Raw genomic sequence first — 72,089 nt, forward strand, 5'->3', positions numbered from 1 at the left:
ATCGAAAACATGATTGATTATATGCTAATATCGAAGCGCTGGAAGTCTTCTGTACTAAACACAGTAGTATTACCTGAAGAAGGCTTCGACTCTGACCACACTCTCCTCATGTCAGGGTTCAAGCCAAGAATGAAAAAATTGCAAAAAGCAACAACCATCCAAAGGTTCAGGGTTGATCTGCTGCAGGATCCCGAAAAAAGGCAGACCTACTCTTCCAATCTACCTGAAAAATTTCGAGAGATCCTGGCAAATAATTCTCCCTTGACCACCTCTAATGAGATAGATTCCCTGACCGAGCAGGCCACATCATCAATCATCGAGACAGTGAACGACGTCCTCGGACGAAAAACTCCCAATGAAAAACCATGGATCACAGATGAGATCACCATAGGCAGGAGACATGTTGAAACAGTTGACCACTTCCTGTACCTTGGTAGCCTACTCTCCTCAGATAATTGCCATAGCTCTGACGTGAAACGTCGACTTGCACTTGCTAGCTCTAGCTTCCGAAGACTAGCCAACCTCTGAAAAAGCAACCACCTAGCCAACAAACTCAAAATGCGCCTATTCAACAGTTTTGTAATCCCCATAGTTATCTATGGATGCGAAACATGGACTCTGAAAACCAAAGACGAAAGAAAACTTCTAGCTTTTGACATGAGATGCTTCCATCACATTGCTAGAATCAAATACACTGACCGAATCACAAATGTGGAAGTACGCCAAAGGCTCCAGTCCACAGAAACCATTCTAAGTAAAATCAAGGAGCAACAACTGAGATGGTTCGGCCACGTCGAGCGAATGGAGCCAAGCCACCTCCCGAAAATGGCCCTTAAAGAATCTCTCCATGGCCTTCGTCCACGAGGCAGACCAAAAAAACGATGGATGGAGAACTTCCACTTTGACAATGTCAAGATAGCCCAGATGTCACGAATCGCACCAGATAGAGCAACGTACCAAGCTCTTACGCATGAGCTAGCAAGAGAAGTGGCCCCAAAACGTCCCATGAGGATGGCCGGAACCAAAGTAAGTAAGTATACAGAAGTATTTGAGATATTGAGTGATCTGGCACTGAGAGGTCCCAGTTCACCTCCCCGGTGAGGATAACACAATGAGATGATTAAGTAGACTGCTGCAAATATTTAGCAAGCTTTATTGTTGCACAGGAGAACTTTTCTTCGGAAGCCAAGTTCTTGTAATCAGTTGGTAAGTACCAGCAATATACTATCAGATTTGCAATTTTTTATTCCAAGAAAACACTCGGTCTCGACAAATACTGATACCGAAAGGTTAGAACTGATTAGCATCGCCAGTCCGCCGGAAAGTCTTCCTCTGCACGAATTCTTAGCTGGCACCCCGTAAAGCCGAGTTTTGTCTTTCACTTTTAACAGGGAAAGCGAATCGGCTGCAAAGAAAATTTCTTTTAGACACAAAACGTCGTTGCAAGACATCAAGCTTTTAATCAGTGGGAGTTTCTTGACTACACAGCCATTCAGACTCCACGAGGACACTTTTAGTTTAGAGTTAATCCTGGCTTCATCATGATCTTTCTGGCTACGGGGCACTTAACACTGAAGCACGGATGGTCTGTCTGCTTACAGATAGCACACTTCAGCGCAGCATTGCAGGGTTTATTTTTATTGTTAGCATGATTGCCACTGCAACGAGAACAGCGAGTAGCGTTTTTACAGTCCTTAGCAGCGTGACCGTACTCTTGGCACTGAAAACACCTCTATGGCAAATGCCAATACGCGCCTATTCGGAAGCGCTCATAGCCCAGAGTTATAGGGCTGTTCATTGCTACTTGTAAATTGTCCTTACTTTCAAAAATATCAGTTTTAAAACTTTGATGAACAATTGTTTTTTTTTTAAGTTTGATTTTAAAATAAGGAATTTTTAAAAACTAGAAACTTTTTGCAATCAAAAACGAAAGAAATTAATTAAAAAAAAACTTTCCGAAAAACAATTTTTATGCCAGCGAAGCACTCGTTCTTGACAAATAATGATACCGAAAGGTTAGAACTGATTAGTATCGCCAGTCTGCCGGAAAGTCTTCCTCTGCACAAATTCTTAGCTGGCACCCGATAAAGGCGAGTTTTGTCATTCAGTTTTAACAGAGAAAGTGAATCGGCTGAAAGGAAAGGTTCATATAGACACAAAACGTCGCTGAAAGACATCAAGCTTTCAATGAATGGGAGTTTATTGACTACACCACCATTCAGATTCCATGAAGACACTTTTAGCTTAGAGTTGATCCTGGTTTTATCATGAGCTTTCTGGTTATGGCGCACTTAACACTGTAGCACGGATGGTTTGTCTGCTTACAAAAAGGACACTTCACTGCAGCATTGCAGGGTTTATCTTTATTGTTCGCATGATTGACCCTGCAACGGGAACAGCGAGTGATGTTTTTACAGTCCTTAGCAGCGTAACCGTACTCTTGGCACTGAAAACACCTCATTGGCAAATACCAATACGCGTCTATTCGGAAGCGCTTATAGCCCAGAGTTATAGGGCTGTTCATTGCTACTTGTAAATTGCCCTTACTTATATATCAGTTTATTTACTTAGATATCAGTTTTAATACTTTGATGAACATTTGTTTTTTTTTTAAGTTTGATCTTGAAAAAGGTATTTTTTAAAACTAGTAACTTTTTGCAATAAAAAACGAACAAAAATTAATTAGAAAACTTTCCTAAAAATAATTTTTTAAAAGAAATATAAAGGCAATTGTATAATTATGTTCAGCTTATAAAAACACCTTTTAAAATTAAGAGTCAACACGACCAGAAATTACTATTAAAGAATAAATGAAACCCAAAACGGACGGAAATCAAATAAGCAATCATAACAGAAAAGCATAAATCAATTAATTACTTAAATTAATAAATAGATATTAAAGAAATTAATTCTTTATTGAATATAAAAATCAAGCTTAAAACGAAAAAAAATATTTTACTATTGAAGTATAAATGAAACTCAAGACAAACAGATATTAAATAAACAATCAATGAAAACTAACATACAATAGATATTAATATAAATGAATAAATAAAACTTAAAACGACTGAAACTTAAAATTAAATATACAAATCAAGCTTAAAACTAACAAAAAGCACTACAAACACTCGTTTTTAATTTTTAATTCACCCGCGTTGTCTTACTTTCAATGACAAGCTTGTATGTGTGACTGTGTCAAATTCTCTCGGCTTTCATGCAATTCCTAATCTTTGAACATAGATCGTTCGGCTTTACCTCATCGGGCACCTGTCTTATAATACCAAAATGAGCGGGGGTCTTCAGCCGAGCATCAGTGTCTGTAGTACTGTTAAGTGCTTCAGCAAGAGACTTTGCTGCATCTTTGTCATCAAATATCACGCGCCACTCTTTGCTAAGAGGCCTCAGGTTTCTATGTGGGTGCAGCAATCATCAGCAAGGCCCTCAAGATACTCCTTGTGACTGTCGGGCTTTTTGATTCCTTTCGCAGGTTGTTTGAGCATAACAGAGTAAAAAGGTTTTGCTGTATCTGAGTTTGTTGTATTTGCACTCACAGTCGCACTAGCGTTATTTCGTACTGATCTGAAGAAGCTTAGGTGGTCAATAAGATTTCCTCAGTAGAATGAAGCTCACTGACCTGGCGAATTAGTATGGCTGTAGCCTACCCTGAGAGTATGGGTATCTCGTCAGGCTCATAGATTAAAAACTTGGGGAGGACTACTCTCTTCTCGTCACAAATCCGGATGGCTCGTATCAAATCAGCAACCATCTCCTTGGGCTTAACATGATCTTGAAAATTCGTTTGAAAAAATTCAAACGAATTTACTGAAAAAAATACGGATTGTCAGTTTAATATATATATGCTGATATTTATTCCTTACAATCTCAATTAACTTTTGATTTCTTAAAATTATAAAAGTGAAAACATTTAAAGAATTTTTTCAGTAAAGTACAATTTATATTCTGGCTTATAAAAATTATACGGGTTTAGAACCCTACTCAGATTTATTTCTGCTCGTTTTGAGTTTGACTTATTTTAATTTTTGTTTGTTTTGGGTTTCATTTATTTATTGATAATAATTTGTGGTAGTTGTGTGCTTGGTAGATTGTTTGATTCTATTTTAGTTCATTTTTGGTTTTTGGAGTTCTTTACTTTTGTTTGAAAGTCTTATTTTGTGGAATTTTTTTTTTTAATGATTTTCTGTTAATTTTATATTGATATCGACTTTTTATGGGAAAAAGAAAATAATAGTTTGAATCTTTCCAGTTTTCCTTTAAGAATCTATAGTTTAGCCTGCTATTTATATGCTGGAGAAACTTTTTCAGGAATTTTTAACAAAAAGAACTCTTTTCAAAATTATGACACCAATAGTTATTTTTAATTTTTGATTTCTTCAGCTAATTTTATGAATGAGCTCTTTTAATACGTTGAAAAAAAATGGTTATCTCAAATTTTGATCGGAAGTGCTAGGAGAAATGTTGGGCGTGGCGGGGGGGACGTTTTGCCTCTGATCAATTTCGACTAATAAAAAATGCACTAGTCCTCTCAATTTACAATCGAATGGCCCCTTTTTGAAGCTTCTACGAAAATACTTTCTATAAAAACCTTATATGCCCAAAGCGCATAACTTACGACCCTTGTCCTAAGAGCTATCGGGGGAAGGGGATGTCATCCCCAAATTTCCAGACCTTTCAACTACGTTGAACAACATGAATATATTAAAATATTGATCGGAAATGCTGGGCATGGGGGGGGGGGGATTCTCCCTCATATTACCTTCTACTATTAAAAAGGACAAGAGACCTATCAATGGACAAAAAATTAGCCCATTTTGAAGTTTTAACGACAACGCTTCTTATGTAAATATTTTTATGCCCCCAGGGCATAACCTACAACCTTAGCACTGAGGGTTGTGGTGGGTCGTCATACTCAAAGACACAATTTTCGGACCCTTCAACTACCTTCAACAAAATGGCTATATCAAAATGTTGATCGGAAGTGTTTAGGGAAATGATAGGCGTAAGGGGGGGAAAGTATTTGTTCTCCGATTCCAGTTCTAATTTCTAGAACTTTCAACTACATTGAACAAAATGGCTATCTGAAAATTTTTACTGGGTGTTTGGGGAAATGGTGAGCGTGAGAGGGGTGTTAGTTACCCTCCAATCCCTTTCGGCTATTAAAAAGAGCACTAGCCCTCTCAATTTCCAATTGAATGAGCCCCTTTTGAAGTTTCTACGACAACGCTAACTTTAAGAACCTTATATGCCCCCAGGGAATAACTTACAACCTTTGCAATGGGGGTTCTGGGGGGTTTGTAATCCTCAAATACATCATTTCCAGAACTTTCAACTACGTTGAACAAAATGGCTATCTCTCAACTGTGATTGAATGTGTTTGGGGAAATGGTGGGCGTGAAAGGGGGGTTAGGTGCTCTCCATTCACTTTCGACTATTAAAAAGGGCACTAATCTTTTCAATTTCCAATCAAATGACCCCTTTTTGAAGTTTCTACGACAAAAGTTGCTATGAAAACCTTACATGCCCCCAGGACACAACTTACAACCGTCGCCCTGAGGGCTCTGAGGGGGTTATCATCCTCAAAGACATAATTTCCAGAGCTTTCAACTACGCTGAACAAAATGGATATCTAAAAATTTTGATTAATGCGTTTCGGAAATGGTGGGCGTGAGAGAGGGGTTAGATGCCCTTCAATCCCATTCGACTATTAAAAAGGGCGCTAGCCTTTACAATTTCCAATCAAATGAGCCCTTTTTCAGGTTTCTATTACAAAGCTTTCAATAAAAACCTTATATGCCCCCCCCGGGTATAACTTATAAACCTTGCACTGAAGACTGTAGGGAGAGTATCCTTCTCAATGATATAATTTCTAGAACTTCCAACTGCGTTGAACAACATGGCTATCTCAAAATTTTGATTGGATGTGTTTGGGGAAAAGATTGGCGTGAGAGAAGGTTAGTTGCCCTCAAATCACTTTCGACTCTTAAAAATGGCACTAGCCCTTTCAATTTCAAACCGAATGAGCCCTTTTTAAAGTTTCTATGACAAAGCTTTCAATAAAAGCCATATATGCCCCCCAGGGCACAACTTATAACCCTTGCCCTAAAGACTGTGGGGGAAGTGTCCTGCTCAAAGATATAATTTCCAGAGCTTTCAACTGCGATGAACAAAATGGCTATCACAAAATTTTGATTGAATGTGTTTGGGGAAACGGGGGGCGTGGAAGGGGTGTTAAATGCCTTCCAATCACTTTCGACAATTAAAAGGGCACTGGCCATTTCAATTTCCAATCGAATGAGCCTTTTTTGAACTTTCTACGACAACACTTTCTATAAAAATTTTAATCGCCTCCACGGCGTAACTTACAACCCTCGCCCTGTAGACTGTGGGGGTTTTTTCATCCTCAAAGACCTAACTTCCAGAACTTTCAACTACGTTGAACAAAATGGCGAACAAAAGCCCTTTGAATTTCCAATCAAATTAGTCTTTTTTGAAGTTTCTACGACAACACTTTCTATAAAAACCGTATATGCCTCTAGGGTATAACTTACAACCCTTGCCCTGAGGGCTGTGGGGGAATATCCTCCCCTTAAACATAATTTCTATCTGAAAATTAACTACGCTGAACAAAATGGCTATCTCAAAATTTTGATTGGATGTGTTTGGGGAAATTGTGGGCGTGGAAGGGGTGTTAGTTGCTTTCCAATCACTTTCGACTATTAAAAAGAGCATAAGCCATTCCAATTTCCAATCAAATGATTCCTTTACGAAGTTTATACTACAACTCCTTCGGTACGAAGTGCCCTGGTCTAAGACCAAGAAAAAAAAAATACATTGTGCCAACATCTTTCTTTACTTAGGCAGTTGCGCTGCCTATGCTTTATGACTTTCCCACACTAAAATTTCAATATCGGTAATGTCATCATTCAACGCTTTGTTGTCACGGTTCAAGCAGATGTCACACATATCGCCTGTTGGCTTTTTCAAAGATATTTTCATGGACAAAAGTATCTTCCGATGTGCTTCAACAGAGGTGTGAACAAGTAAAAATTTCTTGCGAAGTCTTTGTGCATAGTATTGATTGTATGAAAGCTATGGAGATCAAGCCTATTCGGCGCATTGTATCTTCTGTCGTGACAAAAGGTTAGTTGAAAACTGTTTATATGATATTTAATTTTTTCTTTCAAGTTGATGTAGCGGTTCCCACCACTTCGCTCAATCAGAAAACTCTTCCTTTTCAGCTGTCTCAATAACGCCAAGCAGTTCGTCCACCACTGAGTTATGCTTTTACCCAGGAAAATTTTTCGGCATACATGTCAGTATTTTCGTGGTCTTTATTTAACCAAACAGAAAATTTTGGCGGTGTCAGAAAAATTGTGGCGCTTCGTGCCCCGGTTTTACCGACTCTTTTCTTTATCAAGGGACTAAAACATTGGGAGGGGGCGTCCCTACTCCCCTATACACTATGGCCCTGGATACTGCTATTACTGCTACTACCACTAAAACTACTGATTTAGATAATTTCGGAGACTACACTGCCTTTCCATGACGATAAAGTAAAAGTCCAAAATAGGGATAAAATCCTTTTCAATAGATAGTGTTAATAAATTTCACAAAAAATACCAGCTATTTTGGTCACATGTACCGCGACCGTCATCAGTAGTAAACTAAACTAAAACAATTTAAAAAAAAAGTTTATATACTAAGTCAAATAAAATTACATATTGTTTAAATCTCTAATTCTTTTCAAAGCAAAGGCGGAAGCTAGCCTGAACATATTTTTAATTTTCCAGACCATTTTATTTTGTTTGAGAATGTCTCTTGGATTTCTAGGGATCCGGGTTTAAAGCGAAATTTTCGTGAAACGCTTGAAATAAAGACAATCTTATTTAAGAATATTGCTTTGAATCGGGATACAGGTGAATATGGGCTGAACTCTATCTATGATAATTTATTAAAATCTGACAGAGTAAAGTTCAATTCACCCAATTTAGTTGACCTTTGTCCAAATGTTATATCATTGAACGCTAATGAACCGAATCCAAGAAGGTCAAAGAGGCTAGCTTCCGCCTTTGCTTTGATATTGATATTCTTTTTCCATAAAAAATACTTTGGCAACATCAAACGAACAGAAATTAACTTTAAATACTTCATCAACAAAATAAGTTTTTCAAAGAAAGGGAGAGCTCCATTAAACCAAAAATGAGCAGAAATAAAATCAAAAAATTTTCCAAGCCTAAAATTGACGCAAAAAAACATCAATAAATAAGAGAAACTCAAATCCAACAGAAATTACAATAAATAACCGTGTCAAAATCAAAATGAGCAGAAATTAAAAAGAGTGAGGCTGAAGACCCCCACGCCTTCTCAAGAAAAATACAAATGGGGATTAGCAGTTTAATTTACATATGCTAATATTCCTTCCTTAGAGTCTTAATAATTTTGATTTTTTAAATTAAAAATGTGAAAGCATATAAGTTTTTTTTCCTGTAAAGTGCAAATTACGTTTTGGTTTTGAAAAGGCATGGGGTTCTAAACCCCTCATGTGCTCCTGCTCATTTTTAGTTTAATGGAGGTCTCTACTTTTCTTTGAGAAACTTATTATGTGGAATTGTTTGCAACTAGTTACAAAAAAGAGGAGACGTCTCGCAATAGTTACTCGAAGAACAAGTAAAATACTTAACTGAGATTTATAATGTTTTCCCGTCTGGTAACTCGTCTAAAAGAAAGTTTCATTCATTTACTTGCCAAGATGCCTGCCAAATGAAATGTATATAAATAACAAAAGAAAATCTCACCGCAAACTTTTTATAATGACGATAAAACTTATGTTTGCTCCATCCCAACCCCCACCTCCTTTGAAGTCTCCTCAGCCCCCCTCCCCGCCAAGACAAATACAATCACTTAAAAATAATTAGCAAAAAAAATAGAATGTGTGACCTTTTAATAAAACCTATTGACTGTATGATATCTCTATAATAAAATATACTCGCTTGCCTTTAGGCTCCATGTATCCATAGTTTAACATCTGCTGGTTGTTTGCACAACTAAAAATTAGTAAATTACCAAGAGTTACAAACAATTACCTATGATCTTACAAACACTTACGGCAGTTTGCCTTAAGATTATCAACAAACTGCCCTTCCAGTCAGTAACCAAATCTCCAAACCCTAATCTTTATCTCACTTCGAACATTTGTTCACACCGAAAAGAGTGGCCAGAAGGTATCCTTGTTATTGAGCCCTCCAATCCCTTTGAAAAAAAAAATCTATTACATTACCTCTTTGTATCTACTATGTTAAAAATTGCTTATCCAGATTTGGACTTGTTCAGAGCCTCACCCCGAGGGAAGAATTAGGGTTGACAATTATTTCAACAATAAAAAAAAAGAAAGAGAAATGAGATTACTGCGAAGTTAATCTCAATTTATTACGCTAATTAAATAACAAGAAACAAATACAAACAAACGTAAATTATATTATAAGAAAAGAAGAAATTAAAATACATTCATATTATAAAAGCTATAGGATGCATGAAGCATTGAAACTTTCAAAAACTTCACATTTTTTTTTCAGTAGCTTCATCAATATTTAAAAATGATAACAACATCAGCAAATTTCTAAGTTAGATGAAATGAGGTATCAGGAATACTTCTGATACCTCAATACTTTCAATACTTCTTGAACCCAACACATTATACCACATAAAAGATAAGAAGAAAAATAATACAGAACACAAGACAAAAGAAAGAATTCTTACATACAATCCGAAAAAAACAGAAACAATAATAAGAAAAAGAAAAATGAGTGTAATAAAAATAATTTCAGAGAATTCCTGACCACAAAAGCTGATCAAAACTTTTAAAGGGTTAGGTTTATATAAAATTCTTAAACAAATAGAAAAGGATTCAAGTCTATATACTGTTTTTAAATTTCTATTTTTCCATTTATTTTTAAATTTCTAAGATAGGATTTTTTTTTAAGAAAAAATAAATTTCCAAGTTAGATAAAAAGAGGTATCAGGAATAGCCTTTTTTAATTATTCATTTTTTTTGGCTAATCAGTGTGTTCAAATCTAATCTCTTTTGAAAGAAAACAATATTAAGATAAATCTTAGGACTCTGATATTACTTCTTAGACTTTTTTTTTACAAACCTATTTTTATTTATTCTACGTTTTTTTCTATACATACTATTTTTTTTCAAAGCAGCAATAGCTTTATTTTGCTATTTTGAGGGATCAGAATTTTTGTGAAGATGTAACATTAAGGTTCAAACATTGTGGTAATTAGTAATGTTACGTTTGAGTAGGGTCTTTCATATCAGGCAAACCAGATGTTGAGCAAGTCTGGATAAAGTGCTTCCTACAATCTAAATCCATTTAAACCTCTGGATGGCAGCATTATTAATGCTGACCTCTATTAATACCCAGTTTTTTCCAGAAAGAAGAGCACAAATATGGGTCCGTCCAATCTTCAGTCAAAAGGAAAGAGAGGAGAAAGACCAGAATAGTATGGCTAACATTGCTACAGACCAAATTATATAGCTTTCTGATTTTTTTTAGTGGAAAGATTACATTAACCGTTCATTATAAGAGAATAAACACATGAAAATAAGGTGACATGCTGATAGAGAGGGGCTACTCAAATGCCAATATATCATTCAATTATAAGCACATCACAACGAAATTAATGAGTGCAAGTATATTGCTTTCTTTCGCCCTATTGTGTATCCATCCAAATTCACAATAACAATATCATATCCAAACTTGTTTCTCCCAGCCCTTAGGTAGTTTTGCACTTATGTCAATTATAAGGTGCCGTAAAATAATTAAAATACATAAAATAGTTCCAATTTTTGGGCGGTCTGTAAAATTACGGTAAAAACCACAATTTTACTGTGACCAATTCTGCCAATTACAACAGTAGAACGAACCAACCTTTCTCATTTCTTTACTTCTGCATTGGTTTTCCCAAGGATATATAATCACACAAAATGACCTCAAAATCTCCTAATGAGCAAATATCCCTCCTTATTGCTTGAGTAGGAATCCTTGTGAAAATCATAGTTTTAAGTATTTACATCTCTGATGACAGAAAAAAAAATACCTACATCCTGGTTCATAATTTTTAATACACAATGAAAGACAAATAAGCTATAAAAAAAGATGAGACAAAGGGAGATTATTATAGACCGGAAATTACTTTGGTGTTTACTAAATCCAGGGTAAACATAGTGAAGTATCTGGGGGGGGAGGGAGTCATAGCCAAAGGGAACGAAAAAGTCAAAACAAAAACAAAAAGAAAATCACTGAAAAATGAACGAAAATGTAACACAAATCAATTAATGAATTGAAAAAAATATATACATAAATGAGTAGCAGAAAACAATAGAACGGTTTACAATAGGGTACAGCAAGACCAAAGAAGTTGTTATTGTACACTATGAACTAGTAGACTTTTTCTGAGTATGAGTTTTTGTATGATTCTTAAGATTTAATTTAGAAGAATATTCTCTTTTGCATATATCACACCTAAACGGTTTCTCACCAGTATGTACTCAATAGTGTTCAATCAAATTGCGTGAATCAGGAAAAGCTTTTTCACAGACATTACACTTTAACGGTTTCTCCCCAGTGTACACTTTTTGGTGTTTAATCAAATTGCTTGAATCAGAAAAAGCTTTCTCACCCGTATGTAATCTTTGGTGGGTAATCAAACCGCTTGACTGAGAAAAAGTTTTCTCACAGACATCACATTTATAGGGTTTTTCACTCGTATGTATTCTTTGGTGCTGAATAAAATCGCTTGACTGAGAGAATGTTTTCTCACAGACCTTACATTTAAACGGTTTCTCCCCAGTGTACACTTTTTGGTGTTTAATCAATCTGCTTGAATCAGAAAAAGCTTTCTCACAGACATCACACATAAATGGTTTCTCACCAGTATGTACTCTTTGGTGTTCAATCAAATTGCTTTAATCAGAATAAGCTTTCTCACAGACATCACACTTAAACGGCTTCTCACCAGTATGTAATCTTTGGTGCTTAATCAAACTGATTGACTGGGAAAAAGTTTTCCCACAGACATCACATTTAGAGGGTTTTTCACCAGTGTCTACTCTTTTGTGATTAATCAAACTGTTTAACTGGGAAAAAGTTATCCCAAAGACATCACCTTTAAATGGCTTTTCACCCGTGTGCACTTTTTGGTGTTTAATCAAATTGCTTGACCGAGAAAAGGTTTTCTCACAGACCTTACATTTAAACAGTTTCTCCCCAGTGTGTACTGTTTGATGCCTTTTCAAATCGCCCACAGGAGAAAAGCTCTTGTCACATAAATCACAAATATACTGCTTTATCCCTGTATTTGTTTCTTTACATCTTTTCAATATTCTGGATTTTTTACTACACAAGGAACTATTCAAATTTATCTTATGATTGTCCAAAATTTTTACTTCAGAATGCAATTCAAATGAATCAATAGGCTTCTCTGTCAGCTTCTTTATCTTCACTATTGGTTTTGGGCCTAAGAGTTTTGGCTGATCCACACCATCAGAACTGCACACAGTAGAATGAAATATCTCTATAGTAAAAAATTATTTTATTAAAATTAAATAAGGTGAAAATGATTCAATAATTACGTATCATAGTAATTACAAATAAAAGACGAACATTCAATAACTGTTACCTTTTTGGGATCTACACTGCCTACCACCTTCGAATGAAAAAAATATGAAAGAACGAAACTTGAAATTAGTTTAACTTCATAGAAGAATTAGAATTTTAATATTAAAAATCTTTATCAGTTTTAAAACTTGAAAGTCATACGGAATTAAAAAAATATAGATAGGTTTTAACAAATAAATTACTTTTCTTCCCCTCTCCCCTAGTTGAACTTATATTAAACTTTTATGATAATTTTACTTTGAAAACTAATTTAACCGCAACGGTCTATAAACTAGGAACGCCATTGTACCAATAAAATTCACACTTGCAAAATAACTTGCATCCAGGGTTCACGCGCCAATCAGCGACGTTTATCTGTTTTGAAGATTATTGTATTAAATTTCGTGATTAGTTTCAACAATATTGAAAAAAGAAAAAATTGACTAATTAAAATTTAATTTAATTTAATTAAAACTGATTTATTTAACTTTAAGAACTAATAGCAGATTCATGCTACAGAAGAACTTCTATAAAAATGGTTAAATAGCCGTTAAATAATAGAATCGGCTGTTAAGCCAAATAATCGGCTGTTAAATAATAGACGGGAAGGAAGACCATAAAAGGGATACAGAGGGCTGCTTTGACCCTGTCGGGTTACTTAAAAGACTGGGGACATTGCAGTCAACACTATTCCCACACGAGGAGTGGCACCATTCAAGAAAATTATAAGATACTAGGATATTATATCCTAGTAAACGACAAAGCATTCGCACGAGATTCTGATTAATGGATAATTGCTCTGGGCTGAGTCTGTTTTGGTGGGGCAAAACCTCTTTTTCGGGCTAAAAACCTCTTCCCGCTTAATTATCTACTATGGGTTGTATTCACAGCTAACCTTATTGATTACGTAATTGTAAACCAAAGACTTATCCTTATTCGGTATACCAGACAGATACTGTTTTAATGAAAATTAATTATAAAAAACTTTCCGAAAAATACGTTTTTAAAATAAAAGTAAAGGCAATTTTAAAATTAAGCTCAGAATATAAAAATACATTTTAAAATTCAAACTCAACACGACAAGAAATTCCAATTAAAGAATAAATGAAACCCAATACGAACAGAAATTAAATGAACAATCATAGCAAAAATATCCAACAATTAATAATATAAATGAATAAATAGATCTTAAAGCGAGTAATGCTTAGATTGAATATGAAAATCAAGCTTAAAACAAAAAAAAATATTTTCCTATTGAAGTATAAATGAAAATTAAAAGAATAGAAACTAAATAAATAATCAGTGCAAACAAACGTACAATTAATTACATTAATGTAAATTAATAAATAAATCTTAACACGAGTGAAACTTAAATTGAATATGCAAATAAAGCTTGAAACGAAAAAAAATCACTACAAACGAGAGTTTGGGTATGACCTCCTTCTCTCACTGTGAAAGTCTAAAACCTACTGCGTCATTAGCATTTTACTGAAAACCAATTTTATGACAAATATTTCTTTTGTACTTAATATTGAAAATAAACATTGAAGTTATAGTAACATTTTGAACTGATGAGCTTTCAGAAATTAATATCATTATACATCAAATATTCAGTTTAATTTATTAGCTCTTCTTAAAGTTATTAAAGACGAATATAGTTTCACTACAAATAAGTGTTTGGATACTGCCTCCTTTCCTAACTGTACATAAAAACCAAAAGCCTACTGCGTCATTGGCGCTTAACTAAAAACGAATTATATTACAAATATTCTCTTTTCCAGTTCTTACAGCATTGAAAATAAAAATACAATTAAAGTGAAATAAATTCTTGAACTGATGGATCTTTCAACAATTAATATCATTATCCATCAAATATTCAATTTGATGTTATTTATAATTTCCAAGCCGCATATAGTTTTCAGTAATGCGCCAATGATGCAGTAGGTTTTAGACTTTTACAATGAGAGAAGGAGGTCCGATGCCCAAACTATTGTTTGGAGTGATTTTTGTTCGTTTCAAGCTTGATTTACATGCTCAATTTAAGTTTCAATCGTTTTATTTTATTATACAATTTAGGTTTCAATATTTATTTATTAATTTAAATTAATATATATTGTATGTTTTTTTTAATTGATTGTTTACTTAGTTTATGTTCCTATTAATTTTAATTTATACTTCAATATTAAAATATTTTTTTCACTTTTTTTCGCTTTAAGATATATTTCTTCATTTATATTATAAATTGTTGTAAGTTTTTGCTATGATTGTTTATTTAATTTCTGTTGGTTTTGGGTTTCGTTTAATCTTTAATAGTAATTTCTGGTCATTTTTTGTTAGAGTTTTAAAATGTATTTTTATATGATTAGATTAATTTTAAAATTGTATTTAATTTTATTTTAAAAAATTATTTTTATTAAAGTTTTTTAATTAATTTTTGTTAATTTTTGATTTCAAAAAATTTCAAGTTTTTTAAAATTCATTATTTTAAAATCAAAATTAAAAAAAAATCAAATATTAATCAAAGTATATAAACTGGTATCAAAGTAACAATATCAAAGTGAAAAAATGGTCTTGTGTCAACCTCGGAGTTTTATTATCTGATATTTGAACTATTTTCAACAAAATTGCTATCTCAAATTTTTATCGAATGGGTTGGGGGAAAAAGGACGCGTGGGGACTAATTAAAGTTTGGTCTTTTTTGATTCTTTAAAAGTGAACTAGAACTTTTGATTTTCAATCAAATGAGCCCTCTCTGAAGTTTATACGACGACCCCTTCAATATGAAGTACCTCTGTGACAAAAATAAATGGAGTGTGGGGGGCTGCTAGGTGCCCTCCAATAACTTTTGACTCTTAAAAAGTAAATTACAAATTTAAATATCCAATCAAATGAACCCTCTAGAAAGTTTATACGAACATCACTTTCAAAACAACCATGTATGCCACCGGGGCATAACTTCCAGGGTCTACCTCCGGCCCCGAGGACTGTGTTGACCCCGGCCTTTTTTGTTAACAGAACTTTTAACTATTATAAACAAAATGTCTAACTAAAAATTTTTACCTGATGCATTTAGGGCGAGGAGGGGGGGGGGCTAGTTGCCCTCCGATCTCTTTCGAGTCTTAAAAAGGGAACAAGAACTTTCAATTTCCAATCAAATAAGCCCTCTCCGAAGTTTATACGAGCATCCCTTCAATAAGAATTATATATGCCCCTAGAGCATAACTCATAAGCCTGCCTCCGGGCCCTGGCGGGTTCCGTCGACACAGGAATTTTTCTTATCTGACCTTTGAACTATTTTTAATGAAATGGCTATTATTTTATCGGATGGGCTTGGAGAAAAAAGGGTGTGTGGGAGGGGGAGGGGGGGGGGCTAGTTGCCCTCGGATATCTTTTGACTCTTAAAAAGTGAACTAGAACTTTCAATTTAAAATCAAATTAGCCCCCTCTCAAGTTTAAACGAGCATCCCTTTAATAAGAACCATATACGCCCCCTGGACAACACTTACAAAGCCTATCACACGGGCCCTAGGGGAAGTTTTTGTTATCTAATTTTTGAACAATTTCAAAAAAACTGGCTACCTCAAAATTTGTAGCGGATGGGTTTGGGAAAAAAGAGCGTGGGGGGGGGGGCTAGTTGCCCTTAAATCTCTTGACTATTAAAAATTGAACTAGAACTTTCAATTTCCTATTAAATGAGTCCTCTATTAAATTTATTCGAGCATCCCGTTCATAATAACACATACAGGCCCTTAGGGCATGACTGAGAACGCCTTCCCCTTGGCCCTGGGGGGTTGTATAGACATCGGATTTGTTAGTATTAGACCTTTGAACTATTTTTAACAAAATGTCTATCTCAAAATTTTCATCAGACGGGTTTAGAAAAAGAAGGCGTGGGGGAGGACTATCTGCCCTTTGATCTCTTTTGACTATTAAAAAGGGAGCTGGAACATTCAATTTCCGATCAAATGAGCCCTCTCTGAAGTTTATACGAGCATCCCTTTCATACGATCCATATATGCCCCAGGGCATAACTTACAACGCCTGCCCCCAGGCCCTGGGGGGTTGTGACGACACCTGAGTTTTTGTTATCTGACTTTTGAGCAATTTTTAACTTAACGGGTATCTCAAAATTTTTATTGAATACATTTGGGGAAAAAGGGGCGAGGGAGGGCTAGTCACCCTCCAATCTTGTTTGACTCTAAAAAACTGAACTAGAACTTTCAATTTCCAATCAAATGAGTCATCTCTGAAGTTTTTACGAGCATCCCTACCAGAAAAACTAGATATTCCCCCAGGGCATACCTTAACACCCCTACCCTTGGGCCCGGGGGGGGTGTATCGACCCCGGATATTTAGTTATTTGGTCTTTGAGCTATTTAAAAAAAAAAACTATCTCAAAATTAGTATTAGATGGGTTTGAGGAAAAACAGCGTGGAGGGGGAGGCTAGATGCCCTCCAATCTCTTTTGACTCTTAAAAAGGAACTAAAACTTTCAATTTCCAATCAAATGAGCCCTCTTTGAAGTTAATACGAGCATACCTTTCATAAGACCAATATATGCCCTCAAGGCATAACTTACAATACCGGCCCCGGGGCCCTGGGGGGTTGTGTCGACACCGGAATTTTTCTTATATGATTTTTGAACTATTTTTAAGAAAATAGCAATCTTAAAATTTTTAAAGGATGCATTTGGGAAAAAGAGGTTTAGCGGGGGAAGTTGGCTACCCTCCAATATATTTTGACGCTTAAAAAGTAAGCTAAAACTTTCATTTTTCCAATCAAATGAACCCTCTCTGAAGTTTATATGAGGATTCATTCAATAAGAACCATATATGCCCCGAGGGCGTAACTTATAACCCTTACCCCTGAAGACTGTGGGGGGAGTGTCCAGCTCAATAACATACTTTCTATACCTTTCAACTCTGTTGAAAAAAAGGGCTGTATCAAAATGGTGAGTGCAGATTTTTGGGGAAGCAGTAGGTTAGGACGGGATGTCAGTTGACTTAGAATCACTTTTCGACTATTAAAAGAGGAACTAGCCGTTTAAATTTCCAATAGGATTAGTCCGTTCTTAAGTTTCTACGACAACAATGTCGATACAAAAACATATATGCCCCCAGGGCCAAACTTACAACCCTTGCCCGGCGGGTTGGGGGGGGTGGGGGGGGTCAACGGCAAAGACCGAACGTCCATAACTTAAAACTACGTTGAATAAAATGGCTTCATCAAAATTTTGATTGGATGTGTTTGAGGAAAAGGTGGGCGTGAGAGGGGGGTTAGTTGCCCTCCAATCACTTTCGACTATTAAAAAGAGCACTAGTTCTTTAAATTTCCAATCGAATGAGTCTTTTTTTTTAAGTTTCTATGACAATGCCTTCTATAAAATCCGTATATGTCTTCAGGGAATAACTTACAACCCTTGCCCTGAAGGCTGTGGGGGAGTGTCCTCCTCAAAAACATAAATTTCTATCTGGAATTCAACTACGCTGAACAAAATGGCTATCTCAAAATTTTGATTGGATGTGTTTGGGAAATCACTTTTGACTATTAAGAAGGCCACAAGCCACTCCAATTTCCAATTGAATGAGCTCTTTTCGAATTTTCTACGACAACTTCTTAATCATCAGCATAACTGTGTCCTGGAAAGTTATACTTTCGTATTAAAGCTATAAAGTAGCAAATCTCGTATTAAATCTCGAGTTAAGCAGGATTGTGTTCTATCCCCATTTAAATGGATTATTTTGATGGACCTTGTCTTAAGGAGCACAAGAAAGGTAATGGGATAACACGGAATCCAAAGGGAAAGTAAAACTTCTCTGGACTTGATTATGCTGATGATTTAAACATCCTACATGAAAGTGTGAGCAAAATGAATTGAAGTGTGATCAGAAGAAATTGCCTACGGAGTGTTTTGGGGTCCCGACTGACTGATTATATTTCAAACGATAGGCTGTACGAAAAGTGGAGTTTAATACTGCTTTATAGGGCTACAATTGAGAGAAAGGTTGAGATGGCTAGGGCACATTCTATGGATGAAGGATGACTGATTGCCAAAGATTGTCCTTTTTGGCCAACCGTCGAGGGTTAAACGGAAATCAGGTCGTCCGCGGTTAGGGTGGGAGGACCTCACTAGGAAATATTCAAGGGAAATGGGAACGTCCCGGGAGGGCGAAAAGAGGGAGGCTGTGAATGAATTGGGATGGAGGAAGAGCACGCGTTTCTGTGTTGGCCTCAAGCCTTTTTGGTTCTTCGATTTGTCGTTAGTAGTATTAGCAGTAGTTTTTAACTCTGGAAAAGAATAGTCAGCAATTTCACTTGCCTCTGATCTTATGAAAAAATTGAGTGAGCACGAGAAGAGGTTGAAAGTATAAAGAATAATAACTGACACCATTTTTTTTTGCCACATTTTAGGCACTACTATAGAAAGATTTACAAAAAAAAAAAAAAAAAAACTAAAAAATAGAATAGATTTTTTATAAAAAAAAAGAAAGAAAAAAAGAATAGAAAAACGAAAAAATAGAAAGATTTATAAAAAAAGAAACACGAAGAAATAGACTAAGCATTTGATTTCAAACACTCCATTAGGCCTTGGATTTATGTTACCGTTCAAAGTTATAATGCTGTGAAAAGCCTACAGATCTTACTTGCATCAAGTGAATAAGACACTTGTATAGCGGGATTCATTCTTTTCGAATCTGCGAATTCAACGAGTTGTAAATTCGAAATTAGTCAGAATTTTCAACGGAGAATTATTTAAACTTGTTTGAAAATTGGAAGTTTTAAATATATTTAATGTCTTCAATTTGTTTTTATTTAATGTTTAATTATATCTAATGTCTAATTAAATTTAACGTCTTTGTTTTTCACTATGACAGATTCAAAGTAAATTTCAAAAATGTGCTTGGATGAATGGCTAAAACTGACTCAACTATGAAATGAAATCATGACTGTCAAAATTAACAAACAAAACTTGCAGAGGGACAAACTTTAATAACCTACGGGCTACAATCTAAACAACCAATGCATAAATATAATTCTCCTGTTTTTAAGAAGTAGCAGAGGTAGGAGGAGAGCTGTAAATTTTAAGGACATACTTTTCATTTAAATCTGACATCATTTTTGATCGGTTTTGGGATCATTTATTTTAGAATTTTCAAAAGAATGTTTAAACAATAAAATATTATTGTTTTGCTGAATGTAAATAAAAACCAATGTTCAGAATCAGCTTCCATTAGGCCTAAGTTTAAGAATAAATGTTCACTTTAACAACTAAATTCACATGTAGCGAAAGTCACGCTGCACTAGTTTAACTTTTCAGTTGCTTGAAAAGCTGTTTAGTTATTTTTGATGATAAGAGTCTCACGCAGAAAAAACTTTCACAAATTTTTTTGTGCTTAACATTTGATCTATTTTAATGTGCTACCGTACCATTAGAAATTCAAACTTAGCCAGCCAAATACTTTTTGTAATACTATTTAAACGCATTAAAAACATGAAAAACGTGATGTCACACTTAAAAAAAAGTATGTAGTTCTTTTTTCTTTATTTAGATATTCCTTATGGTCCTTTGTTTTCTCTTTGTCCAACAAATATAATAAAATTCGTCCTTTATTTTATTCTACGTCATCAGTGATAAAACAATATGGTATGAACGATACCATTGTGATAATGAATAAGAAGCAACAAAAATCTAAGTTGCTAGGGCCATCAATTTCCTTTAGCCTGACTCTAGAGTTTTTTAATTACTGAAATTAGAATTTTTTTTTTCTTTAGATAGTTGGTATTATTTTTATAATTCCCAATAATTCAATTTTTTTAGATTTGCTACTTGCTTATGTTAAAATTTATGATGTTATCAATAAAATGTAAGTAAGAATTATTAGTATAATTTAGGTTTGTGTATATTTGCCTGTATTTATACGAATCTGTTGTTTAATAATTACATGACAAGTTTCTGCATTTTAGATCTATTTATCCTTACCAATTTCGGAGGATAATAATATGATTGAATTTGACTTATGTTGTTGTCTATACTCTTTGATATATTTTTGATGTTATGCTTCTAATCCGAAGGTACCCTTGCACTAAAATGTCACTCATTTATATAATAAAAGCAGCTATGAGGTTACGACGTTTTTTTCTATTTAAAAAATATTCTCTGCCACTTGTCTCTTTGTGATTGTTTTTCTGTTTTAATATAATGGGTCTACTTAGATACCAGTGGGGTAAAACACACGCTTCCAAAAACTTATTTTTGAGGAAAAGGGTGATGACTTGGTGAGCACAAGAATCTAAACAACACCAAGCTATTAAAATCAGGACTTTTACCATTTCCAAGTGTTTTCAAGTCTGTTTTGAAATTAACACAAAATTTTTTTCTCTGGACAGTTTTTTCATAAAGCATTTTTATACTTTAGGCTACTATGCACCATGGTTTGCTCTGATTTGCTATTTACTAGGCTGCCGCAATTGTTCTATTCTTCTTGTTATACTGCTCAGAAACGACTTTAAAGGGATGCATTAAGTTTAAAACGGGGACATTATATACTTTTTGTATGGATGGCTTTTGTATGCTTTAAAAAAAATTCTTTTCGCTTATTTACTTATAATACTTGTTTAGTATCACTTACTGGATATTTTATAATCGAAATAAAATAGCAGTGACTTTCAAGTTGACTATTTAAACTATATTGTAGCAAAAGATTTTTCCAAACAATCTTTCTATTTTTCACGGTAAAGGATAGTTATGAATCTGGTTTGTTTTTGCTACTGCGTTGTTTAGTATTATAGGCATTTAAGATTAATAATGTTGACTTTTCCAGGTAAGTAATCAAATTTGGCAATTTCCCTGTAAGTTTTTTTGTAAGGTAAGTTTTCAGTAAGTTTGCCCTTCCGATGCAAAGTAAAGTAAGTTTTCAAGGTAAGATTGTCCTTCTAATACCCCTCGATCAGTTTTCTGAAAAGCAAGCTTACCATCAGATACAGACTCCTTTCTGAGTTTAATGAATGATGACCTTTCCATACCTTAAACCTGACTATTTTAGACAATAGTGCAAATAGCACTGCTTAACTTTATTGAGCTCCAGGTTTGTGACTCAGAACATGTGAGACCGCAGTTTCAGAGGTGTATTCTCTGTCAGTGACCTTAGCTGCTACTGGTATCTTCTTCTCTCTTAAAATTTGGCATTGAAGGGACCTATATGGCATGTAGTAGATCAACAATTCAGTGGAGTAGGAAAATAGAAGATCATTACATTTAGTTGGGTTGAGGGACCAATGAATTGAGGAATTTCCTTTTTCAAACTAATATTGCAACATTATTATTTTTAAATATACCTTCATCATTACAATCCAGACCCTGGGAGTCCAACACAGATGTTAAATTGGATATTCTGGATGCAATGCTCAAAGGTAGCTGTTGATGCTCACGTGACAGAGAAGAATTAGAAGTTTGTCTGATCGTTTTGACATTGTCTGGTGAAACATATGCAGCTTCTATAACAAAAACAAATAAAGAGATGGAAAATTATCAAAGTATGATAAAATATTCTCAATAATTAATAACCCCCCAAGACATAAAAAACAGATAATCGATGTGAAAATGACATATAATATGAAAACTCAACAAATTCAAGCATGATAATTAGATAAATAGGAACCCTATTTCACAAATTAGCATTTTATCCAAACATTAAATTGGGGTTTTAGATAGAGTGCAGAACGTTGTTCAGTATGCAATATAAAGCTTTCAATATGTGTCTGTAAGCTTAAAATCCTTCCAGAGTATTTGGCTAACTAACACAAAAGCCTTAAGCTTTAGTAGCTAAGACTAACAATGGAAAAATACCCTTCATATATATGCTTCAGAAGTGACCTTCCACTTTCTTCTCCTGGTGGCAACACCTCAAGAATGCCACCCTACTTTGTCTTTGCCACCTTGTAATGCCACTGCTCTTACTGTGTTGAAGTAGAAGGGCTTGTAAGTGTGATTCAAACATAACAATTCTATATTTGCTTTTAAAGTAGAGGTCTATTTTAGGAAAATATTTGACACTAACTGAATTATTTTGTTTTCCAACGCTTAATTTCCTTTGATGAGTTTTCAAAAATTCAGAAGGCAAACTGAGTCTAACCGTAAACATTTAGTGAATACTATTTGAAAACTTTATATAACAATAATATATTTTCTGCTGGATTTACAACAATGGAGACAAAACAAATGGAGTGACTGTAAAAAATCCTCTAAAAGTACAAATTATTTACAGTAAAATACTTACTACTACAGTACAAGATAACACCAAAGTTTAATATTTTATTTTAGAAATTAAAAAAGTTCTTTGGACAAAATTAGCTAATTTTTTCTATAGATAAATTTGCTAATTCCAGGATTTACAGGAATTGATGTCCATAATCTAATGCATAGTTTCAAGTTCTTTTTTTTTTCTCATTAAGGCTTCAGCATTTTCAAATCCTAAGATGATGAAGACCTAGCAAAGCCTAATTTGTTTTAGCTTTTCCCAATAAAATATTACCCAATATATTTGATTATACAAAAAACAATGCTTGACATAGTACCTTCATTGTCAAAACATGTGGAGCCCAATTCCTGGGGGTTAGGTCCAAGTTTACATCGTCCTGAAAAGCTGCAAAAAGTACCCACAGGAGCATCTTCACTTTTAAGCGACAAAAGATGTGTTGAGCAGTGAAAAACCTCTTTACGAACACTTAGTAAAGCCTATTTAACTTCTGAAAGAAAACGTGAATAAAGGAGACATCAAACACATTCAACAGAAAAGCTTACGAAACAAGCGCAACTGCTTCCCCGTTTTCAACACAATTGCCACAAAAATGAATAATGACCAATATAAGGTCAGAAATCTAACTATCTTTGGCAAATAGCCAACACAAAATGTCTAGATTTAGAATTGATAAATATTCCTGAAAATTCTTCCACAGGTTATGCGGTTGATCGCCTAATGAGTTAGCTAATCATCTAGTATAAAAAAACTCACCAAATGATTGGTGGCAATGTTGTTTTTTCTCTGAATGCTAATCCCAGTTTTTTTTGGCAGCCAACAACAAAATCGTTCAATTCTATATTTGCATCTTTCATTCATTTTGTTTCAGATTTTAGACAAGCAGAATGTTTTTGAAAAAGATATGCATATACACAAGAGAAAATAGATACCCCACTTCCTGTTTGACAGAAACATTAAAATACTTTAGCAGATAATTGATATTTTTTCCCTTCAAATTTTAATCAATTAACTGGAAGATTATCACCAATTATATGAATATTTTTTTCCCACAGAATACCCACATTTTTCTACCCACAGCTGCCTCGCAGAATAGAAACTTTTGGTAGGAATGCTTTTTTCTTATTGCTTTCTAATTTTTCTTATTTTTTATGCCTGCAAATAGAAAATAGTAAGAGAAAATTTTTTGACTTGAAGACTTGTTGTCTCCCCAAACTGAATAAATATAGCTAATAAACTAGACTTTTGGGTAGCAAAATAACCCAGCTATTTCATTGCCTAGCTTTTATGCAGTTGCTTGTTGATTCATTTTTGTTATTTTCACTGAAGAGAACTTTAGAAGTAAGAAGAAAAAGAAGCAATTATGTACTCCAGAACAGCAGCTTTTTTTCTTTTTTACAAAAATTTTATTGAATAACTTACCATTTTTAACAACAGAATTCTCAAGATTCGCGATAGGCTCAGCCATGTTTGGAATTTGAGGGACATCCATAATATTATCTCTGAAATAATTTCAGCTATAAAACATATAATACTATAAACAACACTTGGAAATGGCACTCCAGTTTTAAATTCTTACCACAAAACGTACAGATTGTTAGGCATTCACTGTGATGTATTTTCAAGCTGGTATGTATTCCCCACTATTTCACAACGTTCTGAAAATGTATTTTTGTTTATTGTCTTTTTTAGTGCCTTGAATTTTATTAAAGTAATGCATACAGATGTACAAAACTGCATAATACAGGTATTTATTACCTTGAAAAAGCAAAACTTCCTCATTCATATTCAAAGTTCAAACTAGGATCAAGGAAAATGCATGACAGTTTAGCTGCAAACCCTGTCTTAAGTCAAGGGTTTGGAAAATTATTTTGATCAAAGGCTTGTTGATGGTTTCAATGATTAAGAAAAATAAAAAAAATCAATAAAGCCTTAAAAAATAATTTATTGCTTACTTCAAATCATAGAACCAAGATGATAAAAATTATTATTCCATAGATGATCTAAAGATGTAGCATAAGAATGTCCCTGAGTGTAGAAAATTTATTTCTTCTTTTGGCTAATATGTTGTCACTTTATTTAATAATATCAACATAGGACTAATTTTAGAAATTATCCAAGGCATTTGCTATTTTAGTCATATAAATTATGTATTATGCAAAGTCCATAATTAGTTGCTCCTGCCTGATTTAGTGAAAATTGATCTAAAAGCAGAAGCAAAAAGAATTTAAATATTAACCTGATAAAAACCCTCAAAACCACCTACTGAGCCCCCCCCCCCTGCCTCTGATTATTTTCTGTTAATAATTGACCCCTACCCCAAAAAACTTGTCTTATGTCTGGAGGTTAGTAAGCAACCCCCTAAAAAAAAATTGTCCATTCAATACTAAACAAGATGACCAGATCAGAAAAACAGGAACCTACCACTCAATGCAATTGTATTTGGGTTTATTAAACAAAAAAACTGAGTAAAAAAGTAATAAAAACATGAAACATACCTAACAAGAAATGAATATTATATATTAGCACATTGATGGGAGGAGGATACATGGTTATTAACTCCATCCCATCTTAGATTTTGAAAATAACTTTTATGGTAATTTTAATGAAATAATAACTTTGATTTGTACTTTCATTGAAAGCAAAACCTTTCTGAAGAAAAACTTTTGTGAATTGACATGCCCTGATTACACATTTTGGTTTCATGTTATAAAATGGAGAAACTACAATATTTATTTACTGATATATTTAGGAAATACTATCACAGTAAATCCATGCAGGTGCATTAGGTAACTGTGGTACATCAAATTATCATTGGATTTTAAGTTAAATGGCAGATTCTTAGTTATACCACATAATAAGGGAGAGGGGAACAGGATCAATTGAGCCTTTATAAATCATAGGTAGGCTAAATATATTTTAGTATTTGTTACCACCCTACAGTTTCAGCAATTCTTAAGGAAGCCTTTTAGTACCAGAAGAGAGCACCATTTGGTTCCTTACTAAGACAGGTAAAGTCCTTGTTTAGCTACTTTTTGCTATATGGGAAAGGGGTTAGGTTACAAAAATGAAATTTTCAGTAATGAATCCAGGGTCAAAACCATACTCCAGGAAGGTATTGTTAAGCTTCCATGTCAACCCTATTCTGATTTATAAGGCTTAGAAATTTGCTTACGTGACAGGTCTAGACCTATTTAAATCGTGACAAAACAAAATTTTACCTTAATTTTCAGTTATAAGTTTCTTTTTTTCTGGTTTTAGTTCTGAAAATGCAATTCTTGTTATTTGAGTAAACTTTTACACTAGGCTATATAGATGGTGATTTCTTTTTTCGAAATATACAAAATGTGTTTGTGCATCTTTGAAACCTTATAAATTGGGATTGAGCACAGTGGCATAATTTTGTCAAAATCCTGGAGGGAGGGGGGAGGCAAAGTTGAGGCCAATCCCACCAAATCAAGTGAAAATGACGGTAAAAACTAAAAAATAAGCCATTTGGTACCATAAAGGTGCAATTTATTACTGTTAAAGTACTATAAAGGTAAATATGTAGGCTACTAAAGAAAACTGATCTGTTTCTGTTGATGCTTGAATTATACAACATCATCTTAGTTTTGACAAAATTTTGGGTCAATATCTACAAAATCATATTATTGAGTTAGGAATAAAGTGAATACATCATTCGATGCCTTTTTTTATGCTGATTACAAATAAAATAAGCATTTTGGTAATTATTTAGCCTTGGCCCACCTCATAAGGAGACATGTTAAGAAAACAATTCTTACTTTAAAATATGTATAATGATCCTAGTTCTTATATTATCCAAGGGGAGAACCTTTATCATCAAGTCTTTCCTCTAAAAATCCTCAAAAGAGAAAAAGTTTCCAAATATCACCATGTTTTTAATTCAATGCTTAAAGTCTTTTGAAATTGCCGCTGTAAACTGCTGCCAAATAAGTTGTTTTATAGATAGCGTTTAGCACGTGTGTCAAAAAATGTGTTTAAAGAAAAAGTAGTGGGATATTGAGATTATAGAAATTGTGAATTCTGTTATAAATCATGCCATTAACAAAAAATTTATTAAAAAAACAGTATTTTTGCCAGTACTCATTAAAAAAAACTCATTAAAAAAAAAAGTTTCACCACTGCTATTAATATTTTGTATTTACGCCACTGCTATTTGCCCTTCAAAATTCTGTGCATCTTTTGTAACCTAACCAAACCTAACCAAACCAAACCTAACCACTGCTATTAATATTTTGTATTTACGCCACTGCTATTCACCCTTTGCCACTGCTATTCGCCCTTTGCCACTGCTATTAATATTTTGTATTTACGCCACTGCTATTTGCCCTTCGCCACTGCTCTTTAAAAAAAATGAAAAAAAAAACCGGCATGAACGCTATCTATAAAAGAACTTATTAGGCGGCAACTTAAAGCTGTAATTTAAAAAGACTTAAGCATTGAATTGAAAACGTGGTGATATTAGGAAACTTTTTCTCTTTTGAGGATTTTTAGAGGAAAGACTTGATGATAAAGGTTCTCCCCTTGGATAATATAAGAACTAAGATCATTATATATATTTTAAAGTAAGAATTGTTTTCTTAACATGTCTCCTTATGAGGTGGGCCAAGCCTAAATAAATACCAGCATTTCTATCGGAAATGAATTTCAGCCCCCCCCCCCCCCTATATAGGCTATACCTAACCTAACCCTTAATTGGCCTATATAGGGGGGGGGGGGCTGAAACTCATTTCTAATAGAAATGCTTATTATATTCGTAATCAGCATAAAAAAAAGGCATTTAATGGTGTATTCACTTTTGTCTTAACTCAATAATATAATTTTGTAGATATTGACCAAATTTTGGAAGAAACTAAATTTCAGCTGGGGTCTGGGTGGGGCGGGGGGTCAAACTGAGGTCTGGAAAGGGCAGTTTGCCCCCCCCCCCATCCCATAGCAAGTTACAGCCCTTATTGAGCAAAGTTGTGAAGCTAAAAACAATTCTGTTGTATCTTATTTCAGTAGAAGATCTATTTTACAAGGTTTCAGTTTTATAACATCATGATTTTTAAATATATTACACAAAATATAACACAAAATATATTAAAATGTTAGAAATTACTAAAAATATGTCCAAGATATTAGACACAATCATTTCTTCTGTTATATTAGAATCTACATTTCGACAATCCTTGAAATCCCTAAAAAGAGTAATGGTCCGTTTGCATATTGCGGAAATCCGTCCGTTTCTGTTCGAACTATGGCTAAAATAACGCTGCATTTTAAGGCAATGATTTCAAATTATTGTAACAGCATGACCTATTTTCTTACCCTCTTCTGAAAGCTGTTGAGCAATAGAGAGTTAACTGTCACCGTTTTTCTTAGTTTTCTTATAGCTTGGGTGCGCAGGATCATAGAAGCTGGGGCAGTCTTGAACCAAAAATATAAGATCGTGTAGTATTTGATAGTCCATACTCATGTTTTTATTCATTTAAAAATCTTGCCAAGATTCCGTCCTGATTTGACCAAAACATTGTGGAAAGCTAAAGATTCCTTCTAGCACGAAAACGGACGGAATTTCCGCACGGATTGCTAAATCCGCATGAATTTCCGCAATGTGTACAGGGACCATGAACTATGGCTAAAATAACGCTGCGTTTTAAGGCAAAAATTTCAAATTATTACAACAACGTGACCTAGAGTCAAAGTGGTGAAAGGACTTATTGGTAGCCATATGGTGGATATTCCCTGTAGCTATCATCAAAACATCAAGAAGGGTATTACTTTCTTACCCTCTTCTGAAAGCTGTTGAGCAAAAGAGAGCCAAATGACAACATTTTTCTTAGTTTTCTTATAGCGTTGTTGCGCAGGATCATACAAGCTGGGCTAGCCTTTAACAAAAGTTATAAGATCGTGTAGTTTTTGATGAACCTTACTTATGGTTTTATTCCTTTAATATCCTTGTCAATATTCCGTCTTGATTTAGCCAAAACTTTGCGGAAAGCTAGAGATTTTTTCTAGAATGAAAATGAACGGATTTTCCGCTTGGACTGTAAATACGCAATAAATTCCACAATGTGTAAACAAACCATTATTGCTCTGATAAAAAATACATTACAGTTTACTAAAACATATGCAGCGCACTACACTGACCAAGGCAATTCGTATAGAAGGACTTGTCATTGAGGATTAAGGAACGGGATGATTCCCTTTTCGCTGTACAGCCCAGGGGACGTCCGTGGCTGACTAATCTGCACTTCTTATTCTTCAAGCGCATATAAAGTCTCTTTATTATGAACTGCTTTCAAATGTCCATAATTCTTCCACTTTTCTTCAAAAACTCTGTAACAAGACGTTCCCTCACACAATTTTCTTCTTCACTTTCTAATCAACTCAGTAATATATTTAGGTTTGGCTGCCGTCTCTTAAGTCTAAGAAAATCCACTATTTCTCGTCTTTCTTCTTCACTCTCCCGGCACTCTCTTAACAAGTGTTCAATCGTCTCTAAGCTCCCACATTTGGGACAATTGTCACTTTCTCCCCAAAATCTTGCTTTGTAAGATCCTACTTCTGAATGATTTGATCGAAGGCGGAATATTTTCTTTGCTTCAAATCTATTTAATTCTTTATACAATTAATTCTTTAATTCTTATTCTGTACGGAGCGAATTTCTTAGTATGATTATACTTTTTAGACTTAGAGATGACCTAGATAAAGTTTTAAAAGAAGAACAGTGTGGTTTCAGGAAGGCAAGAAGAAGTGTCGACCAAATTTTCACTCTTGGATTAATAACTGATAAGTGCCTGAATCATCAAAAACCTTTAATCTTTAGTTGTGTAGATTATGAGCAAACACTCGACTCTGTTCGTAGAAGAGCTTTGGCGAAGGTCTTATTCTTGTATGATATAAAAGACAAATACATTAAAGTGATAAATAGTGTGTATAAGAATAACACTGCTGCGGTTAAAGTAGGAAATAAGGCCAGGTTAGGGCAGGAAATCAGATGGTTTCGTATTAAATCAGTAGTTAGACAGGGTTGTGTTATATCCCCCTTTATATGGACAATTGTGATGAACTTTTTCTTATGGCGCACAGGAAATGCGACAGGAAGACTCTACTGGACTTAGATAATGTTGATTATAATGCTGAAGCATCCTAGACGAAGGTGTAAGCACAATAAATGAAGTCTTAGAGACTTAGAGAGTTCAGGGCACTGTATATATAATTAGCAGTAAGTTTACCACAGATAATTTCTGGTTCTTCATTCTCGGTGCGAACAAAAGCTCCTCCCACTTCTTCATGCATTAGCGGGTTATTGGGTATGCGTCAATCAATGAGAAATGGTTCGAAACTGTATTATTCGCAATCGCGAAAGCAGAAAAAAACTTGTTGAGCCGGCCAAGTGGTTTGCAGCTGTCCCATCTCACAGGTATGACTTAATTTATATACAAATTATGACTAATCTATTACTTATATACAGAGGACTTAACTGATTAGCATATTTTGGATTTCTATAAATGGGGGCGGGGGGTTGATAAAATTTGTGAAAATAAGGACATTTTTATCTTCTAATAACTGGTGGAACATATGTGATGGTTTCAAGGGCTGATCTAGGATTTTTTAGAGGGGGGCGAAAAATAGGTTGATCCGATAAACTTACGTTAGGAGCAAGTTTAATTAATGCAAACTTGCGTTAATAAGGTAAATTACACTACTTTAGACTATATTAGGGGGGCGCCCCATCACTCTCCCTCCCCCCACAGGATCCGCCACAGGATGGTTTATCATTATGTTTATTTTTCACGTTTTGACACTTTTTTTTCAGATTGTAGTTCGTATGTGACTTGAAAAAGGCTAATTACCTGTTTTGGTGGAGAGCCAAATAAGAGATAGTTTCGTTTTCAATCCATGTTTTCGTATGAAATGGGCAGATCTTTCCTGAACTTTAAAGAATAGACCCTCTGTTTGAAAATCTTTGCACTTGTGAATTTAGATAGCGATAAGGGTTCCTGATTGAGACCAATTTTAGGACTTGGGTTCTTATTATTGGTTCTGTGGTAAAAGTTGTCACAGTAGCCCTATCCAAGAAAATACCAAATGTCTGTTAAGAAGTGTTTTTCGTAAAATTCTTAGTGAGTTTTCAGAAAATTCAAGGACATCAGACATTTTAGTGGTAGATCCAAAATTTTACGGGGCTTCAAGCTAGAAAAGGTCCTATTATAAAATATTTTTTCAAGATTTAACAACTTTACTAAAAATGATTCATGCCGGCCTTACGACCGGTTACAAATAAAGCACATAAATGCTTGAAAAACGCAACCAGTACACATTTACTAAATTATAAAACTAACCAAATCATCACTGAAATAAACACAAATAAAGAACAATAAAAAAAGAGATAATAATAATAATTACTGACTAATAAATTATGAAAAAAAAATAATAATAAAAAGAAAAAATATAAATAATAACAAAATAATATAAAAAAAACGAATATATTAATAACAGAACAAAAAAAATTTACTTAATTTGTCCTCTCTCGTCTTCCAGCCCCACACTCACCAACTGCCCGCAAGGAGATGCTTTTTTAACCGGTTTTTAAATTGCGGGACACTTTCCGCTTCCCGAATTGAGTCTGGAAAAGTATTCCATACCACCGGACCCGAGTGCCTTGCCACATGGCTAGAACGAACCATTCTTCTTGGCTCACTTACTGGGTCTCCAGCATTTCCCGTTGCATATCCATGATAAAATGAGTTAAAACAAAAAAAATTAATAAAAACAACTGGCTATAAACAATACAAAACCTGAAACACAAAAAAACCAATATTAAATTCTCTAATCTGACATGAATACAAAAACACAATTTAAAAAAAAATCGACTCTGTACTTAAAACTTCTATATCATATTTATCAATTAATCTCATTGCTTTATTTTGCTGAATCTACACTCGTTTAAAATTACACGTGAAATTACTAGCCCAAATCATGCATCCATAATGTATATACGGGACAATCAAAGAATGGTATAAAAGAACTAAAATATGAGAAGGTAAAAAATGTTGAAAACGTCTTGAAATCCCAAGGCCACGGGCTACCTTACACGCAACCACATCACCGCGTCTTCTCCAGCTGAGGTCCTGATCGAAAATGAATCCTAGGTAACGCACTTCCTCATCCCGCTTTAGTACATCACCTTTTATTGCTATTTCACTGGGAAGATTTGGGGATACACCAGTCCGACTAAACAGAATGTATTTACTCTTTGCCGCGTTAGTGCTAAGTAAGTTAATGCCTACAAAGTCAGTCAATCCTTGCAGAGCTCTGTTTGCTTTCTGGACCAATTCTTCAAGAGTCTTCGCTGCCACAACAAGTGCTGTATCGTCGGCGAAAGATGTCATAGACGCGCCAGTAGTATAAAATCGCATACTGTCAACATACACTTAATACAACAGGGGTCCTAAGACAGAGCCCCGGGAAACTCCACAAGAAACAGGGAAAAACTTAGAAAACTTCTCCTCTAGATTTACCCTAACTGACCTACCAATTAAATACGACCTAAACCAATCCAAAGATCTCCCTTTTACACCCAAATCCCTTAATCTATCCAATAAATTAATAAAATCAACTGTATCAAACGCCTTTTTAAAATCTATAAAAATACTAATACAATATTCACCCTTTTCCAAAGCTAAATTAATATTTTCTAAAAGATGTTGTATAGCATGCGAAGTGGAATGGCCCTTCTGGAATCAAAACTACCCATCATACAATGCATGCTGGCTCGTGAGGTGATCATAAGGTCTTCCATAGATAACTTTTTCATACACTTTCGAAAACACTGATTTTTGATTGATTTCTGCGTTCTTGCAACTTCATCCTCGCTAGCAACAATGCTCTCCAACAGCTGAGATGACGAGCTAGCTGGCTCGCTGATTTCAAGCGCATCGTACGATTTGCTTTGTTTGTAGATTTCGAGAGAATTTTTAGCTTCTTCAGACGCAAGCTTTGCTCCTTTTCCCGTTTTTTGTGACGCTTCCTTTATATTATCTTCATACGATACTAAAGTTTTTCAGGGAGCCTAATTTCCTTGAGATCTCCGTAGCAGAAAACAATGAAGTTTTTTCGGCCTTTGCTATCTTTAACGATCCGCAGGACTCTGACTGGCCACATCGGGAATCCTTTGAAATGAGCTAGGGCTAAATCAAACTTTTTAAATGGCATCTTGAAGACAAAAACGAGAAAAAATCCAAAATCATTTATCTTTTACTGAGCAGACCCACGGATGGCATTGGTGATCACCGTTGTGGCTGGTGGCCCGATGGACCCTGGAGACCTGCAAACGTTTATTTCATCGTACTCTGGCATCCACAGCAACAGTTATAATATTATCCAATTATCTAAAGCAAATTGTTCACTGATCTATACAGTATTGTACACAATCACACTTGTTGCGCAATGAAATAAATATCCAAACAATAATCCACTTTGAAAACTGGTTAAACAATATAAACTGGCTTAGATCTTAATAGGTCAAAGACTAAACAATAACTTATAACCACAATGACCCTTATCAATATGTGAAAAGTGGAAGTGACTATATTCAATTTAGCTGCAAGTCTACATTCATGCCCACCACGTAATTTCCCTTTGAGAAAAAATTGATAAAACTTAAAACTGAAATACCAATGCGAAGCGCCAAATGTCATAATCAAATGTCATCGCGTTATGGTATTGTTCAAATAGAACTCATTTTTAATATATATATACAGTGGGTCAGGATGTGAGAGTAGGTTTGAAAATTAATGCTAAGGGGACTAAGACGTTAAGTATAGGAATAATTGAAGACGAAAGAGTGATGTTTAGTAAGGCGAAGATGAATCAAGTGGACAGTCTCAATTACTTAGGTGGTATAATTAGTAAAGACGATGGATGTAGTGAAGATGTTCATAGTAGAATAGCCAAGGTCCAGGACGTTTTTTCTCATTTAAAAAAAAGTTTGGAAGATTAGGAAAATAAGTCTGCGAACCAGGATTAGAGCATTGGAAGTTACATTAAGGGCAGTAGTGAAGTATGGTTCTGAAGCATGGGTGCTCCGAAACACGGAGGATGATTTGCTAGGTGTTTTTCAGAAAAATTACCTTGAAGCTAGAATAACTCGATCCCTCATTAAAAATAAAAAAAAGTTTGTTTAACTGAATGTAAGGATCGACATTAAAACTTAAAACGAACAGAAATTATTCCGTATTTGAAAGGGCTGTCCCCTCATCAACGCCTAGCTCTTTAAGCTAAATTTTTTTATTGTTTAAAAAAATAAAGTTGTCTGACAGAGTCAAACTTTATTGTAAAGAGTGAGGCATTGAAGAGGAAACAGCCCCATTCATATACAGAATAATTTCTGTTCGTTTTAAGTTTTAATATCACTCCTTACTTTCAGTTAAAACAATTAGTTTTTTATTTAATTTCTAAACGTTTTTGAATTAATGTAGCTTTGAGTTTGGCTCACCGTACACAAATAATCAAAACAAAATTTGCATATTAATTTTACTTTTTTTGGTTACATGGCTTTCTCGAAATTTTGTCCTGACGTAACTTACGAATTACTTACGTAACGAACTTCTATATTCATATGTTTTTGTTACGTATATTCGGTAGTTTGACCCCTAGTCAATACCTCGCTCTTTACGCTAAATTTAGAATTTTGTTCGAATCACAAGCCCCTGAATCACAAAGGCTGGTTAATTAGAATAGATAGCTCTTTTGAAAGTACAAAAAAAAATTTAGCGTAAAGGGCGAGGTATTGACTACGGGGAGAACCCCCTCATAAACGTAATAATTTCTTTTCGTTTAAGTTTTAATGTTGCTCCTTACTTTCAGTTGAAAAAACTTGTTTCTTTAATTTAATTTCTGATCGTTTTTTAAATAATGCTGGGAAATCCGGCACCCCCTTCATAGAAATGTCCCATCCCAAAAAGAAACATCCTCCATGGAAAGATCCTCCACTGTAACCCTCTCCTCTGACCCCCCCCCACCAGGAAATATCCCTCCTGAAACGTCTGTGTACTTCCGATTAACCAATACTATATGTAAAACATGGACAAAGTTCATAGCTTGCATCCCGCCCCCCGGGAACCGTGGGGGATTAAGTCATCCTAAACCACATATTTATTAGATTTTCGACTATGCTGAACCAAATGGCTATCTCAAAATTTTGATTGGGTAACTTTGGGAAAAAATGAGCGTGGAAGGGGGCCAAGTTGGCCTCCGATTTTTTTGCTTACTTAAAAAGGGCACCAGAACTCTTAATTTCCGTTCGGTTGAGCCCACTCACGATATACTAGGACTAATGAATTCATAAAATCATCCCTGGGCAAAAAACATATAAACGCGCATCCGTGATCAATCTTCTGGCAAAAAATACAAAATTCCATGTTTTTGCAGATAGGAGCTTCAAACTTCTAGAGTAGGGTTCTCTGATACGCTGAATCTGATGGTGTGATTTTCATTAAGATTCTATGACTTTTAGGGGTTGTTTAAAAAGATCGGGTGTAACCGGACCTCTCCCACGTTCTCCTTAACTGCCCTCTCCCAAAGTTCCGATCAAAATTTTGAGGTAGCTATTTTTTTTAAATAGTCTAAAGTCAAATATCTCTTTGAAGGCAACATGGTCCCTCAAATTACCCTGGGCAGGGGCTGTAAGTTATGCAAGTTACGTATTCCTTACAAAAAGGGCTCGTTATTGGGAAGGAAGGGCATTATCGATCCTTGGTATCGAAACAGGGAATTAAGGAGTAGCTTTTGGAAAATGCTGAGTTGCCTTCCAATCAGTTTCGATTATTAGAAAGAGCACTAGCCATGTCAATTTCCAATCGAATGAGCCCTTTTGAAGTTTCTACGACAACACTTTCTATGAAAACCTTATAAGCCCCCAGGTCATAACTTTTTACCCTTGCATTAAGGGATGAGTGTGTGTGTGGGGGGGGGGGGGAGAGGTATTCATCCTCAAAGACCTAATTTTCTGAAATTTCAACTACGTTGAACAACATGGATATCTCAAAATTTTGATTGGATGTGTATGTGGAAATGGTGGGCTCGAGAAAGGCGTTAGTTTCCCTCCACTCCCTTTTGACCATTGAATAGGGCACTCGCGCTTTCAAGTTTCAGTCTAATGAGACCTTATTGAAGTTTCTACGACAAAGTTTTCTATAAAGCCTTAAATGCCCCCAGGGTATAACTTAAAACTCTTGCGCTGAGAGCTGTGGTGAAAATTTCATCCTCAAAGACATAATATCTGGACTTCAACTACGTTCAACAAATGGCTGTCTCACAATTTTTATTGGACGTTTTTGAGGAAATGGTTTCCATAAAAATTCTAATAAATCCCCAGGGCATAGCTTAGAACCCTTGCCCTGAGGGATGTGGGAGATTGTCCTCATCAAAAATATAATTCCTATCTGGAAATCAACTAGGCTGAACAAAATGGCTATCTCAAAATTTGATTGGATGTGTTTGAGGAAATGGTGTGCGTAGAAGGGGTGTTAGCTGCTTGCCAATCACTTTTAAATGTCAAAAGACGGCAATATCCACTCCAATTTACAATAGAATAAGCCCTTTTTGAAGTTTTTATAACAATTGCTTCGATACGAAGTGGCCTGGTATAAAATCAAAAAAAAAGAAAAAAAAAACATTTTGCCAACATCGTTCTGAAAAAATTCAAATAGATGTAATAAAAAAATGTACATTTTCAGTCTAAGACAAATATTCTAATATTAATTCCATAAAATATTAATTAATTTTTGTTTTATTAAAGGTTTAAGTGTAAACTTTGAATAGAATATTTTTCAGTAAAGTAGACATTATATTCTAGCTTTTAAAAAGGATAGTGTTTAGAACCCTACTCAGATTATTTTCAGCTCGTTTTGAGTTTGACTTATTTTAATTTCTGCTTGTTTTGTGTTTCATTTATTTATTGATACTGATTTGCGGCAGTTTTATGCTTGGTAGATTATTTGATTCTATTTTTGTTAATTTTTTTTTTAATGGAGTTATTAAATTTTTTTGAAAAAATTATTTTGTTCAAAAGTTTTTTTATTAATTTTTATTCGTTTTATATTGACCTAGTCTTTTTCAGGGAGAAAGACTGAGCCTCTTTTGAATATAAACAACAATCCCTTCCATCCAAACTTTTAATATTCTCTGGGCATAAGTTGCTTTCCATTCTCTTTCGACTATTAAAAAGAGCACTAGCCCTTTGAATTTCCAATTAAATGAGCCTATTTGAAGTTTCTACAAAAACGCTTTATATAAAAACCTTATATACCCCCAGGGTATTACTTAGATCCCGTGCCTTGAGGGCTTTGAGGGGTTGTCATCCCAAAATACTTTCCCAATACATCCCAAGGACTTTCAACTAAGTTGAAAAAAGGCCTATCTCAAAATTTTTGATTGTATTTTTTTTGGGGAAATGGTTGGCAGGAGAGGGGGGTTAGATACCCTCCAATTACTTTCGACTATTAAAAAGGGCACTGGTCATTTCAATTTCCAATTGAATAATCCCTTTTTGAAGTTTCTACGACAATACGTTCTACAAAAACCTAATATGCCCCCAGGGCACAACTTAAAAACATTGCCCTTAGGGCTGTAGGGGGGGTGTCAGCCGTAAAAAACCAAGGTACAACATTGCCAACTATGTTGAACAAACTTACTATCAACCATTTTTGATTGGATTTGTTTTGGGCAAAGTGGGGCGTCATAGGGGGTTAGGTGCACTCTCACTACATTCGACTATTAAACATGGCATTAATTAGCTATTTCAATTTCCAATAGAACATACCCTTTTGGATGTTTCTACGACATCACTTTCCATAAAAACATTATGCCCCAATTCTCACACTTGTAACCCATGCCCGGAGGGTCCTGAAGGGGCTATCGTCCTCACATTCCTAATTTCTATAGCTTTGAACTACGTTGAACAAAAAGGCTACCGCAAAATTTCAATTGGATTTCTATGGACTAATGAAGGTCATAGAAGAGGTGTTAGTTACCTTCCAGTTACTTTTAACTATTAAAAAGGGCATTAGTCGTTTCAATTTCCAATCAAATGAACCTCTTTTGAAGTTTCTACGACAACTCTTTCTATGAAAACCTTATATGCCCCCCAAGGCATAACTTAAACCCCGGGCCACGTGTGAATGGGGGAGGGGTTGTCATACTCACAGACCTAAGTTCCGGACGTTTCAACTACGTTGAACAAAAGGGATATCTAAAAATTTTTTTTGGATGTTTTTGGGAAATAGTTTACTTAGAAATCTCATATACCCCCAGAGGAAATCTTACAACCCTTGCCTTGAGGGCTATGGTGGAGTGTCCTCCTCAAAAGCATAATTTATATCTGGAAATCAACTACGTTGAACAAAATGGTTATCTCAAAATTTTGATTGGATGTGTTTGGATAAATGTGTGTGGAAGGGGTGTTAGTTGCCTTCCTTTCACTTCCGACTATTATAAAGGGAAAAAGCCGCTCCAATTTACAATTGAATGAGCCCTTTTTTAAATTTATATTCTAGATATTAGAAAGCATATGGTTTAAAACCATACCCAAATTAATGTCTGCTCGTTTTGATTTTGAATTATTTTAATTTCTGTTTGTGTTGGGGTTTATTTATTAATTGTTACTTATTTTTGGTAGATGTATGCTTGTTAGATTATTTGATCCTATTTTTGTTTAATGGAGTTTTTACTTTTTTTGAAAAAATTATTTTTTGCAAAAAGTTTTTTTATTAATTTCTCTTCGTTTTATATTGACATAGTCTTTTTAAGGAAGAAATACCGAACCACTTCTGACGTTAAACAATCATCCCTTCCTTAAAAACCTTTAATACCCCCTATGCATAACTCACAAGCCTTGTCCCTAATCTCTGGGGTTTGTTTCAATCCCAAAAGCCATGTAATATTATATTTAGACTATGTTGAACAGACTAGCTTTCTCAAAGTTTCTATAAGACGCATTCCGGGACAATATGACTTGTGTTTAGAGGTGAGAGTGTAGCTACCGTTTGATCAGTTGGACTCTTAAAATGAGTACTCGAGCGCGTGATTACTAATTTAATGGGCCCCCTTTGAAGTTTATATGACCACACTTTTTAGAATAAACCTATATGTCCCAAGGGCACAATTTACAACCCTTGCCCTGAGGGCTAGGGGGATTTGTTATCCTCAAAGACATAATTTACAGACCTTTGTGATAAGCTTAACAAAATGGCCATATCAAAATATAGCCATTTTGACTATCCTATTTTCCTCTCCATGTCCCATTTTCCTCAAACCCATTCGATAAGAACTTTGAAAGAGCCATTTTTCTCAAAACAGTTCAAAGATCATAGAACAAAAAATCCGGGATGAACACTATCTTTCAGGGCCCGGGGTAAGTGTTGTAAGTAATACCTGGGGGGCATATACAGCTGTTGTGGAAGGGATTCTCGTACAAACTTCAGAGACGGCTCATTTTATTGGAAATAAAATGTTTCAGTTTTTAAGAGTCAAAACAGATTGGAGGGTCCCTAGCCCCCGCCACGCCCTTTTTTCCACAAACCCGTTCGATACAGCTTTTGAGATTGCCATTTTTTTTAAATAGTTCAAAGGTCAGATAAAAAAACTCGTTGTCAACACTACTCCCTAGGGTCCGGGGGGCACGCATTGTAAGCCATTTCCTGGGGCAAATACGTTTATTTTGGATGGGATACTCGTAAAAATTTCAAATAGATCTCATTTTAATGGAAATTGAAAGTTCTGGGTCTTTTTTTCAGATTAGAAAAATATCGGAGGGTAACTAGTTTCTCCCACCCTACACGCTTTTGGGTTTTCAGGATGGATAGACCCATCCGTTAAATTTTGAGGAGATCATTTTGTTAAAAACAGTTCAAATATAAGATATTAAAACTAAGGGGTCGACAAAAACCCCCAGGGCCCAGGACAGGGCGTTGTAAGTTATACTCTTGGGGTATATATGGTTCTTAAGGAAAGGGTGCTCGTATAAACTTCAGAGAGGGCTCATTTGATTGAAAATAAAAAGTTCTAGTTCCCTGTTAAAGCTTCAAAAGGCATCAAAAGGCACTTAGCCCCCCACTCAGGCCCTTTTTTACTTTGATGCCCATGCCCTTTTTTCCCAAGACCCATCCGATAAAATTTTGAGATAGCCATTTTGTTAAAAATAGTTCAAACACCTGATAATAAAAACTCCGAGGTTGACACAAACTTGTTTTTCAATTTAATATTTTTACTTTGATATCAGTTTTAGTACTTTGATGAATATTTGTTTTTTTTAAGATTGATTTTGAAATAACGAATTTTTTAAAACAAGAAACTTTTTGCAATCAAAAATATTCGTCTTAAATGAACACTCTGTTTTCTCAACTCTACGAATCCAACCTCACCAAAAGATTTTCCGATAGTAAGGACCTCACTCTTCGAAGCATTAGAATTGAGATCAATTTCGGAATACTCCCTACTCTGGACAGAAAACTTATGCTCAACAGACGATACAGTTCTACTTAAAAACAGGATGTCTTCAGCGTAATTGAGTATAGAAAGGTCCAAACCTTTAAAAACAAAACTAATTCTAGCCTTTTTCTGGGGTGCAACCAAACTATTACTATAAACCGGTGGCGAAGTTACACCACCCTGGCGGATTACTTTCCAAACTCAAATTGCGGCTTTACACATTACAGAACCATGACGAGTAGATACTTTCACGACAACATATAATCTCGCATTTAGATTTTTTAATACCCACAGAACTGAACGATTGAGACTTCACTGCTGCGCACTATACAGCAAATGAGAATGCACAGTATAATCGAAGGCATGAGAGACATCACGAACGGCAAGGATGAAAAACTCAAAACGGACAGAAATTAAATAAGCAATCATAGCAAAAAACATACAACAAGTAATAATATAAATGAATAAATAGATCTTAAAGCGAGTAATTCTTTGACTGAATGTGAAAATCAAGCTTAAACCGAAAAAAATATATTATTATTGAAGTATAAATGAAACTTAAGACAAACAGATATTAAATAAACAATCAATGCAAACTAACATACAATAGATATTAATATAAATGAATAAATAAATCTTAAAACGAGTGAAACTTAAAATTGAATATTCAAATCAAGCTTGAAACGAACAAAAATCACTACAAACAAGAGTTTGGGTATCGCCTCCTTCATTCTCACTGTAAAAGTTTAAAGCCTGCTGCGTCATTGGCGCTTTACTGACAGCTACATGCGTCTTGAACACTCTTGGAAAGCATAAACAACATCAAATTGATTATTTGATGTATAATGATATTAATTGTTGAAAGATCCATCAGTTCAAGAATTTATTTCACTAGCTTACAACCCTTGCCTTGAGGGCTATGGTGGAGTGTCCTCCTCAAAAACATAATTTATATCTGGAAATCAACTACGTTGAACAAAATGGTTATCTCAAAATTTTGATTGGATGTGTTTGGATAAATGTGTGTGGATGGGGTGTTAGTTGCCTTCCATTAATTTCCGACTATTATAAAGAGCAAAAGCCGCTCCAATTTACAATCGAATGAGCCTTTTTTTAAGTTTCTTCAGCAACTTCTTCGATACGAAGTGCCCTGATCTAAAACCAAAAAAAAAATACATTGTGCCAACATCGTTCTGGAAAAAATTCAAATGGATGTACTGAAAAAATGTGCATTGTCCGCTTAATATACATACACTGATATTTATTCCTTAAAATCTTAATTAATTTTTATTTTCTCAAAACTATAAGTGAAAACATTTAAAAGAATTTTTTTCAGTTAAGTACAAATTATATTCTAGCTATTAGAAAGCATAGGGTTTAAAACCATACCCAAATTAATGTCTGCTCGTTTTGAGTTTGACTTATTTTAATTTCTGTTTGTTTTGGGTTTCATTTATTCATTGATACTGATTTTTGGTAGATGTATGCTTGGTAGATTATTTGATCCTATTTTTGTTCATTTTTCATTTAATGGAGTTATTTACCTTTTTTGGAAAAATTGTTTTGTGCAAAAAGTTTTTTTGATTAAGGTCTCTTAGTTTTAAATTGACACAGTATTTTTTCAGTTAGAAAGAAAGAATCTCTGGTTACGTTAATCACTCATCACGTCCAGAAAATACTATAATTAAAACTCTGAATAAATTACAAGCCTTGCCACTCATCTCCGTGGTGTGTTTAAATCCCAAAAGACAGGTAATATCATAGTTAGACTATGTTGAATAAAATGACTTTCCCAAAACTTCTCTTAGACACATTCCGGGACAATAAGACTTGTGTTTAGGGGTGAGAGTGTAGCTGCCGTCTGATCATTTGGACTCTTAAAATGAGTACTAGAGTATCTGATTTCCAATTTAATGAGATCCCTTTGAAGTTTATATGACCACACTTTTTATAATAAACCTATATGGCCTAAGGGCATAATTTACGACCCTTGACCTGAAGGCGAGGGACATTTTTTATCCTCAAAGACGTAATTTTCAGACCTGTTTAATAGTATTAACAAAATGTCATTATAAAATTACATCCTTTTTTAATATAACCATTGTTTGATTTGACGTACTTGTGGAACTGAAAGGCGTGGAGGGAGACCTTTCCTTCTGATCCCTTTTGACTATAACCAAATATTTCTTTGTTCTTTAATTTTATTTTTGACTCGTTGTAATTGTAGTTCACGTAAGTATTCTAAGTGTATACGTCTTTGTTGATTATTTTCATTTGCCACTACTTCAGACATTTTACAATTTCATTTACATTAGCTGCTGGGATTGGTTTTGTCAAATGTCATGGTCCAGGTTATTTATTTGGCCTCCAAGTAGGTTGGATACAGCCACCCTGGAAAAAGTTCAAATTCTACTTGCAATTAAATAATTTAGGAGACTACAATGCCTTTCCTTGATGAGAAATAAAAGTTCAAATAGTGATAAAATCCTTTTAATAGAATGTGATTTTCGCAAGCAGTGAAGATAAATTTCAAAATAAATACTTGATATTTTGGTCTCATTTATAGTGACCGTCATCAGTAGTAAAACTTATGATGCAGTTTTCAAGACAAGTCTGAAAAGTATGTCTTTGAGGATAAAAAATCCCTAAGGGCCGCAGGCCAAGGGTAGTAAGTTATGCCCTGGGGACATATATGGCTTTTATAGAAAGTGTGATCATATAAACTTCAAAGGGGGCTCATTGGATTGGTAATCAGACGTTCTAGTATTCTTTTTAAGAGTCAAAGTGATTAGATGGCTGCTACCCTCTCATCCCTACACATACGTCATATTGTCTCGAAATGCGTCTAATAGAAATTTTGAGATAGTCGTTCTATTCAAAATAGTCTAAATATCATATAACAAGGCTTTTGGAACTGAAACAAACCCCAGAGATTAGGGGCAAGGGTTGTAAGTTATGCCCAGGGAGTATTAAACATTCTTATGGAAGGGATGGTTGTTTAACTTCAGAAGAGTTTCAGTCTTACTCCCTGAAAAAGACTATGTCAATATAAAACGAACAGAAATTAACTAAAAACACTTTTTTCACAAAATGAGTTTTTCAAAAAAAGTAAAGAACTCCATTAAACCAAAAATGAACAAAAATTGAATCAAATAGTCTACCAAGCATACAGCTACCACAAATTAGCATCAATAAAAAAATAAAACCCAAAACAAACATCAATTAAAATAAGTCAAACTCAAAACAAGCAGAAATTAATCTGAGTAGGGTTCTTTAAGCTAGAATATAATTTGTACTTTACTGAAAAAAAATCTTTTAAATGTTTTCACTTATAACTTTAAGAAAAAAAAAGAATTTAAAGAATAAATATCCTCATATGTATATTAACTGACAAGACGTATTTTTTTTCATAAATTTTTTAAACTTATGCCATAGGTGCTCTCTTGTTCCTTGGATAGGGATGCTCGTATAATATTCAGAGAGGGTTCATGTGAGTGACCATTTAAAGTTCGAGATCACTTTTTAATATTCAAAAGAGATCCAAGGGCAACTAGCCCCCCCCACCCACGCCTTCTTTTTCAAAACCCATCTGATGAAAATTTTGAGATAGACATTTTGTTCAAAATAGTTCAAAGGTTGGATAAAAAACTCCGGTGTCAATACAAACCATCAGGGCCAGGGGGACGGCGTTCTGATTTATGCCCTCAAGGCATGCATTGTTCTTATGTGAGGGATGCTCCCATAAACTTCATAGATGGCTCGTTTTATTGAACATTGACAGTTCTAGTTCACGTTTTAAGAGTCAAGAGATTTAAGGGCAACTAGCCCCCCCCCCAAACCCTTTTTCACCCACACCCCTCCACTACAAATTTAAAGATAGCCAATTTTTTAAATTTTATAATAATTAGCTAACAAAAGCTCCGGTGACAACACATCCCCCCAGAGCCCGGGGGCTCGGCGTTGTAAATCTTGTCCTGAGTGTCTGTGGTTCTTATAAAAGAGATTCTCATTGTAACTTCAGAGAGGGTTCATTTGATCGGACATTGAGAGTTCTAGCTTACTGTTTAAGATTCAAAAGGCATCCGAGGGCAAATTGTCCCCCCCCACACATACTCATTTTCCACAAGCCCATCCCATAAAATTTTTTTAATAGACATTTTATAAGCCAGAGTTCAAAGGTCAGATAAGAAAAGCTCCTATGTTGATGCAACCTCCCAGGGCCCGAAGGGAGGCATTGCAAGTAACGCTGTGGGGGCATGTTTAGTTCTTACGGAATGGATGATCGCATAAAATTCGGAGAGGGCTAATTTGATTGGAAATTGAAAGTTCTTGATCACTTTTTAAGAGTCAAAAGAGATCGTAGGGCAACTAGCCATTCCCACTTCCACACCCTAAATGCATCAGATAAAATTTTTAGATAAAAATTTTGTTAAAAATAGTTTAAACCTCAAATAAAAAAATCTGCAGTGTCGTCACAGCTTCCCGGGCCCGGAAGATAGGGTTAAACTTCAGAGAGGTCTCATGTGACTGGAAATTGAAAGTACAAGCTCTCTTTTTAAAATTAAAAGGAAATCCAAAGGAAACTTTCCCCCTACCCACACTATCTTTTTCCAAGCTCCTCTGATGAAAATTTTGAGATACACATTTTGTTAAAAATACTTCAAAGTTCAAATAACAAAAACTCCGATGTCGACACAGCCCTCCAGGGCCCGGAGATAGGCGTTGTAAGTTATGCCCTGGGGGTATATATGGTTGTTATGGAAGGGATGCTTGTATAAACTTCATAGAGCTCATTTGATTGAAAATTGAAATTTGTAATTCACTTTTTAAGAGTCAAAAGTGATCGAATGGTAGCTAGACTCCCCTCACACTCCATTTATTCTTTCCCAGAGGTACTTTATATAAAAGTGCACTTCGTATAAACTTCAAAGGGGGCTCATTCATCGGGAGTTCTAGTGCCCTTTTTAAGTGTTAAAAGTAATCGGATGGCAACTAGTCCCCCCCAAGTCCATTCCCCCCAAATAAATCGTATAAAAAATTTGAGGTAGGCATGTTGTTATAAATAGTTCAAAAATTATACAACAACAATTCCTGTACGTATAGCCATATCGTTAAAAATAGTTCAAAGGTCGGATAACAAAAACTCCTGTGTCGACGCAGCCCCCTAGGTCCCGGTGCAGGCGTTGTAAGTATTGCACTAGGGGCATGTATGTTCTTATGGAAGGTATGCTCTTATAAACTAAAAATAAGGCTAATTTGCTTTGAAACTAACAGCTTTATGTCAATTTTAAAAATTCAAAAGATATCGAGGGTAGTTAGCCCCCCCCATGGTCTTTTTCCTCAAACTTGACTAAACATAACTGTGAAATCAAAATTTCTTCTAAAAATAGGTCCATTGTAATCTAATGAACTATTCAGTGCCGTCAAACAAAACCACGACTTGGATTCAGTCGTTGCAAGTAAGGTTCAGGGGGCATATGTCGTTAGTATGGAAAGAAGGCTCTTATACACGTCTTAAATTTATAATATTATCTTACATGTAAAGGTATTTGTAAATTTTATAGTGTTAACATAGGTCGGAAACCAATCTAAACAAACCTCTAATTGTCACATTGTACTCACCCCCAGTCGACAAGAATTTTGAGAGAGCAATTTTTTTCACAATAGTTCGATAATCTTAGAACGAAAAATCCGGGATGAGCACTCTCTGTCCGGGCCCGGGGTAAATGTTTTAAGTAATACCTGGGGGGCATATACAGCCGTTCTTGAAGGAATGCTAGTACAAACTTCAGAGACGGCTCATTTTATTGGAAATAAAATGTTTCAGTTTTTTAAGAGTCAAAACAGATTGGAGGGTCCCTAGCCCCCGCCACGCCCTTTTCTCCACAAACCCCTTCGATACAGCTTTTGAGATTGCCATTTTTTTAAAATAGTTCAAAAGTCAGATAACAAAACTCCGTTGTCAACACAACTTCCTATGGTCCGGGGGGCAAGCATTGTAAGCCATGTCCTGAGGCCGATGCGGTTCTTATGAAAGGGATGCTCGTAAAAACTTTAACCTAACCTAACCTGGTCACCTAACCACCTAACCACCCACTCTTATTAGAGTGGCGCCACCTAACCTAACCTAACCTAACCTAACCTAAGGTGGTTAGGTGGCGCCACACGTTAATAAGACCATCACAGGCCTATGAGAGCCGAAGAAGTTACAGACAGAAAGGCTGAAATCCTTATATTTTTCTTCAACTGATTTTATTTACTTATACAAAACGATAACTTCGGTAAATGTACGACTTCGATTATGGCACAAGGAACGAAAACTGATTTATTGAAAAACAAGCGTCCACCACGACTAGGTATAACCAATCACTGGATATTATGTCATAACTTCTTTGACTTTTTCCAAAGGTGATCAATTAGTTCGGATTTCCTCTTCAGAACAAATACTTCCACCAATTCAGCATCATCTACCCTTTCCCTTCTTTGGAGCAAGCATTTGATGCTGCTTCCAGCTTACTTTGAGCAAGACCAATGTTCAGGAAGTCCTTCTCTTCCACAGCTTTCTTCAACCGTTCCCCTGCCTCTCTCAGAAGGGTATCGCCTATTTCCTTCTGCTTAACCATCTCTTTTTTTATACAATGTCTGACTCTATGGCCGCTATTTTCTGCTTCTTCCACACCATCTCCTGGATTTGTTGTTCAGCATCCTCCTTCTCAGCTTCAAGTTTCTTTCTCTCTGGTTCTTCCTGTCTTTGTTCAATAAGGAATAGTTCATAGCTGATCTAGCCAGACAAAGCAGCTTCTTTGTGATCAGCACACGCTCTGGTCTGTTCTCATAGTCACAGATTGCATCCATAGCAAAAGCCTTAGCATTCAGTGTTCGCTCTTCTGTACACGCTTGAAGGCTAGTCATCAGCAGAGCTGAACGAGAAAATCTTCTCTCTACGTCTGCACTTCCATGACAGAGCTGCCAGGACAATCCGACCTAAGGTCTGATATTTGGTTTCACCAGATGGCGTCTTCAGTTCCAGGAACTTTTGCCTATAGCTGTCGATTCAAGTACTCTCCGTAGGAGGCGGCACAGGATTTGACTGTAATAACAACCATTCTCCCTGGACTTGTTCACTGTCTGTCTCAAATGGAAGTTCTTTTGCGATGTGGAAGATAACACTGCAACTCGTTTTTTGGCAATCTGGACTGGGAGGGCTTAGGCAGGCAAGGCTTCAGAAAAACTCGTTGTTCACAGGGCATTTTGTCAACAGGTACTGTATGCTTTCTAAAAAAAAAGCTTTCTAAAATACAGCAGCTTTGATATGCTTTCTAATTCTCAGAAAAAAAAAATTCCTGTGTTTCAGAATAACGAATCCAATCTAACAATCCAGGACAGCCAGGACCCTTTCATTACACAAGGGTTGCTGTAGGTAAACATCTGCAATACTAACTAAGCCTTCATAACCACCGAGGATCCAGAGATTGACATCATCAGCCGGCACGATCTTCCCCAAAAGAACTGTGCATAACTGTCTCAGCTCAAAGTGTACCACATGAATTAATGGCTTCTGTCGTTGAAATACACCAGTAAAAGCGATTAAAGTTGCTGCAGAGCTTACAAAAAAAAATCGATTTCGGCTTTCATTGTTTGCTTTTTTAGCCATTTTACATTTTTCAAATATTTTGAATTTGACATCAGGCCTGCATTCTATCAATGCAGGCTACTGTTCCATCAAGCAGCTTGCTGCTCCCCCTATGGTGAGCCATCTCATGGGGACGTGCTTCACAAACTTACGCTGAGGAACTAACTTTCCGTTAGCACTGGTTGAAATTGTCAGAACTAGCTGGTTATCCCATGAAAAAGTGGTAGACAGCAATGATCATATCAGAGGACTCCTCCCCAAGTTCTTGCAGCCCTTTCAGGAATGCATTATGCACTGCATGAATGTTGCAGGTTCCCACACTTTCTTATTGACAGCTGGGCCATCACTTGCAAGCATGAGCAATCTCTCAAGTGAAAGTTCTTCATCTTCAACAATCTGCAGGATTTTCTTACTCAGATCTTAACTGGTTGCATGTCCCATATAATATGTCCGAAGATGCCAACTAGCCACTTGTTTCCGCTCTTCTGACCAGTATTGAACTCATATTTGGAGCTCCTCTACCCCACCATTGTTCTTTGTTTCATCATATTCCAGCACAAAGTCAGATTTCTGGATGTCTTCGACTAAAATTTCTCAAAAGTACGGATAAATAGCCTCTGTCAACAAGTATTTTATTTTTTTAGCATTTAATGACAAGCCTTCTGGTATAGCATTAGAGAAAATTGTTCGGAACACCTCGGCAATATGATCACCTGAAGCTGCAGCAAAGGAATTAGCAATAGTCTTCAAAACCCAAACTATCTTAGCCCTTGACACTGCATCCTGCTTGCAGAGCATTTCCAGATTCTTTTATGGTACGCTATTGTCACTCTGTGAGTTTGGGTGGTTTCCGGTGGAGTTGATGCATTAAGTTTCAACTGACGCTGGTTTAACATGACAGAAGGATTCTTTTTGTGATCTTGTGCGGCTGCATGTTGAAGAAGGGCCTGGAACCCTTTCAGCAACCTTATAAGAAAATCGAAATATATTTTCTTGTGATTATTATCGCTTCTAATCAGCAGTTGTACCAAATCAATCTTGCTCAAGTCATCCTCAGGGCTATACTGTTGTGTTTATCATCCCCATAGTATAGTGCAGACGGTTTGACATCATATATTTTCCATTCTTGTTTTATTTTTATTTTGTGTTTAAAGCCTTTTCCAATAGGCAATGATTAGAAGTCATCCAAAAAAACGTCCCCCCAGATCCCAAAACAAATTCCATAGTGAAAGATACCCATCCTGGCTGGTCAAGCACATTATCTGAAAGTTCTAATGATAGCTCTAATTTGGAGAATAGGACAATGATAACTGTAGGTCCTAATGCAACCATAAATGATGATAATGGGTTTCAAGAGGTCCTCTCTAGAAGCTCTAAAAAAAGGAAAAAAATCTCCCCAATTAAAAGCATTTCCCCTCTCCCTGCCCAAGATCCTCCCTCCAAAAACTTAGGAATTTACCTTAAAATTACTCCCACTACCCCCTTTGAAATAAAAATGATCACTGCAATAAGAGTCGCAATTTTTAAATTGCTAAAATCAATGTTCTCTCTTAACATTAACCGTGATGGATCTCTGCTAATAGCTGTAGAAGATTAGAAATCAGCAGATACAATAATTAACCTTAAATCCCTTCTGAATACCCCAATTATTGCATCTAATTGGATCCCAAAACAATCACCAACAAAAATTGTAGTTCATAATGTTCCCCCAGAGATATCTACTCAGGAGTTAAAAGAAGACCTCTCAGATAGGGCTGGAAACACAATCCCAGTTGAGGATGTTACCCAACTGGAAAAACCTAACTCTAATGGCCTAAAAACTATTAGATCCTTCTTATTCACACTGAAGGATAAAATTGATATCCCAGAAAAATTATTCCTATTTGGGCAAATCAAACCACACAAGGAATACAAACCTAAGCCTATTCAGTGTCAGAAGTGTTTCAAACTGGGACACACGACAAACAAATGCAATGAAATTCTCCAAGAGTGTAGTAATTGTAAATCTTTCCATCCTAAAGAGCTGACAACTTGCAACAACACTCAGCCTATATGCATCAATTGCAAAGGCCCACATGAATCTACAAATAAATCATTATGCCCTGCATACAAGAAAAGATATCTAACACTCCAAATATAAACAGATAAGGCCATCCCATACCCCTTTGCAGCAATGGAATCAAATTCTGCCAAACAATACCAATTAAAGCCTGTAATGAAACCAACCAAAACCCCCAAGTCAAATGCCCCCAATGCATCAAGCACCCTTTATAAAACACCATCTTCTAAGCCCCCTAGCTCAAATCCCTATCAGAAGGAGTCACCAAACCAACAAGCCTCCTTGTCCAGTGAGATGAGGTTAGCCTGGCCCCCCCCGCCCAAGAAGAAACAAACCAGAAATACTACCAGGAATCAATCCCTTAACCAACAAACAGGATGCACCACCAAAAATGCAATCCCCAAATATGTGCTTATTCATTCTAAACTGTAATGCAGTGCAGGCCATGAACATACATCAACTACAGAAAACAAAATTATTGCAGAATTGGCAAAAATATACATCCCAGATTATATGCTCATTCAAGCAAAAACAGATCTTGCTTTACTTTTAACAAAGCTGAACATTGATACACAGTCATATGAAGAATAAATCAACAACACAGCATATATCAATACTCCAATGGAATGTAAGATCACTTACAGAAAATAAGCTAAATGAACTAATATCATTTATGAATAATAATTCCATTAATATTGCTTGCCTCCAGGAAACTCATTTAACCCAAAATCAACAAATTAACTCTCCGGGATATACTATCCTGAGAAAGGATAGATCTTCAGAGAGAAAAGGAGGTGGGGTAGCTTTATTAGTTAATAATAATATAAAATTTTGTGGCATCAATTTTCCAGATTTTGCAAATGATGTTGATGTAATTGTATCAGTGTTTGGCTGAATAATTTAAAAACATACATAATAAGCTTTTATAACCCTAATGGCCAAACTACAGATGCCAAGGATTTCTTTAATCATATAAATAATTCTAATATGTTAAAAAATATCATTATTTGTGGTGATTTCAATGCCCACAGCCTTTTGTGGGGGAATAAATCAACAAATAAAGCTGGTAAATTCATTGAGCATATGACTTCAAATAATAATGAATTAGCTGTTGCTACCCCTCCAAACCTGAACACATATTTCAACCCCAAAAGTGGCAGATTCTCCACAATTGACCTACAAATTGTGTCATTAAATTTTTTGAACACAATTTACATAAATAAAATTGATAGTCTATGTACTGACCACTTTGCTATAGTTTGCTCTCTAAATGAACCTGCTGAAACTTTATCTCATACATCCAAATATATCAACACTAAAGCAGATTGGTCTATGTTCCAAAATAAGCTAAATGATGAAATTACAAGTTTCACCCAAAGTTCATGCATTTCTAACACAATTGACACACATGCTGAAGCCTTGACATCTTTAATAATAAATACAGCTAATCATGCTATCCCCAAGACAACACCTAAGAAAACATTCCCTAAACAAATTCCTAAAGCATGGTGGACAAATGAGTGCCTAAATAAATGGAGGATAAAAGAGGCAGTTAGGACAGAATTCATAAGAAAACCATCACCTACTACATATTTAAAAAAATTACAAGCAGAATCTAATCTAAAAAGGACTATAACAGATTCTAAGTATATCTGCTTTAATAATTTCGCAAACAATCTTTCCAGAGAGAAACACGAGTTAATTATACATAAATTAACAAGACAAATCTGTGGGATCAATACTTACCCCAACCCATTCTTGTATGTGATAATACATAATAGTTCCAATTATGACAATGATAATGGAAAAGCTAACCTATTTGCAACTCTTTTTGTTAATAAGCTAACATCAAATACTCAAAGCATCACATAGGCCTGTGATGACGCGCCACTTAGAGTGGCGCGCCACTCTAAGTGAACCTAGATCAACCCAACTTTTTGGATATCTCTCTCACTATGACTCTGTTTGTGTGTTGTGTCTGTGCGTGTCTCGTGTGTGTGTGTCAAAAACTCTATGTGTGTGTGTGTCATCTCTGTGGGTGTGTTGTCTAAAAAACCAGTCTGGTTGAAAACGTGGAGTTTTCATACTGCTCACTTTTTTGCAATGTGTAGGAACCGGCGGGGATTCCCCGCTCGTTTGGAAAGGTGCCAAGGAAAGGCATGCAAATAGCATGTAGTTTAAAAACGTGTTTTATCACGTTTCTTGAATGATTCAAGATGAAAAAATAAACATCATTAGAATCTTTCTCCTACGTTGTACTACCCAACCAAACGCTTCTGAAATATTTCGACTCTAGCTTTTCAACAAAAGAAATACAAAATATAATGATTCATAATAAGTAACATGAACTGTGACAAGTAAAATCACGATCAATAGAAAAAGAAATGAACTAAATATTTCATTTAAAAGAAAGAAAAACAAAATGAACTTAGAAAAATAAAGAAAATGTAACTGTGACAATGTAGACCACAATCAAACACTACTGAATTACTAAAACTCTTGCATTTCATCGAAAGAAATTAAAAATGAACTTTGAAAAATCAAGAAAATGTATCTGTGACATAGTAAACCACAACCAAAACACTACTGAAATATTCCAACTCTTGCATTTCAACGAAAGAAATTCAAAATGAACTTTGAAAAATCAAGAACGTGTATCTGTGACAATGGAAACCACAAACAAACACGACTGAATTAGTCCATCTCTTTCATTTCAACTAAAGAAATTCAAATTGAACTTTTAAAAATCAATAAAATGTAACTGTGACACGGTAAGCAACAACCAAACACTACTGAAATATTACAAATCTTTATAAAAAACGATTTATTTACAAAATGTGAACAGATAAATCAATAGAAGTTATCTTTTACAAGTGATGCATCGACCCAAAAATTGAGAAAAATACCAAATCATGCTTATAAGCGATAGAAACACAAAATAAGGTAGGTTATATTATGTAAATGAAGAGGAGACAAGTTAAACAACAACAACACGCTAGTGAAATATTCCAACTCTTGCATCTCAATGAAAGAAATTCAAATCACAAGCAAACACTACTGAAATATTACAACTCTTGCATTTCAACGAAAGAAATTCAAAATGAACTTTGAAAAATCAAGAAAATGTAACTGTGACAGTGTAAACCACCACCAAACACTACTGAAATATTCCAAATCTTGCATTTCAACGAAAGAAATTCAAAATGAACTTTGAAAAATCAAGAAAATGTAACTGACAAGGTAAACCACAACCAAACACTACTAAAATATTCCCACTCTTGCATTTCAATGACAAAAATTCTAAATGAACTTTTAAAAATCAAGAAAATGTAACTTTGAAAAGGTAAAGCAAAACCAAACACTACTGAAATACTCAAACTCTTCAACTAAAAAAATTCAAAATGAAATTTGAAAAATCAAGAAAATGTAACTGTGACAAGGTAAACCACAACCATACACTACTGAAATATTCCAACTCTTGCATTTCAACGAAATAAATTAAAAATGAACTTTGAAAAATCAATAAAATGTAACTGTGACAAGGTAAACCACAACCAAACACTACTGAAATATTCCAACTCTTGCATTTCAATGAAAGAAATGCAAAATGAAATTCGAAAAAACAAGAAAATGTAAATTTTACATGTTAAAACGTAATCAAACACTACTGAAATATTCCAACTATTTCATTTAAACTAAATAAATTAAAATGATCTATGAAAAATAAATAAAATGTAAATTTGACAAGGTAAACCACAAACACACACTACTGAAATATTCCAACTCTTTCATTTTAAAGAAAGAAATTCAAAATGAAATTTGAAAAAATCTATAAATTTTAACTGATACAAGGTAAAACACAAAATAACTCTTCATAAATATTAAAACTCTGGAATTTATAATATATAAATTCTGAATGAATTTTTAAAAATCATGAAAATGTAACTGTGACAAGGTAAACCCCAACCAAACACTAATGAAATATTCCAACTCTTGCATTTCAAAGAAATAAATTAGAAATTAAAATTTAATAATAAATAAAATTTAAATCTAAAAAGGTAAAACTGAGTCTCTCAATCCCCGTAAAGCTCTTTTAAAAGATACAAAAACTACTTATTTAACACAAAAATTTCGTTTTTAATGACCACCAAGTAAAGAAAAACCACACGGAATAAGGCAAATGAGTATCTCAAACCCCTTAAAGCTATTTTAAAAGAAACAAAAACTACTAATATAACAAAAAAATTTATTTTTGAATGACCATAAATTAAAGAAAAATCACACGTAATTAGGCAACAGAGTATCTAAAACCATTTAAAGCTCTTTTAAAAGATAAAAAAAATGACCATCAAGTAAAGAAAAAACGACAGTTGATCAAGAAAATATCTGAATGCATTTAAGGTATAGTATGAATGACTTGCAAAAAACACGAAAAAACTACTACTAGTAACAACTCACTGCACTACAAAACCATCTGATTTAGTCACGGCTACGTTTTATCAAGAAAATATCTGAATGCATTTAAGGTATAGTATGAATGGCTTGCAAAAAAAACACGAAAATACTACTACTAGTAACAAATCACTGCACTACAAAACCATCTGATGTAGTCACTGCTACGTTTGATCAAGAAAATATATTAATGCATTTAAGGTATAGAATGAATGGCTTGCAAAAAACACGAAAAAATTACTACTAGTAACAATTCACAGCACTACAAAACCATCGGATGTGGTCACGGATATTTTTTATCAATAAAATATATTACTGAATTTATGTTATTGTTTTTATTGATTTAAAAAAAAAAAAAATAAAAAACTACTAATAGTAACAACACACTGCAATACAAAACCATCTGATGTAGTCACGTCTATGTTTTATCAATAAAATATATGAAAGCAATTAATGAATAGTATGAATGGCTTTCAAAAAAACACGAAAATACTACTACTAGTAACAATTCACTGCACTACAAAACCATAGGATATAGTCACGGCTATGTTTTATCAAGAAAATATCTGAATGCATTTAAGGTATAGTATGAATTGCTTGCAAAAAACACGAAATTCTCTTGATTTTCAAAGTTCCGTTTGAAGGACTCTGTTGTTTTACGAGGGATTCAGTTAAAGGGGATACTGTTGCATTCTATCGTTACTTTTCAATTAAGCTATTGAATACTTTCTAGCAATGTCTCTTGTAAACGTCAAATCTATTAAGTATCTGAGCTTATTCTTTGTATTGTTGATGCAAGCATTCCATTCTTTAATTACCCGTGAGGCATTCTTAACCATCGAAATACCTTTACGCAAGTATCTTTTCGCAAAAAATTCGCAAATCTCGTAAACTAAAGCTTGTGTATTATGACGACCACAGAGTAGCTTCGCTAATACATGGGTTGGGATGGGGGGATCGGAGTCCTTTGGGGGGGGTGGTAGGGGACCTCACAACACTGTTCAAATGGAACTTGTGTATTATAACGACCAGCGACCCCATGCAACTGAACCCCTGTATAACCGAAACCCCGTACAACTGAACCTCCGTGCTACTCGATCCCATTTAACTAATCCCCGTGTAACTGAATCCGTATGTAACTGAACTCTCGTGCAAGTCATCCCTCGTGCAACTGAACTCCCTCAAAACACTTTTCAACCATTTCTTGTTCATTTTTTATTTCTAAACTATTTAAAATCGACAACACTGTGAAAATCGTCACTTGTGTATTATACAATACACATTCATTCCATGTCCTCCAAAACACTTTTCGGTCATTTGTTGTTAAAATTATCCAATCGCTAATTACCCCTTTTTTTTCTCCACCTTCAAATGTTCCTTTAGTCATTGCTCAGTTAATCCTCTCGCAATAACAAACCAAACCAGATTATACCCACTTAACCATATCAAAAATGGCGGTCACACTAAGTTGAATAGTAATTGGACTTTCAGTCCTACATTCACGGGTTTCTGCAAAGTGCTATGGACGTCATTGAAAAAATACCATTTTAAAAAAAAAAAAAAAAAAACATGTATTATACTCGTTCCTCTTGGCAAAGAGTGTAATGACCTGTTTACCTACCAGAAAAACCGGAAGGAACATAAAGTGGCAGAATTCAAAAGAAGGACTATACTTACAACCACCCTGGAAAAAATTCAAATTCTACATTAAAGTAAATAATTTAGGAGACTGCAATGACTTTCCATGATGACAAATAAAAGTTAACAGATTGATAAAACCCTTTTAAGCTAATGCGATTTTCTATATCAATGCTAAAATTTAAAACGAACTGCGAGAGAGGTATGTCTCCTTTACCGTGAAAGTCATCAGTAGTAAAAATTTGGATGCAGTTTTCGAGACCCTTCTGACAAGTATGTTTGTGAGGATAAAAAATCCCCTCAGCCCTCAGGGCAAGGGGTGTAAGTTATGCCCTGGGGACATCTAGGGTTTTTATAGAAAGTGTGATGATATAAACTTCAAAGGGGGCTCATTGGATTGGTAATCAGACGCTGTAGTATTCTTTTTAAGAGTCAAAGTGATCAGACGGCAGCTACCCTCTCACCCCTACACACACGTCATATTGTCTCGAAATGCGTCTTATAGAAATTTTGAGATAGCTGTTCTATTCAAATTAGTCTAAATATCATATAACAAGGCTTCTGGAACTGAAACAAACCCCAGAAATGAGGGGAAAGGGTTGTAAATTATGCCCAGGGGGGTATTAATCGTTATTTAGGATATATTGGTTTATTAAATTTATTATATTTTCAGTCTTTCTAAGATAAAATGAATGTGTAACTCCAAAACGAACAGAAATTAACAAAAAAAACTATTTCCCAAAAATGAATTTTTCCAAAAAAGTAAAGACCCCAAGACAAAAAAAAATTAAAAAAAATGTAATCAAATACTCGAACAATCAGACAAATACAAAACCTGATTGTAAAGAAATAAATTACAAACACCCAACCACTACCTAAACACACGACCCCAAAACCCCTTGCATAACGTCCAATTATTATTTTTAAAAACCTGTCTATCATCTCGAAAATACTGTTCAAATAACTGAAAAAAAATCTTTTAATTTTATTCACTTACAAATGTAATAAAAAAACCTAAAATTAATAATTTAAGGAATAAATATACGCATATGTATATTAACTGACATTACACATTTTTTTCGTAAATTTCTTAAACTTATGCCCTGGGTGATATATGGTTCTTATTAGAGGGATGCTCGTCTAATTTTCATAGAGGGTTAAATTGAGTGAAAATTAAAAGTTTGAGCTTCCTTTTTAATAGTCACAAGAGATCCGAGGGCACCTCGCGCCCCCCCCCCAGGTCTTCTTTTTCAAAACCCATCTGATGAAAATTTTGAGATAAACATTTTGTTAAAATAGTTCAAAGGTTGGATAAAAAACTCCGGTGTCAATAGAAACCCTCCGGGCCCTGGAAAAGGCATTCTGATTTATGCCCTAAGGCATGCATTGTTCTTATGAAAGGGATGCTCGTATAAACTTTATAGATGGCGCATTTGATTGGACATTGACAGTTCACTTTTTAAGAGTCAAGATATTTAAGCGCAACTAGCCCCCCCCCCACGCCCTTTTTCACCAAATCCCCGCCGTTACAATTTTTGACAGATCCAATTTTTGAAATTTTTTAATAATCATATAACAAAAACCCCCGTGACAACACAACTCCCTATGACCAAGGGGCTAGGCATTGCACGTGTTGCCCTGAGCGTATGTGGTTCTTATAATAGAGGTTCTTATTTTAACTTTAGAGATGGCTAAGGTGATCGTAAACATGCATTCCTAGCTTAACAATTAAGAGTACAAAAACATCCAAGGGAACCTAGCCTCCCCCACACGCACAAACTATTTTTCCCCATGCCCATCCGATAAAATTTTTAAAATAGCCATTTTATTAGAAATACTTAAAAGGTCAGATAAGAAAAGCTCCTTTGTTGATGCAAACCCCCAGGGTCCGGAGGCAGGCGTTATAAGTAACGCTGTGGGGGCATATATAGTTCTTACGGTATGGATGCTTGCATAAACTTCGGAGGGGGCTGATTTGTTTGGAAATTTAAAGTTCTTGTTAACGTATTAAGAGTCGAAAGATATCGGACGTAAACGAGCGCTTCCCCTGTACGCCCCATCACTGTATAATATGAAACTTTTAGATAAAAATTTTGTTAAAAATAGTTTAAACCTCACAGCCCAAAAAACTGCGTTGTCGAAACCGCTGCCAGGGCCCCGAAGATAGCTAAACATCAGAGAGGTCGCATTTGATTGGAAATTGAAATTTAAATCTAAATTCTTTATAGTAAAAATAGATCCTAGTGCAAAGAGCCCCCCCCCCACGTCGTCTTTTTCAAAACCCATCTGAGTAATATTTCTGGATAGATATTTGTAAAAAATCCTTCTAATGTCATATATACACAAATAAAGTTTTTATATCGCCCCCCAAGGACAAGGTCTGATGTTTAAGTTATGACAGGTTGTTCTCTCGTTTTGTTATGGAAGTGAGGCTTCTTCAAACTACGTAGAGAGTTCATTTGCTTGAAAATTGAAATTTCTAATTCACTGTTTAAGAGTCAAAAGTGATCGGAAGGTAGCTAACCTCCCCCCATACTCCATTTATATTTTCTCAGAGGCACTTCATATAGAAGGGCACTTCGTATAAACTTCAAAGGAAGCTCAATCATGGGGAGTTCTAGTGCCCTTTTTAAGAGTCCAACGCGATCGGAGGGCAACTAGCCTCCCCCCCAGATTTCGAAAGTTTGGCACAAAGTGGGAGAAATGCTGGCTCCGGTTTGCTGAAGAGCTGGCACACGGTCGCGAAAAATAGGAGTCAATCATATGTAGTCTTCTAGATGCAGGATGAAGCGTCCACGTCTGGTCCCGCAGAAACTACAAGTACAAGGACATTAAGTAACCCTGGCCATTTCTTTAAAAACAGTTCAAAGGTCAGCTCAGACACACTCCTGTGTCGAAGCAGCCCCCCACGACCCGGAACAGGCGTTGTAAGTATTGCTCTAGGGGCATATATGGTTCTTATGGAAGGTCTGCTAGTATAAACTTCAAAGAAGACTCATTTTCTTTGAAAATTAAAGCTCTAGTTCACTTTTAAAGAGTCAAAAGATATCGAGGGTAACTAGTACCCCCCCCATGCTCTTTTTCCTCAAACTTGTCCAATAAGAACTTTGAAACAAATATTTTTTCTAAAAATAGTTCAAAGGTCATATATTAAAACTCCGGGGTCGACACAACCCCCTAGGGCCCGGAGACAGGCGTTGCAAGTAATGCTCTGGGGGCATATATAGTTCTTATGGAAAGGAATTCTCGTATAAACTTCGGAGAGGGCTCATATGATTGGAAATTTAAAGTTCTCGTTAACTTTTTAAGACTTAAAAGAGGTCAGAGAAATCTAGCCCCCACCCTCTCCACGTCCTATTTTCCTCAAACCCATTCAACAAGATTTTTGAGAAAGACATTTTTCTCAAAACAGTTCAAAGATCTTATAACGAAAACTCCAGGATGAACAAAATCCTTCAGGGCCCGGGGTAAGCGTTGTAAATTATGCCTGGGGGCATATACAGCTGTTGTGAAAGGGATGCTCGTGCAAACTTCATAGAAGGCTCATTTTATTGGAAATTCAATGTTTCAGTTTTTAAGAGTCAAAAGAGATTGGAGGGTCCCTAGCCCCCAACACGCCTTTTTTCCGCAAACCCGTCTGATACAACTTTTGAGAGTGCCATATTTTTAAAATAGTTCAAAAGTCAGATAACAAAAACTCGTTGTCAACACTGCCCCCTAGGGTCAGGGGTGCACGCATTGTAAGTCATGTCCTGGGGCCAATAGGGTTCTTATGGAAGGGATCCTCGTAAAAACTGCAGAAAGAGCTCATTTGAATGGAAATTAAAAGATCTGGTTCTTTTTTTCAGAGAAAAAAAGATCGGAGGCAACTAGTCCCTCCCGCCCTACACGTCTTTGGCTTTTTCGGGTGGATAAACCCATTCGTTCAAAACTTGAGGAGACCATTTTGTTAAAAATAGTTCTAATATAAGATATTAAGACAAAGGGGTCGACGAAAACCCCCAGGACCCAGGAGAGAGCGTTGTAAGTTAAACTCACGGGGTAGGCTATAAATGGTTCTTATAGAAGGGGTTCTAGTATAAATTTCAGAGATGGATCATCTGATTGAAAATAAAAAGTTCTAGGTCACTTTTAAATCTTCAACACGGACCAAAGGGCGGTTAGACCCCCAACCAGTTCATTTTTTTCCCAAAAACATCCAATAATTATTTTGAGATATCAATTGCGTTAAAAATAGTTCAAACATCAGATAATAAAAACTCCGAGGTTGACACAAACCCATTTTTCACTTTAATATTGCTACTTTGATATCAGTTTTAATACTTTGATGAATATTTGTTTTTTTTAAAGTTTGATTTTGAAATAAGTAATTATTAAAACTAGTAAGTTTTATGCTAAGGAAACACTTGTTCTCGACAAATGCTGATGCCGAAAGGTGAGAACTGATTAGCATCACCAGTCCGCTGGAAGTTCTTCCTCTGCCAAAATTCTTAACTGGCACCCCGTAAAGCCGAGTTTTGTCATTCAGTTTTAACAGGGAAAGCGAGTCGGCTGAAAGGATATGTTCTTATAGACACACAACGTCGTTGCAAGACATACAGCTTTCAATCGGTGGGAGATTATTGACTACACCGCCATTCAGATTCCACATAGACAGTCTTAGCTTAAAGTTGATCCTGGCTGTATCATGACTTTTCTGGCTACAGGGCACTTAACACTGTAGCACAGATAGTTTGTCTGCTAACAGAAAGCACACTTCACTGCAGCATTGCATGATTTATCTTTATTGTTCGCATGATTGCCACTGAAACGGGAACAGCAAGTAGCGTTTTTACAGTCCTTAGCAGCGTAACCGTACTCTTGACACTGAAAACACCTCATTGGCAAAGACCAATACGCGTCTATTCGGAAGCGCGTATAGTCCAGAGTTATAGGGCTGTTCATTGCTACTTGTAATTTGTCCTTTCTTTGATATCAGTTTTAATACTTTGATGAACATTTGTTTTTTTTTTAAGTTTGATTTTAAATAAGGAATTTTTTAAAACTAGAAACTTTTTGCAATCCAAAAACGAACAAAAATTAATTAAAAGAACTTTCCGAAAAATAAGTTTTTCAAAGAAAAGTAACTGCCATTTTAAAGTTAAGCTCAGCTGATACAAATACCTGTTAAAATTCAAAATGAAAACGACCAGAAATTAAATTAAATTAAGTATAAATTAGACTCAAGAAAAGAATATATTAAATAAACAATAAATGAAAACTAACACATAAGAGTTATTAGCGTAAATAAATAAATGAATGTTAAAACGAATGAAACTAAAAATTAAATATTGAAATACAGCTTAAAATTAACAAAAATCACTACAAACAAGAGTTTGTAGTTTTTAATTCAAACGCGTTGTCTTACTTTCAAAGACAAGCTTGTATGAGCGTCTTTGTCAAATTCTCTCGGCTTTCGTGCAATTCCTAATTATTGAACATAGATCGTTCAGCGTTACCTCATCGGGCACATTTCTTATAATACCAAAATGAGCGGGAGTCTTCAGCCGAGCATCAGTGTCTGTAGTACTGTTTAGTGCTTCAGCAAGAGAATTTACTGCATCTTTGACATCAAATATGACGCGCCGCTCTTTGCTAAGAGGCCCCAGGCTCCTATTTGGGGACAGCAATCATCAGCATTGCCCTGAAGATACTCCTTGCGACTGTCGGGCTTTTTGATTCCTTTCGGAGGTTGTTTTTGCATTACAGAATAAGAAGGTTTTGCTGTATCCGAGTATGTTGTATTTGTACTCACAGTCACACTAGCCTTATTTCGTGCCGATCTGAAGAAGCTCAGGTGGTCAATAAGATTTCCACAGTAGAATGAAGCTCACTGACCTGGCGAGTTAGTATGGCTGTAACCTACCCTGAGAGTATGGGTACCTCGTCAGGCTCATAGATTACAAACTTGGGGAGGACTACTCTCTTCTCGTCGCAAGTCCGGAGGGCTCTTATAAAATCGGCAACCATGTCCTTTGGCTTAACATGATCTTGAGAATTTGTTTGAAAAACTTCAAACGAATTTACTGAAAAAAAATGTGAATTTTCAGTTTAATATATATATGCTGATATTTATTCCATAGAATCTTAATTAACTTTTTATTTCTTAAAGTTATAAAAGTGAAAACATTTAAAAGATTTTTTTCAGTAAAGTACAAAGTATTTTCTGGCTTTTAGAAATCATAGGGGTTTTGAATCCTACTCATATTAATTTCTGCTCGTTATGAGTTTATCTATTTTAATTTCGGGTTGTTTTTGGTATTTAAGTATTTGTTGATACTTATTTGTGGTAGTTGTGTGCTTGGTAGATTGTTTGATTCTATTTCCGTTCATTTTTGGTTTTTGGAGTTCTTTACTTTTGTTTGAAAGACTCATTTTGTGGAATTTTTTTTTAATTATTTTCTGTTCGTTTTATATTGATAGAGACTTTTTATGGGAAAAAGAATATAATAGTTTGAATCTTTCCTATTTTTCTTTAAGAATCTATAGTTTAGACTGCTATTAATATGCTGGAGAAACTTTTTCAGAAATTTTTAACAACAAGAACTCTTTTCAAAATTATGACACCAATAAATGTGTTTAATTTTTGATTTCTTCAAATAATTTTACAAATGAGCTCTTTTAATACGTTGAAAAATATGGTTATCTCAAATTTTGATCGGAAATGTTTGGGGAAATGATAGGCCTGGGGGGGACGTTTGCCCTATGCTCACTCTCGACTAATGATAAATGCACTAGTCCTCTCAATTTCCAATCGAATTAGCCCTTTTTGAAGCTTCTTCGAAACAAATTTTCTATAAAAACCTTATATGACCCAAGCGCAAAACCTAGGACCCTTGTCCTTAGGGCAATCGGGGGAGGGGATGTCATCCTCAAATTTCCAGACCTCGGAACTACGTTGAACAACATGAATATATCAAAATATTGATCGGAAATGTCTGGGAAAATGGTGGGCGTGGGGGGGGGTGATTCTCCCTCCTATTACTTTTGACTATTAAAAAGGACAATAGACCTCTCAATTTTTTAAAAAATAGCCCTTTTTGAAGTTTTAACGACAACGCTTCTTATAAAAATCTTTTTATGCCCCCAGGGCATAACTTACAACCTTAGCACTGAAGGTTGTGGTGGGTTGTCATTCTCAAAGACTTAATTTTCAGACCCTTCAATTACCTTAAACAAAATGTCTATATCAAAATGTTGATCGGAAGTGTTTGGGGAAATGATTGGCGTAAGGGGGGGGGGGGTATTTATTATCCGATTCCAGTTATAATTTATAGAACTTTAAACTACGTTGAAAAAAATGGCTATCTGAAAATTTTGACTGTGTGTGTTTAGGGAAATGGTGGGCGTAAGAGGGGGGTTAGTGACCCTCCAATTCCCTTCGGCTATTAAAAAGAGCACCAGCCCTCTCAATTTTCAATTGAATGAGCCCCTCTTGAAGTTTCTACGACAACGCTATCTATAAGGACTTTATATGCCCCCAGGGCATAACTTACTACCTTTGCCCTGGGGCTTCTGGGGGGTTCGTCATCCTCTAATGCATTATTTTCCAAAAATTTTAACTGAGTTGAACAAAATAGCTTTCTGAAAAGGCTCAAAATGGCTACCAGAAACTGAAAAGGTGCCAGCCTTTTCAATTTTTAATCAAATGAGCCCTTTTCGAACTTTCTACAACATCGCTTTCTATAAAAAAAACCTTAAATGCCCCCAGGGTATAACTTACAACCCTTGCCCTGAGGTCTGTGGGGAGGATGGGGGGTTGTCATCCTGAAAGATCTAATTTCCCAGAACACTGTGGGGGAAGTGTCTTGCTAAAAATATATTTTCCTGAACTCGCAAATGCGTTGAAAAAACCGGTTACCTCAATGACTGATGGGCGTGAGGAAGGGGGGGGGGGAGGGTATTCGACCTCCAATTCCCGTTCTAATTTCCAGAACTTTCACATACGTAGAACAAAATGGGTGTGTTTGGGTAAATGGGGGGTGTTAGTAACCCTCCAGTAACTTTCTACTGCTATAAAGCGCACTAGCCCTCTCCATTCTCATTCGAATGAGCCCCTTTTGAAGTTTCTATGACAACACTATCTATAAAAACATTATATGTCCCCAGGGCATAACATACAACCTTTGCCCTGTGGGCTCTGGGTGGTTCATAATCCTCAAATACATCATTTTCTGAAGTTTCAACTACGTTGAACAAAATGGCTGTCTCTAAGCTTTGAATGAATGTGTTTGGGGAAATGGTGGGCCTGAAAGGGGGTTAGCTGCTCTCCATTCAATGTCGACTATTAGAAAGAGCACTAACCCTTTCAATTTCTGTTGGGTGGCAATAACGAATACGACACGAACACACGTGCTGTAATATATAATTGAGTCTAACGCTGACTGGTTATAATTTATTCAAGAATTATTGATCGATCTAAAGGGTCAACGATACCTCTTTCAAGGTCAATTTATTTGTTGTTTCTAAGTGTATTGACTCCGGGACGAAGTTTGCACATGTGCATTGAATTCTAACGGTGCAATGTATTGATCCAATAGAGGGGATTTAGTTTTCTGAGAAATTGATTACATAATCGGCGGGCAATTTATTGATCCGCTAACGGGACAAGATCACTTGTCTCCTTCTAAGCAAATCAGGGAGTCGGAAATATTAGCAAGACAGGATTGCAGTGAATATAAGGAAAGGATTCTTGTTATAGTTGTTATAAGTCTGTAAATAGAATTCAAGGAGTGAGAACAGTTTGACTTTACTCATTAGGATATATTCGTAATAATGATGAGTGGAATGTTTACACTATTAGAAGTTGATAGTGGAGTTAGTGGCAATGATATATGAGCCCCAAACATTGCGGTGGAAATCACAAAAGGGTCACGGCTTTGTCTGGAATAGGATGAAATATATGCAAGATATGTGATATCTTTTAGCAAATTTAAAATGGAGGATCAATTATTCTTCGCTGCAAAAGTTGATATAATGCATGTGAATAGACTTCAAAGTGCTTTAAGTGCATTAGTGAAGCATATTTAAAACATATTTAGTGAAGCATATCGAAGACAATAAATTGTATCGCTAATTGTACATGTGCAATATTATTGTTGTAATTATACAATAAAATTGTTTCGAAATCAAAAAAGTTCCCTTTCGTTTTGGTATAATGTTAGGCTAACGATTCATGGTCAGGCTAGAGTCAGCAGTCAGAGTGATAGGATTGAAAAATGAATAAATTTGAGAAAGAGAGAATTAGATGGAACCTTGTGTTTATGGAAAAACGTTTGATTTTGGATGATGATTTTCCCGAGTTATCCCTTCAACGCAAGATATTCTCACAGACAACACTTGACAATATTATGAAAACTGATTTTCCCCCATTGGACTATTGTATGAAACTTTGTCAATGTGACTCAAATGCTTATACTCAATTTATTGATTTATTAATTGGAACAAAGCAAAATAATATCGTGGATATACTTTTGAAAACATTGCCATAGATTCAATGTAGATGGCTCCCCCATTCGAAAGAGGTAACGTCACAGAGTTACTCCTCTCACCATTCCTCCCTCTGAATTTATCGAAGGAGAGTCAGTTTCGTTTTAGCTGTGAGAGAGAGTTGAAATCAGAAACCAAACATGTTCTATATATGTCAACTATGCATGTACACTCTTGGCAGTTGGATATCATGTGACAATTATACAATTATTGATGACTATAATGAAAGGTGCAAATTATGTAATCCTTGTAAATTACATAGAGGACATGCAGTACAAATGAAAGGATGTAATTCATGTCTTGAAGAGATTTGTGACTCTCACCCTAGAGGATATCTGTGCTCCAATTGTCACTATGACAAATGTGATCAGTGGGAGAATACTTACCCCAGTATGATTGGAAAGAATACCAACCGTGATTTTAGTTTATTTCTGGGGGATTGGTATCTTCGTGGATTTAAATTATTTTGGGAGGATGAACTTGGTCAACGATTTAACTGTTGGGGTAACAAGACAATTTAGTTTCTACGTCATCGTTGTGACTATAAACCTAGTGATTTTTATTTTGCAGCTTCCGAATGTGATTCACAATTTGAAAACACTGTATGTGACATTGCTTCGAATAGGCAGATTGAAACTCGTGAATTTCACAATATGAATGCAAATCATATCATTGACTATACAAAGAGATATGACAAGAGTGAAGTTACATTATAGTGTAGAAAATGTGACCCTGACTTTGCAGCCAATCAAGATCAATGTGTGTGAAATCGGAAGTTGTGTGTGAAATGAAATTAATAGTGAATCCAAATGATTTACCAGCATTAGAGGTTCACGACAGTTGCCTATACACCAAAGAAGAAATCTAAAGTGAAGAATAAAGACATTGTTGAATATACATTTTTCATTAATTAATAAACAAATTCACATAAATTTTTTAAGCACTTTACTCGTAGGGCACTAAAATCAATATTATACAGGTCAGAGAGGATATTTTCCACCATAAAGTCGTTCAGACGTGGATTGTCTACATACATGTTGAGAAACTGCTTGTAAGTACAGCCGTGACATCGGAACACAAAATATAGTAGTGCATGGAAGCCACAGCTTTTAGTCGTCAGATCCTGCACTCTCTTGCGATTTTGAATAATAGTTTTACCACTGCTCTCATTATAGTTCCTGATGTGTGGAGTATAGAATGTATAGGGTAGACCAAGAGGATCAAAATTTCAATCGTCTTCATAGTTTGAAAGAAACACAACCAATGACCCGTCTGCACAGTCGATGGACTGCTATTAACAATAATTAGGGTATTGTTGACACTTTGAATTTTTCCAAGAAAGTCCGAGGGCAGACAGTAGGATTTGTATTTGGACATGTAGGGGTCCATATTAAATACATTGATTATTTGACTGGTGTTCATGGTGCCAAGTCTAGTAGAACACTGTCTTCGGGAGTGATTTCCCAATAGTTTTCATATTGATTTAGTGAGATTAGTGCGATACTCTCAGCTAATGGGTCGGCAAATGTACGTTCTAAACGCACACTCCCCGTACGTACTATACTCATATCCTAGGTGCCAGACAAATCCAATACAATGATACCATGTGTTTTAGCAAACATTTCTTCGGTTATATCATTTTCAAATAGTTGTGAATCACGATCTATGGTTTGCATGGTAAACTCATACAATGTCCTATAGGATTTATCAAAAGATATATTGTAGAGTGGGATTCCATTTACTTTGCAGAGTAGAGATGAAAGCCGAAACATTTCAAATTTATGTGGGCATCCAGTCCACGATCATATTGCACTAGCGCTCTTTACAAAGGCCAAAGCGAGTTTTGACGGAATTTCGCCGTTGATAAAGGATGAGTCGGTGAAGGTGCGTGAGCCTTTGGCAATATGACGTTGATTGGTGATTGTATGAGGAACAAGTAGTTTAATATTATTTCCACTGGCTCTCAGTTTTTCCACTGCCACAGCAACAGAACTCATAACCTGTTGTTTGCGTACATGTAGTATTGCCGAGGTGAAGAGAGAGTCACATCAGGCTTGGCAGCAAGTTCTTTTCGTAAAATGAAATTGGATGGAGCAAGCTTCAATTTTATATCCACTTTAATATTGGGTGGTAGCCATTGGGGTATATTAAATATTTCGTGATATATTTTTCCAACTAGATGTAATTCATTAGTTGCAGCATTTTTAAGTGCATCTTTACTATCAGTATTAGTAATATATTCATATCCCTTGGAGGTACCTTTCAATTCCTTATATGCCTTAGGTGTCATCAGCATGAGTGGCCTATACCTTGCATAATTTGAGAGATGGCTGCTTGTGCTCACCAGCGTGCCATTTATGTAGACACTGATTCGACGAAATAAATTACGTAATATACAATTTTCATACGGTATTCCATCGGCAAGAATTGGCAATGTATTATCGGATTTCCGGACTTTCGTTTGTAAATCTGTAAATGTTGAAGACATGTCCATAAAGTAGTCTTCATTGGAATAAATTTGAAAGTGGATATTATCGGAGAAGGGTTATCGTGGATAAAATTGTTCGTAGTATCCATGTTTTACACTCACATACACATTTTCTGCATTGAGTAGATTCAATTAGGAGGTGATTGAAGGTTGAGAATCCTTATGCAGTAGATATGACATCTTAGGAAAAGAAATCTAGTTTCGATCTAACAATTCGCTTCCTGGGGCTTCTTCTACTGTTTACAGTGCGTGTTGGCTTTTTCCTTCTTTTCTTTTACAGGAGTGATGTCTTACGTTTCTGTCTTGAGTAGAGACTGATGAGTGATGCACTGTTTCTCGACCTTTTTAAACTTTTTCCATATTGTTTTAATCTCTCTTCAAGGGTTCGCGCACTGGACCTGATTTTCCGAAGCACTTTTTTTTAAATCCTTGCCAGAGCTCCAACCGTATTGTGTGGAAGACGCAAAATCTGTCGCAGCCGGTACAATATATTTTCTAGCCAGAGGTAGTGCAGAGCGAAAGAGCTTAGCAACCCAACTGCCAAGACCATAGCCAGACATCGACGAGCGACCTTTGTAATAGTCCATTCCATTGCCCTGCTGTCTTGGGCTAAGAGTATTAACATAGCAGTCAATATCCGGACAAATGAATACAACTTTTCTATTAGACATCTTGTTGAACAATGGGTCGAAAATGGCATGTAATCAAAGCCAAACCTTTTGATATTGCCTGGGGATCACCTAATTCAGTTCTTAGTATTAACAGACAGAGTTCCAAATAGGAAGTGTTTACGAGAATATACTGAAGATGCTTAATATTGTAGTGGTAAATATGTTCTTGATTGGTTTTTAATTCAAGAACTCGTAGGAGGTTAACATTGCTATTGCCAACCCGGGATGTTTCAACCAATGAAGCGTAGAGAAATATACAAGTGTCCGTTGAGAAGGTAGGCGGGTAGTCAGCAAAAATAAAATTAGTGTTTCCAACACTTTTACCATTGATTATATTGAGCTTAAAGCGAAGAGCATGCTTTAGACTATCATTGAGAATAACCTCTTCATCGGCAATGGGCGAATTAATGTAGATCTTGTCCTCCTCCTTTGAATAGTTGAAATGAAAAGCTCCTTTTTTACGAGTGGAAATTGTCACTTCATACGCGCCGTCGAATTTGATGGTGGGAGAGAGTTTGGTCCAAAAAGCACTTGTTCGATTTAAGTCATTGTAGAAAGCATCGGAAACATTGGACATGAAAGTAACATAGAAATCATTGGGCATTGTCAATGTCTTCAACACTGACCCAAGAATGAAAATCAGAGTTGTATCCTAGCCAGCAAACAAGCAACTGTCTCTTGCTCCTGTGAGTACGACTCTTTAATATCTCTTAATTTGATAAATTTCACTTGTTTCTAACTTTTTGTAGTTCATATTCATAAAAACCGCCGATAATCTCATCATCTTTGGTGTCTCGCAGTCGATAGGTCGTGGGTATAGTGTCTAGGAAGTTGGAAACTTTAAATAGTTCAGTGCTCCCTAAATAATTCCCCTTTTCAAAAATTTTGGTGGTTCTATTAATTCAAACAGTATCACCAACATTGAATTTCTTCTTCACATTTTTTTCTTTTTCACTGGAATATTGCTTTAGAAAAGCATCAAATGTATTTTCACTGCAATGAACTTCCCGAGGGCTTGAGTTGGACAGGAATCGATGGGGTTGTTGGTTGTATATTTGCATGATTTTTAAAAGCAGCAGTATTTTTCAGTGTACAATATCTTGAAATAATAGACGAATCGTTCTTATCAATCGTTCAGCCACTGCAGCCTTTATCGGGCTGTGACTATGATAAAGTGGTGTATTATATTTCAATAGAACCTTCTTTACATGGGGATTAACAAATTCGCTACCGCGATCTGATTGAATTTTTCTATAGCAATCCTGTTCAAGAATAATTTCTAAAGCATGAGAAACTTCAACACCTCTCTTTGATTGCAATGGAACTGCATAGGCATCGCGACTAAAGATACTGATTGCCACTAGAATATATTTATGGGGTGCATTGTGACGCCGTTAAATCGCGTCTAGAGTTAAAATATCAGTTTGCATTATATGCAGAGAGAAAAATGCCTTATTTTGTCGATATTGTTTACCACGAAGCATGCGATTCCGATGCAGTCTGTAAATCGATTCATTTTCTAGATACTCTTTTGCTTTTTTAATGTGCTGCCATCTATGTTAGAAGCAACTTTAGAAAGCGTTTTGGGGGAAGACTTCCCGCTTCACCAATATTTTCATAGACATGCTTCAGAACTTAAACCATTTAAACCATTAAAAACTTTTCCCTTGTTTTTGCAAGCCAAGGCACGTACAGTGGGACGATGTTGCTTTGTCTGTTGTCTAACACCTTCTGGCAATTGTACATTGCCCTCAGTTAAATTTAGACAAAGTTCAGATATTAGATTAATGAAATCATTTTCAACACCATGTTTGAGTATGGCATTCCTGAGTGGAGGTTTTGAAGTTCATAAAAAGGAAAATAAATGCCGTTGTTCGTGTAGTTTCTTCAGTGTCATGATGGCAACTAATAGCTTTTTGTACTGTTCACCGGAAGATATACAGTAATCGCTTTGTCGAAAATATCTGTGACTACACGTAGATCCTCAGGTGTGCTCTGATTGTGATCTAGCAAAATGTACCCGTAGGGCTCATTTGTTGCCTGAGTGTACGCTGATTGCAGAAATTTGGGAGGGCCGGGATATATTTGCTCATTGAGTTATTAGCGAGCTAGAATCACGAATAGCTCGGTAGATAATATAGATGGTGCAATTCAAAGCAAGGGTTCTCATACATTTGCTCTGATGAAACAGATTGTATAGAACTAGGGATATGGAAATGTTTTCATGATGAGAGAAAACGGTAAATAGCTGTAGCATTTCCTGTGAGTACTGTTCAATTGATTCAGCCAGATCATCAATAATCAGCCATGAGTTTGGTTTAATACTATTGAAAACATCAAGTCCCCGTATGAATTGTATTGGTATGGATGTGACAATAGCTTTTATTTGATCGTAGGATTCTTGCCAAATACTATAGCAATAATAAATTTTCTTTGGTTTTTCCAAAAACATTTATTACAATTTTCAATTATTTTAGCTAAAAGTGTAGTTTTCCCCGACATTGATGGACCACACAGAAATGACCTGAATGGTGTTTTAAATTGATACACAGTACTGCTGACAACAGCCGGACTACAACTAACTGTAAACCATACTTGTCCAATGAATAAGTAATAATAATAATTTTCCCATAGATCTATCTAGTACGTTAACAAGAACAACAAAAACATTATTTCATTCATTTATTAACATAAACGACACTTTTTTGTTCAACAAGAACAACAACATTTATTATCATAAACACTTGTTCAACAAGAACAAAAATTCTATTTATTCAACATGAACAACAATAATATTTATTAACAAGAACATCAATATTTATTATCAAAAACAACTTTTTGTTCAACAAGAACAACAATATTTATTAACAACACTTATTGTCATAAAAAACACTTTTTGTCAATCAAGAACAGCACTATTTGTACAATAACATTTATTGTCATAAAAACACTTTTTGTCCATCATGAACACCAACACTATTTATACAACAGCACTATCGGTACAACAATATATTGACATAAAAACACGAACATGAACAACAATAGCACAGTTGAACACTATGAATTTAAAGGAATCCCCCCTAAGGACCCCCAGCCCCCCGGGGAGCCGCAGACCGAAAGCGGGACCCCCCCCCCCCCCCGGGGTCGCTTTGGAAAAACTGTATACAATAGTCGCCGTCGCT

General features: G+C 35.4%; 1 protein-coding gene across 1 annotated transcript; it reads right to left on the reverse strand.

Annotated features, from left to right (window-relative positions):
• Nucleotides 1-11,266: 11,266 nt before the first annotated feature.
• LOC148943916 (uncharacterized) lies at nt 11,267-47,061 on the reverse strand. Its single transcript, XM_089101283.1, is given in 5 exon segments — nt 11,267-12,597; nt 22,017-22,175; nt 23,256-23,415; nt 32,038-32,368; nt 46,910-47,061. Coding segments are annotated over 5 exon segments (1,827 nt in total). The 3' UTR covers nt 11,267-11,572.
• Nucleotides 47,062-72,089: the final 25,028 nt, after the last annotated feature.

This window comes from Artemia sp. Qi Xiang Cuo, chromosome 15, assembly GCF_049724085.1.
Source record: "Artemia sp. Qi Xiang Cuo chromosome 15, ASM4972408v1, whole genome shotgun sequence".
In the NCBI taxonomy this organism is placed as follows: Eukaryota; Metazoa; Arthropoda; class Branchiopoda; order Anostraca; family Artemiidae; genus Artemia; species Artemia sp. Qi Xiang Cuo.